General features: G+C 36.9%; 1 protein-coding gene and 1 long non-coding RNA gene across 3 annotated transcripts; both read right to left on the reverse strand.

Annotated features, from left to right (window-relative positions):
* Positions 1 to 528: 528 nt before the first annotated feature.
* LOC135084524 (uncharacterized) lies at positions 529 to 2,380 on the reverse strand. Its single transcript, XR_010259874.1, has 3 exons — positions 2,186 to 2,380; positions 2,054 to 2,083; positions 529 to 1,641 (listed from the first exon to the last, which is right to left on the reverse strand). It is a non-coding gene; the product is annotated as an uncharacterized LOC135084524 (long non-coding RNA).
* Positions 2,381 to 25,661: 23,281 nt separating this feature from the next.
* Positions 25,662 to 35,060, reverse strand: LOC135084481 (uncharacterized). Of its 2 annotated transcripts, XR_010259848.1 has the most exons (7): positions 34,802 to 35,060; positions 34,450 to 34,512; positions 34,039 to 34,161; positions 33,213 to 33,287; positions 32,885 to 33,069; positions 31,172 to 31,264; positions 25,662 to 25,791 (listed from the first exon to the last, which is right to left on the reverse strand). XR_010259848.1 is itself a non-coding variant. In XM_063979267.1 (6 exons), the coding sequence occupies exons 1-6, from the start codon at positions 34,951 to 34,953 to the stop codon at positions 25,761 to 25,763; spliced, it is 537 nt and encodes a 178-aa protein (XP_063835337.1). In that variant the 5' UTR covers positions 34,954 to 35,058; the 3' UTR covers positions 25,662 to 25,760. The 2 variants fall into 2 exon arrangements, 1 of the variants encoding a protein (XP_063835337.1); XM_063979267.1 differs by lacking the exon at positions 32,885 to 33,069 and having other exon boundaries at positions 34,802 to 35,058.
* Between the last annotated feature and the right edge of the window lie 37,029 nt (positions 35,061 to 72,089).

Here is a 72,089-nt window from a genome sequence, read left to right on the forward strand (position 1 = left end):
GATTTTACTGGTAAAGTCGGCCCAAAAGTATTATCAACACCTCAAGTCACTTTGATTTTTTTTATAAAATTAAAATAATTTCATTAGGCACTTAATCAAATTGTTTTTTTAATTTTTATTATTGCTATTGGCCTTATCTACATCACTTGATATTAAATACACTTCGGTGTGATGCATTTTTTTATCATGAGGATTTTTTAATTTGAGTCATCCAAATGAAATGCAATAAAAATTTTAAATACTATTTAAAAAAAAATAGAGATGCAATGTTATTGCCCAAAAACGACATAAAACTTGATAAAGAATCTATCTAGCTACATTGTAACGAAAAAATACTTAAAAAATATCAATATTTGCATCCACTGCATAGAAAAAACTAAGTACAGGCAGAAAAAAAAATAAAAATAAACCAAAAAAAATTTTGGAAACTTAATATTTTTCAAAAATCGATTTAAATTCGTTGTAGGTAGTCAAGAAACCCTTCATTTGGCAAGACTCTAAAAGTATTAATATGAAGTAATCGCGAAAATATAGTGTTCCTAGGTGATAAAATAAAATGTAAAAAATATTTAAAAAAAAGTTCATTGAAGGAATTCCTGAAAACAGTACGTTAAGTATACTCAACAAAAAACAATGTTCATAAAAAGAAGGCAACATTTGAACGTTAAGTATGCTTAACAAATATTACACCTCAATAAAGGAAAATAATACAAGTTATATAGAATTTATCACAATTTATTATTAAAATATGAAAAAGTTTACATCACTTAAACCCTATTATGGTGGTAATTGAAATGACAATTTCTTCCTTTGACAAAACACAGCCGGACATTACATTTCAGGCAGTAAACAGTTGTAAACCCCTTTTTGCAAAAAGCACATCGACCATATTCCTGTCCATGTTCAGGGAAATGATCTATAGAATCAAATTTTACGTCATCTATGGGCCTGGTGCGTTTAGGATTTTTAATCTTTTCTTCTTCCTTTAAGTCTGGAACACTGGATACTTCTACATTATTTCCTTTATACAGCAATGCCTTGTAAATTTCAAGTCTGAAGTGCTTTAGAGGTTTGTATTTTTTATTACCTTTTCGGCTTTGATCACGGCGGTAACACAACCAGGCATTATTTACACAGATATCGAGTAACTGGGAAAATATGGACAAGTACCAGCGCTTGCTCTTTATTTCTGTTCGGTACAGGGCAATTAGCATGTCCGCTAAATCCACGCCACAATGAAGCGACAAGTGGAGATTGCAGGGGGGAGTCTGACACATGGTCGAGTATATATGAAGTTGTTATTGAAGGTATGTTTGACATCGGTGTCAAAGGAGGGCATGAACTTATGGATGGTAGGGTGAAATCAAAGGTAGGTTCAGTATTGATGTCGTCTACATTACCATTATTAGCCAGAATTGAAGGAGACGGGGTACAGCTTCGGTGTTGATCAGCATCAGAATCAGAATTCAGAATATTAAGCCGTTCCAAGGAAGAGTCAAGTGAAGGTGGTTCGGAAGACTCTGGGTCCCCAAATTGAACATTAGCCAATTCGTCTTCATTCTCGGAGTTTGATTCCCCACTAACATCAGAAGGAGCGTTTTCTTCGGGAATCAGCGCTAAAATTCGTCTTGATCTTGAATTCTGAAAAAAATACATTACTATTCAGCCAAACATGCATAAAGGTAAAAAAATCCACACCGACATAAAATAGTAACAGCCAAATCAAAAAAAAAATCTAAATCAAAAATATTTATTCAGTTTACACCACAAGTGGCACTTATGAATGAAGGGTTAATATCAAAATGCAAATGAAGGGTTAATATCAAAATGCAAACGTGGAGTTGTTAATTAATAACTTAAAAAAGTGTCGTGCGTATCTATGTAATAAAAAAAACAGCCATGCCTATGAATTTTGCAAAAACATTTCAAAAACATATTATTTCCATAAACCCACACCATGCGAAATTGTTGCCTATGCTCAACATTAACCAACCACATTAAATTGTCAAGCATAATATTTTGTTGAGTATACTTAACGTTCATGTTTACAGACCTGTAGTGTTTATTTCCGAATTAGTCGTTGCTTGAAAATAACATAATTGTAATGTTTATAAGTCATATAAATAGGAATAAACGAAATTATTTGATAATTACATACGAAACATAGTAAAATAATAATATTTACCTGAGCAGTCCGCAGAGCAAATCTTCTAGTCGCCATTTTGGCTCACTAATGTCAAAGTTAGAGTTGCCAGCCACTAAAAATATTTTTTTCTACCATTATGGCATGTAAATAATACGTTTCAAAACCAAATTATAGGCATGACACCCATAGATAAATTATGACATTGTGTCAAAGTAAGTGTTGAGGATACTTAACTAATTTTGTGCTATTTATTACGGGAAATCCTATACATGAAACAAAAAAATCGTTGACATTGGGAACCGATGTCGTAAATATATGACATTGAGAAAATTGCCGTTTTCCAGATATTTTTTTTTATTTAATTTTTTAAGATAATTATATCAATTATTAACACCATTTGGATAGTTTTCATATTAATTCACGATAAAAAAAAATCCCGGGCCCCAGGAGGATAAACTGTATAATTTGAACACAATATTCATGGAATTTTCAGATAGTGTCGGTGAAAGAATAATCAACGCTAGCGTGATTCAATTAGGCACAGTGCCATTTTGAGAGCTTTAGATGTTACTAATTTTACAAGATGAACATGGTTAGGTACCTAACTTTCGATTGAAATGAGTGAAAGGGGTGCGCCAAAGTTCACCTAAATTTTCAACTCCGAAAATTGGAAGTCCGAAAATGTTCTTCCTAAAATTTTTCATCCTAACAATCACAATTCCTAACTACTCTGTCTCTAATGTTCATAATTCCGAATCATTCAACTTCATAATGTCATTACCAATAAACATCTATTATACTTTTATTTGTTCTCCTAGATTTTCTCAACATAACCATATTTTACACTATTATTCAAAGTCATATCTTTTTTGTTTAGATTTCTTTCTTTGACGATATATTAAAGTTCCAGAAACGAATCGGTCCTATTCATAATTATTGGTTTAGGTTAGGTTAGAACTGTGACCACAACGCACGAGCCGAGCGAGCGAAGCCAGAGTCCCGCTCCAGTCATTCAGTCAAGTTCCAGAAACGAATCGGTCCTATTCATAATTATTGGTTTAGGTTAGGTTAGAACTGAGACCACAAGTACCACAACGCACGAGCCGAGCGAGCGAAGCCAGAGTCCCGCTCCAGTCATTCAGTCAAGTTCCAGAATCGAATCGGTCCTATTCATAATTATTGGTTTAGGTTAGGTTAGAACTGTGACCACAACGCACGAGCCGAGCGAGCGAAGCCAGAGTCCCGCTCCAGTCATTCAGTCAAGTTCCAGAAACGAATCGGTCCTATTCATAATTATTGGTTTAGGTTAGGTTAGAACTGAGACCACAACGCACGAGCCGAGCGAGCGAAGCCAGAGTCCCGCTCCAGTCATTCAGTCAAGTTCCAGAATCGAATCGGTCCTATTCATAATTATTGGTTTAGGTTTGGTTAGAACTGTGACCACAACTCAAAAAAAAAAAAAAAAAAAATTCAAAATTATTTATTTATCGATAAAAGTCTTAACAATGATATTGTGAGTCTCATCCTTTTAAGTTTGTAAAACTTGTGTTAGAATGAGACTGCTCTTCTGTATGACAACTTCGGCCGGGTTACACCATCTCACCCCAAACCCTGACAGACGCCAAAAATCTCTCAAACTCCATATAAAAACACGGTCATCGCCATAGTCAAGGTCAAAGCTTGGCGGTGAAACCCAGCCTTTAGGAATAAGACTGTAGAAGTTAGAAAATAAGTGAACATTTAACAATTTTTTTTCTCTTTTAAAGTGAGAAGTAAGTAAATACGTAAAATAAGGTAGGTAGGTGTAAAATATCAAATTTGCTTTCCATTTCACATTGCCATTGTGTTGTATTACTATCGATGGGGGTGGGAACTATAAATAATTGAATGATCAAACGAACTTACCAAGTGAAGTTCGATCTAAATTATCCTGTTTTCGCCGAAGAGATTTATTTTACCATGTAGTAGTACCCCTGTACGACAAGCCAATCCGCACACAATATTCAGCGCAGTAGTAGTAAAAAACAAAAGAGCGGGCAACCCCACCCCTACCACGCTGTGGGCTCGGTGTCCGAGCGGTCTCATTATATTTAGAGAAGAGATGACATTGAAGTTTACCTCCAGGGAAGAAGATATAGAAATCTTCGGGTTGGGAGGGACCTTAAATCTCTTCGGCGAAAACAGGATAATTTAGATCGAACTTCACTTGGTAAGTTCGTTTGATCATTCAATTATCCTGCTTTCGCCTCCGAGATTTATTTTACCATGTAGATGTTTAGAGCATGGATCAATGTCCATGTTAAATGGTTAAGAGAGTAAATGTCAATGTACTAATTACATAATAAAGCAATATTTTTGTATTATAATCGTATTGCATCACTTATTCGTAACAATAACAAGTATCACGGTCTCAACAAGATTTTGTTCATTATAGAGTATTATTATATACATTTATTTGTACTTCTATTAACTGTTAAGTACGACTACTGATTGTAAAAAGTTGCCAAGACAGTTGACAGAGCATCCTGTCTATCCAGCACACTGGCTAATTGTATCAACGTTGACAGCGGCGCAAACCGCAGGCAATACTGCCGCGTGTCGCGTGCTGTGTGGGCCGAACACCCTCGTGTCGACACTCCTTTCCTATATTTATCCAGTTTCATCTCAGAACTGAGCTTGACGACGGTAGTGGTTAACACCGAATCGATCACAGTGATTGCAAGGCTAACACTCTGATTGTTGTAAAACATAAGCTCACTTGCATTTTAATTAAATAAATAAATAATGTGGTTAATTAAAACTTATTAATTTATTTGGATACAGTTTGACCAGTATTCCAAAACAGTATTAATTTGGATTCCAAGTAACACTGTTGCGAGGAAAAAGTTTGGTTTCTATTTAATAGCACCTTTTAATAGCAATCTTTTGATTCTTGAAACCTGACCTATAAATTATAATATTTATTTAAATAATTATATATTTCAATAAATTATATGATTTCACTAACGATATTGCTAAGCGGTGGTTATTTAATGTTATTATAGGATGCACCCGACTTTAGAATATGCTAAGAAAATAGAGTAAGGTAGGTACAATGATGTAATTGAGCATTGTAAAAATATTTATTTGTCAGTCATTTGGTGTAGTGGTTTCGAAACGGACTACTATGCCGAGAGGTCCCGGGTTCGATCCCCGGCCGGGCAGAAATTGAATTGATACATTTTAATTTCTGTGATGGGTCTAGGTGTTACTATGTATAATATGTACTTATGTATATAAAAACGGTATTTAAGTATGTTTATATCCGTTGTCTAGGACCCATAGCTTTGCTCAGTTTGGGACTAGGAGCGTAGTGTAAAATGTCGAAGGAAGGATATTTATGTATTATTTGCGGAGTGTATAGCGGAGTCTGGTACGTTTTGTTTGATCCGCGACTGCCAAATACAAAACTCACTGCCAAAGAAAGGTAAGCTTAAATGGGCATAAATGGGCAATATGGTACTACTGATGTACCTGTTGCCCCAGCATTCAATTTTTTTTATTTTTTTATTTTTTATTTATTTATTTTTTAGTGAAAAAACGTATTAACGTCTAAAAAAAAAAAAAAAATGGTCGCCATTCTAAGGCGAATTAATTGGAATTAATTCATGTTAATCGTGTAGAAATCTCTACGCCAGACGATAAAATATGAATGATGACTAAATATCAAACAAAGTTCAAGAAACAAAAAATAGGTTTATGTCATGTACTGAAACCAAAGCGTCTAACATTTTCTGAGACAATATTGAACCAAGCTCCTACTCCGTGTCTTTATTCAGACACCTTGATTCAGTCAGCTTCAGTATTATGACTGTGATGATTGAATTTTTATAATCATGCTAAGAAAAAATAACAAATACTAATTCTCAATTTATACTTCATAGAAAGGGAAGAAAGACTCATTCATTATTATGAGTTTGTGGCAGCGTTATCGATTCGTAAAATAATATCGCATTATTTTTTGGTATTATTAAAAAATGTCCTTAATCTAAACTAAAGGTTACAAGTAGTGGTAGTACTGGTAGGTACCTACATAATACATAGTTTATTTTATGTGGTTGATTCGTTCTTTGACTGACCAAAGTCCACTAGTCCGGTTGTTATTACAAGCGGCCCGATTTCTTTTTTGATGCGTCAATAATTTTCTATTACATTGATTACAATTACAATACCCTTTTCGCGGGTACTCCACAACCGCGCAGACGTGTTTTCAAACGCTCCGTGTAAATTAATCCAGTAATATAGGATAAAGTGAAACAATGTCAATAAAAGTTACATTAGTGTGTGCAGTACTTAAAACCAAGCCGAACTGTGAAAAACAACGACTATACGTGTGATATTGTGAACGTAATCTCTAAAAACGTTTTACAAAAACTCAAGTGAGACTTTTAACTTGTACGTTTTGTGACGGTGGAAGACAAAAACAACAAATTTACATTACTACGCGCAAGAACTAGAGCACTATTACGCAGCAACCTGACCCAATATTTCGACACACTGACTGTAAGAACTGATAGCCGAGTTGTACAAAACGCGTTCACCAAGAACGGATTCCAAGGATTGAGCGTTCGAACCTCGGCTGAGACAAAAAAAAATATTTTTGTTTTTTGTTTGAGATTCTGTTTTGGTATATATTTTCTTTGTTATTGTTTTTATTTTATTATATTGACAAAAACAAAATGACTCTGAAATGCAAAGAATGTAAAAAAGTCATTACTCACAGACGCAATTTAACTTGCTCCAACTGTAAGAACACATATCACATTAAATGTGCAAATGTTAATGAAAATGTATTCTATCTAATGTCGCCGCAAAGAAGAACAAACTGGAAATGTCAAATATGTACAGAAAAGACATCGAAAGCCATCTTGATCTCAAAGCGAAGTACTCCAAAACTGGCACAAGGACGAACACAAAAGCAAGCAGAAAAATCGACAGAAAATAAGAATGCATCACAAAACCCCAAACTTTCATACAATATCTCAACTGAAAACTCTTTTCAGTCGTTAAGCGATGAAGAAGATTTCTTTAATGAATCAACATTAAATAGCTGCAGTCATCTAAGTCGAAGTTGCCCTGATCTGGGACTAGATATAAATGACTTAGAAACACTAAAAGAAAAAAATCAAGATTTGGAAATAAAACTTCAAATAGCTGAGAATGAAATTGAGCAACTAATGTCTGAAAATGGAACATTAAAAAACCAATTAGAAGAATACAAGCTGAAAATACATACACTAACTGAAATTTGTAAAACTACGGATAAAAAACGTTCATCAAGTAAAGATCGGACAAGTATTAATCGAACTATACTAGAAAATACTGGAAGAACGCCACTAAATTCTCTCGAGCTAAAACACCCAGAACATGGATCAATTGATTATCTCGTCAACCAAAGGCCGGCAAATATTCAGCCAACCTACGCTGAAAAAGAAACACAAATACTCGATAAAAAATCTGATCAAGAAAAAAATATTTCGACTAGTCACAACAACAAAAAAGAACTCTGCAACGTCATGCCCCCAGTCAATCAGATACCTACACCTCGCAAAATACACATATTTGGTACTCAACAGTGCACTGGTCTGGCGACAAGAATGACCGATTTGAGGAAAAATGGCCCATATGAAAAATATAGTATATTTTCAACCATAAAAACATACGCACCTACTGAAGAGGTTTTGAAGGGACTTGATACATTAAACTTGAACCCAAAGGATATAGTAATCCTATGTGTTGGTGAAAACGATTGTAATCCTACTAAAATATCTATTAAGTTAACCGTTGCACTAGAAAAATATCAAAATAACACAGTTATTGTATTAAACTTACTGCATAATAAATATCTTAACACTAATTTATTGAATAGAAATATTCAGATAATATGCAGTAATTTTAAAAATTGTATTTTCTTTAATATACAAACTGTTACTGAAAACTCTTTTAACGAAACTGCTAAAAAGCTTAATTGTATTATTGACTCTCGTGACTATAATGAAAAATTCTTGACTTTTAATAAATGTAAACTGACAAATCGAATGATTGGACAACGTAACGTTAATGCATTCAGGGACAGTATCTTGGGTAGCAATAGGAAAAGAAACCCTAAAAAAATTGTACAAACGTCCTTGCTTGATTTTTTTGGGAGAGTGAGCAATAAAAGTAATAAGAATAAAATCGTGGAAGATCTAAGAACTCAGAGTTCGTTTTTTCGTTCACAGCCTGAATGACTCTCTAACTATAATTCACCAGAACATTGCGGGGGTACTCAGTAAGGTAGATATTATTCATGTAGCTTTAGAAGAACTAATGGTCAACGGACAAGAGACAGATATTATCTGTCTGAGTGAAACCTTTCTCAAATCTGACGAGGAGAGAAATCTACACATAAATGACTTCTGTTTGGCCGATTTCTACTCCAGACGCACGCAAAGACGTGGAGGTGTTTGTATACTATGCAGGTCGGATCTTAGCTATAGGAATATATCAATACCGAGGGATCTTGCTACTGATTATGCCTTTGAGTGTTGTGGTATTGAGATTCCCCAATTGAAATGTATAATCGTTTGTATTTACCGAACTCCAAAATCAGACCCATATATATTTCTAAATCGTCTTGAAACTATGTTATCGAAACTGAGATATAAAAATAATAAAAAAATTGTTATAACTGGAGATTTTAATATAAATATTTTAAAGGAAAATAGCATAAAGGATGAATATATAAAAATATGCCAAAATTACGGAATGACAATACATATTAAAGAGCCAACGCGAAAAAACGCCTGTTTAGACCAAATAATCAGCAATATTCCCACAGCTGTTGGAAAAACACATAGTTTGGGACTATCTGATCATGACACTTGTCAAACCCTAAACTTACCAAAACAAAATATACAAAGGAAATTAAAAACATGGTTCGTATTTAGGAGAGATTTTAGTCAAGACAATATGAGAAAATTCGCTGAAGCGATCTCATCTCTCTCATGGATTGACGTTTATGATGCCACTGATGTAAATAAGTCTTTTAATATATTTCATGAAACTTTGATTCTATTTTTTGAATTATGCTTTCCTAAACTAAAAATTAAGATGGACCATAAAAAAAAAGGTAATAAGTGGATAACCGTAGGTATAAAAAAGTCATGTGTCTCAAAACGTAAACTGCGCTTTAAATACTATGCAAACTCTAATACTCTTAACAAAAGAAAATATCAAAATTACTCGCGTATTCTAAAAAAATGTATAAGCAAATCACAAAGGCTGACAAATGAATTATACCTTAAAAAAAGTAAAAACATATGTAAATCGACATGGAATATAGTTAAATCATTCGAGCAGACAGACACTGATAACAATAATAAGTATATAAATAAAATAAAACATAATAACACTCTGACATTGAATCCTATTGACATCTGTAATCATTTTAATAAATTCTATATTGACATGACCAACAAATCGACAAAATCTAAATTACCATCTGCTCATACCAATATCCAACCTATAGCTGCAAGTATTTTTCTCTACCCGTCTACAAGTGATGAAATATTTAAAATAATTAATTCTCTCAAAAATACAGCTTCAGTGGGATACGATGAATTTCCTACAAAAATCTTGAAATATTGTGCTAGAATTTTATGTGATGTCCTGAGTCACCTAGTAAATCAATCAATTACAGAGGGCAGTTTTCCTGAAAAACTGAAATTGTCGGTCATATATCCCATACATAAAAAAGATGAAAGAGATAAAATGGATAACTATAGACCAATTGCTTTAATACCCGTGTTGGCTAAAGTTTTTGAAAAAGCATTGCATACAAGGATCTATAAATTTCTCGAAAAACACAACATTTTAACTAATAGACAAAATGGATTTCGTAAGGGTAAATCCACTACGCTTGCAACTTTTAACTTAATAAAAAACGTAACAGAGTGTATTGATAAAGGTATAGATGCTACAGCTATATTTTTTGACATGAGCAAGGCATTTGACTTTGTTTCTCATGAAATTCTCCTGCAAAAATGCGACAAATATGGTTTAAGAGGCACGGCACTTGATTGGCTTAAATCTTATCTTCATAATCGCCGCCAATACGTACAAGTCAAATCTTTAAACACTAGCAAAGAAGAAACAAATTCAAAATCCATAGTTTCTGTGAACAATGTTGGCGTTCCACAGGGAACTATCTTGGGGCCACTGTTGTTTATAATCTATATAAATGACTTACCTACAGTAACTGATCATCATTGTTATCTGTTCGCTGATGATATATCATTAGTAATATCAAGATGCCACTCTCAAAATTACAACAAAGACATTAACAATACTGTTACGCATATAGTTAATTGGCTTGAATGGAATAACCTACATATAAATATTAATAAAACTAAATACCTAAATTTTTACAATCGAAAGCAAAAAGATAATACACTTGACATACTAATTAATGGAGAACATATAACAGAATCGAAAACAGTTAATTTCTTGGGTTTCATTATAGACAATCAGTGTTCCTGGAAACAGCATGTAGAAAAAGTATGTAAAAAACTAAACAGATTTTCTTATGCTCTATGGCGCTTAACGAATCAAATACATCAAAAAGCTGCATTAATGGCGTATCACGGATATGTAGCATCTAATCTCAAATATGGCCTACTACTCTGGGGTAATTCTGTTGATATGCCCAGAGCTTTCATCTCACAGAAACGGTGTATTCGTGCTATATGTAGGGTTTCACCTCAAACTTCATGCAGGCAGTTATTCCCAAAACTAAATTTGCTTTCTCTTCCTTCAATGTACATACTAGACTGCTGTGTTTTCGTAAAAACATATCCACATTTATTTGTGAACAAGGATGACTATGCAGTCAAATCAATAAGGCACAGGGGAAAGCTATTGCTGCCCAAAATGCAAACCCAATTTTATAAAAGGAACTGTTACCCAACCTGCATAAAAATATATAATAAGTTGCCGTACTCACTAACTGAACTTCCTCTTAACATATTCAAAAAGAAATTAACGAATTGGCTAAAAGCTAAATGTTATTATTCTGTAAATGAGTACCTAGAATCTGAAATAGACTTGTAAAAGTTATTAATTAAAAACCAAAATGTAATTTATTAATTTTTAATGTTATAAATATAATGTTAACAATATTTGCATGCCAGCTTCTGGTGGACTGTGCGGACATCTTAATATTGTAAGAACTTGTAGACCACTTTTCACGCAAATAAACTGATTTGATTTGATTTGATTTGAATGTAATTATTATTGAATTAAATTTATAAAGGCATAGTTATTATCGCTTTAACGCATAATAAGATACTTTGCTTGTCTAAAAGATTTAGCAAGAGAAATGATTCAATGTATTTCATGATGTCGCATCTCTTCTTATGAGAATTATAACGTTATAACATAAATAATTTATACGAACCAATTGTAAAACAGTACATGGGAGTTAAAACTGACCTCTTTTTTTTTTTTTTTTTTAGTAAATAAATAATAATAATGATGATGAAGGCTTACTTCGTAAGACTATCAATAGTATTATTAGCATTAATCATACATTGATTAGTAGGTACAAACCTACATAACAATGTTTTTTCAATACAAGAAAAAAAAAATGACGTCATCTTATGTACCGATACCGATACAGTTTAAGGAAGCTCTTAGATTTTATCTATTATTTATTTATAGATACAAGCTGGTGAGACGTCATGAATAAAAAAATAAACTTTGTAAAAATATCAGGGCTAAATAAAGAAAGGCCGCAAAGAGACAAACAAAAATGTTGCCTGTTTGTTCAGATACAAAACAAACATCCGTTAAAATAAGACCATAATTCTATTTGCTTTTCAGTGGCTATCGTGTTTATGTAATAAACATAAAATATTTTATATTAATAAGTTTCTTTAAACCATAAATGAATCTTTTGTTAAAAGTTTAATTGCGGTTAAAATATCATCCCTTTTGAAGTGCTTAAACCACATAAACTTTGTTTAGCATCTTATATAAACGCTATCTAAGTCCACCATCTAGGAACATTTTTTTTTTTTTTTTAACAAGTGGGTAATCTCAGAATGTACTCGTGTCGACGGATGCGATTAAGAATATTCTTAATATCAACGTCTCTGCGCCGACGTGTATAATTATTTGTTATGTATAATTAATTATGTTTACTCGCATGGTTATGATGATTATGAAAAAAAACATCTGGGTTCGAATCGGGAATCGAATAGGTATCTCGGTACAATAAATTCTGTAACCGAATATTAGGTACATTGCATTTAAAATAACAATATTTTAAGCGGCCAGCACATACCTGTACATAGATGGCGCGTCGTCTAGGGACGCGGGTTACCTTGGTGTTCTGGTCGGTCTTTAATGGCGCTTCCCGCGGTGCTCTGGCAGCGCTGGGCATGCGGCGGCGGCGGCGCGGCGCTGCGGCGTAAATAACGGCGCCTGCGCTTGTGGAAGGCGGCGTGGTTGCGCCGCGGGCGGGTGATAGGTTTTAGCCCATCATACCATACAGCAGGGCGTAGCTTGTCGGTACGGCCTCTGTATAAAGCCTCGATTCACACAGTTATGCGAACGGCTAAAGCTTAAATTATATATTCAGTGCAGCAGCCTGGATTAGTTGTCATATCAAATAAATACCTCTTTTCCCGTTTTAGAGGATTATAATGAGTTATAGTTGTCGACCGTCGATGTAATTGGTCGACCGACCGGAAATGTAGAAAGATCTTTGTAAGTTTCCAACAAAAAAATGTGAGACTGATAAGTACTCACAATCACAATGTCAGTTAATATGAGTCGTTGCATAGAAAAAACGACATATTGTCATACTTCATATATAAAGTAGGCATTTATTTCCACTTCGACTCGGTTCGGTCAACAAACCGGCCTAAGGTTTATTTAGGATCATTTATTCTGACCTTATAATAGCAAGTAACGAATCTACATAAATGCACTTTGAATTTTGATCTGATACTTATTTCTTTCTTACTAGCCTTTGTATTTAGACCAATATCGATTGGTGTAATGTATAAAAATACGAAACAACAAAATTATTCAGTTACCCTTTGTAGCATTGAACAATGTGTATGGCCACAGGGTCATCGGTCGTTATAAAAGCAGGCGGAGGCTCGACTGGGGCGAGTGCGTCCGCGGCGCCGGGTCATCATGCTCCAAGATGGTTGATGGTTCATAAGGTGTAAGGCCAAGAAGGCAAGCTCTTAATGTGGGTAGTTTCGTACAAACGCAACATTTTTCTGTATGAGCTCATTATGTTCTGTTTTTACGGCTTTTAAAAATGGCCGAAAAGAAGATACTTAAAAACTCGTAAAAGTGAATAATATTACAATACCTGGCTATCTCGGTAGTTAATATCTCGTTTTTACTCGCTAGAGCAAAAAACGGCTACTGGTTAAAAATCACCGAACATAAAGTGGCTGCTGGTTAATATCTCGTATTAACGCTACTGGTTAAAAAATGACCCGCAAATATGACCGAATATAAAGTGGTTGCTGGTTAATATCTCGTATTAACTCGCTAGAGCAGATAATGGCTACTGGGTAACATCTCGCATTACCTCGGAGAAAAAAATGGCTACTGGGTAACATCTCGCATTACCTCGGAGCAAAAGAATGGCTACTGGGTAACATCTCGCATTACCTCGGAGCAAAAAATGGCTACTAGTTAACATCGCGCGTTAACTTGGAGCTAAAAATGGGTCAAAGTTACGCGTCGTGTCACAACGCTTATAATAAAAATGTACGAGCACTTGCACAAAATAGTTGTTACAACCAACCTTGTGTTGGGTCTAATTCTCGTCACTACAATGCACAACTTAAAATAATTACGTTTTTTGTCGGTAAAAACGTCCTTGGTGACGTCACTTAAGCATTTTTCTTATACTGCGTGCGGTCGTTGCGCGTGCGCACAAAGGAATGAGACCGCTCGGACACCGAGCCCACAGCGTGGTAGGGGTGGGGTTGCCCGCTCTTTTGTTTTTTACTACTACTGCGCTGAATATTGTGTGCGGATTGGCTTGTCGTACAGGGGTACTACTACATGGTAAAATAAATCTCGGAGGCGAAAGCAGGATAATTATGTAAGTTTGATATATTATTATATATATAATAGACTAAATGCCTGATAAGTTAATAAGGAAACAATAATATGTATAATACTAATCCAAATAGGTATAATATAATAAATAAATAAATAAATAATATATAAAGCTGAAGAGTCCGTTTAGTTTAGTTAGATACGCTAATCTCAGAAACTACAGGTCCGATCTGAAAATCTTTCCGTGTTCGACAGCCCATTTATCAACGCACGAGCCGAGCGAGCGAAGCCAGAGTCCCGCTCCAGTCATTCAGTCAAGTTCCAGAATCGAATCGGTCCTATTCATAATTATTGGTTTAGGTTAGGTTAGAACTGTGACCACAATGCACGAGCCGAGCGAGCGAAGCCAGAGTCCCGCTCCAGTCATTCAGTCAAGTTCCAGAAACGAATCGGTCCTATTCATAATTATTGGTTTATGTTAGGTTAGAACTGTGACCACAACGCACGAGTCGAGCGAGCGAAGCCAGAGTCCCGCTCCAGTCATTCAGTCAAGTTCCAGAAACGAATCGGTCCTATTCATTATTATTGGTTTAGGTTAGGTTAGAACTGTGACCACAATGCACGAGCCGAGCGAGAGAAGCCAGAGTCCCGCTCCAGTCATTCAGTCAAGTTCCAGAAACGAATCGGTCCTATTCATAATTATTGGTTTAGGTTAGGTTAGAACTGTGACCACAACGCACGAGTCGAGCGAGCGAAGCCAGAGTCCCGCTCCAGTCATTCAGTCAAGTTCCAGAAACGAATCGGTCCTATTCATTATTATTGGTTTAGGTTAGGTTAGAACTGTGGGCTTACGTTTCATTCGCGAAGAACGTACTTCTGTACGTAGTATTTATTAATATTCTATGGTATGAGTGAAAATATTATGGTAATGTTTAGGGATAAAAGTGTTATGATAAAAAACAGTAGGAGTTTAAATATATTTACAAATGATATTATTAATTAAAATTTTCGGAAACATGAGTGTTATGAACATCGCCGGTAGCACTACAAATAGTATGAATGAAAACTTTAGGATGAAAAATTTTAGGAAAAGTGATCATTCGGATTTAAAATCGTTAGGAAGAACAATTTCGGGTAAATAACTTTAGATGAGCCAATATGGACCCGAGTGAAAGGCTTTGAGGCAATGTAGAATGTAGTCTTTAATTCGTACGTTAGAGAATCCAAATAATATAATTCTTTACCAAACTATGCTTTCTTGTACTTTTTTCAATTGATGGGTGTAGTTAGTAGGTCAGACGGTGAATAGATTACCAGAGGCATGCTTTAGTAGTTGTGTTGAAATAAGTAATCCTTTTTTTCATCCAAAACTCCAAATCATACAGTCAATTAAGGCTTGGTATTTCTGCTAAAGTAGGTATTTCACGCTGTCAAAATCTGCGCGCGCAATACTTCGCCGAAGACAGCGCGCCAAAGAGCTCTCCCAGCTACACAGTATAAAAATACCAGTTGGTTAGGTTAGGTTGACTTCCTTCCGTTCAAGCGTCACACTCACAACACTTTCTAATACAAATCATATCCAAGTGATACAAATTAAAACACCTTTCAGAATTTTTGGGAATATATTTTAGAATCGAATAAATATAAAATATAACTGCCAAAGTAAACACGGTTCAAAGAGGCGTGGCATCACCCGACCTTCCGGAAGTTCAAAAGAATTTCAAGATTACGTCACTCGACCTATCGGTAGGTCATTTAATGATCAGTTCATCAGAAAAACATTTTATGATCAGTTACTTGTAGTAGCGATTATTTAGAGCTTGGATAATAAATTATAGTTGTTGCAATTCACGAAACTTTGCATGTGGTTAATTACATTAATCAGTACACGCATCAATTTTGTTCAGTCTTTTTGTTTATTAATAAATAAAAATATCATACAAAAATTGCATACATATTTGTTTGTATTGGTCTGGGTGTTTTCTTTCCATAATTTATGTACAACGTATTACGGGGCTCTGTATCGAAAATGCACATACCTGGCGCAGGCACCCGCTCTGAGCGCTCATGGGAGTTTATGCAGAGGTTGCTAGAGTTTGACTTTGAGCTTTCTTTATAGTCATTACGAAGCAGATTTTGATGGGAAACTGCACTGTCTTGAATTCGAAAGGGTAATTTGACGGTGTTAGGGGAATTCTAGGAATAAATGCAGAGCCTCCTCATTGAGATTGGACATTTCAATTTGAGATTTCACTTGACATTGATTCCAAACTGACATGGAGTTTTCAAACACTTGTAAAAATAAAAAGTAATTAAATCAAAAGCAGTAAGTATCTATAGTTCCAAAATACTGGACTGTCCTGTCGATGACATTGACAGTGGGGCGCCACCGTCAATACCGGATCGCTGGTTCAGATTTTTGCCATGTTGGAAACCATATAGTTGAACGATGGTAGCGCCCCCCTGTCATTGAGTTTGGCGGGACAGTTCAGCGTGGGTCATCTATAGTATTGATATCAACTTCGACGCAAATGACTCCCAAAATAACTTTCTACCCCTTTCACACGTTTGTCGTGAATTATAATATTAAGGAATTGTTAAGCAAAATTTCAAGTAGATTGAACCAAAGAATCACTGTCCCATACAATCTTTGCCCCCTTTTTTCACCCACTTCATTTCATGACCCCATTTCGGAAAATCGGATGCCTACGTCATACAAAGAACACACCTTCCAACTTTCAGGTCTCTACGATATCCGTCAGTCATTTAGGACAAAGCATTTTTACTAGTTGTCCAATACTCTAACGTTCCAGGTATGTCATTGACAGGAGGGCGTTACTATCTTAATGGGTTATTTATTAGTCCCAACTTTATGCCACTTGACATTTCAGAATCGTTTGACTTTAGATACCTAAGCGATTTGATATTCAGAGTCTTTTAATGAAATCAAGTTCTAAAATAACTTGAGGTGTTGTACCCGATCAAGCTTTTCATTGCAGGACAGTTAAATAGTTTTATTATTAGTTTCTTCTTTAAGTCTTGATTTGTCAGAGTAGGTAAAGGCTCCATGAGAGCAAAATTTAGCTTTATAATAGTTTTTAATTTTTTTTTCGAAATATTTGACGCCTTGTAATCTCTCGTTAATATAGGTCAACACAAATAAAGAATGTTTGACTTAGACCTTAATAATTATTATGCTCGTACATAATTATAAATAAACTAGCTTTCCGCCCGCCGCTTCGCCCGCGTAGTATTTTTCGGTTTTTATATAACCTATTACACTCAGATATAATGTGGCTTTCTATTGGTGAAAGATTTTTTAAAATCGGTTCAGCAGATCCCGAGATTACCCCTTACAATTTAACAAATATACAAACACACAAACTTTACCTCTTTATAAATTAGATAAAGATAGGTAATTTGAAACCCTATTTTGTTTTTTTATTTTAAACATTTCACAATCCAAACTAATATTTACTGTAGGTAAGTAAATGCTAAACTAAATAGTAAAATATTAGTTTAGATTGTGAAATATCCTACTTCCTACTAATATTATAAAGGTGAAAGTTTGGATGTCTGGATGTTTGTTACTCTTTCACGCAAAAACTACTGAACGGATTTTGTAGAAACTTTACAGTATTATTGTTTATAACCCAGATTAACATATAGGCTAACACTTATGACGATATGTGACAAATAAATTTCAATAAATAAATAAGACGTGTCTAAAAAGCGCCATTTACCTATAGTCATTGGTTAAAATCTACAGCGCTGGACAAACTTCTGTATGACGTTCGTAAATATTCATTTGGGGGAAGCCGTGAAACGCCATCTATCAACATGATATCTAACGGGGGTAAAACGAGGTCTACGCGAACGAAGTCGCGGGCGGCCGCTAGTTTATATAGGTAGCTTTCCCTCCGCAACCATATTGGTATTCCATGTATGTGTCTTTTAACTGATTTCTGTTACACATTTCATGTAAAATTTGTCCAGTTATAACTCCATTTACAGCTGCATCTGTAAACAAGGGTTCATGTTCTCCAGCCCAGATGCCGAGTAAACAGAATCGTCTTTCAGTGACGTGCAGCTGCCCCTATATTTGACCCACTGACCTAATTTTTTATTATTTATTTGTATCAGTGTCAGTGTCTTCTAAAGAGTGTAAAGACGATTGTATGTAGGTACTATTAAAATGTAATTTTAACTCATTGGTTTTGTCTCATATTTGAGGAATTTACTATGTATCATGAGTAGAGTCTTCGTTTAAAAGGATGCGAACGATTTAAATTTCAATAGGTAAACAAAGTTGATAATTCTTAATTATCAAAAATTTTAGCTTTCTCCAGTAGCACTGATATTATTATACTGTGACTCATCAAAGTCATCATTGTCAAAAATATTGACAAATCGCGAACTGTCACGGCCATAAAACTGACACGCGTCCGTCCTCCGTAAGCGCCACCGCGCGACTGATTGAGATTGTCCAAGCCGTCATGGGCGATTTTTTCCACATTTTTTAACATAGTAACTAAATAAGACGCAATACAAAAATTTCATCCGTTAAAAGCCCTCAAGTTATTTCTGAACTTTAGTTTAGTAAAAGATTTAGAATCTCAAATCGCTTATTTTAAAAATAAAACCATAAATAGAAAACGAATAGAGGTAACTTTGGGAATTTATCCTATCGAGTCAACTTCATCAAATCGTGTTTCCATCCGTTAATTGCCCTAGAAAATATCCTCAACTATGCCCAATAAAAATCTTAGCCTTTAATTTTACTGTTTAGTACCTCAAAAATGAAAAATGAAAACCTCATTTTCGCCATTTTCTCTGCTACCCGGCCTTAATGATTCCGCAAATAAATCGAAGTCCCATCAAAATTACTTGGAAAAATTGCAAACTAGGTTCATGACCCGCCTTAGGCAATATCTAAAGCAACTAGGTATATTGGTTTAGATAGACAAAAGTGTTCGATAGGCGGTGTTCACACTGTCGGCACAATGCGCCACTCGGCGGGCCCTATCGGCGAGAACTCGCTGCAAACGCCGGAAAAGTGGACAGATCTAAAGATCTAGAAGCGATGACGTGATATTTACTTGAAAATAAGACGGCCTCAGTTATGGAACTTAGAGAAAGTAGGTGTACGTGCTGTCTCCAATATCAATTACGACATTAGAGAGAGAGAGAGAGAGAAAAGAGAGAAGGTGGATAGAAAGGGGGGAGGGGAGAGAGAGAAGAGGCGGAAGGGGGGAGAGAGATGGGAAGAGAGAGAGAGACATAGAGAGTTAATGTAAAGCTAAACACTAGGGCTGCAGCTGTTGTTTGATATAGGTACTGTATTGCATGCATCAAACTGTATCTATAGAACCGAGATATAAGTATCTCTTCCAGCCCCAATATCTCTGTCAACTGATGTTTTAAAAATAAAATTTTCTTTGCCCCAGCGTCGGCAGACAATAGGTCGGACAAAGCGGCCACTAGAGGCCACTTGCGCTGCGGCTGCGACATTGTAGTCTTTATTCGTGGTATTAGTTTGTTACCTCCACCGAGCATACGTCTTTATGACTTAGGGAGCTTGCTGACTGAGAGCATGCATGCACGTGTAACAATGCAAGCTTGGATAAAGAAAAGAGCGAGAGGGAGAGAATGTTCTGTTGCAAAATTACACGTGAATGCTCGCGGCGAGTATGATGCACCCTTATAAATAGAAAAAATCTGCGACTTCACTTCGATAGAACTTCTGCCTGATCATTGATTTCCTTTTAGATGAAAATGTAGACCAAGAGCTTTCAATTTGTGGTTAAAACTCTTATTTTTACTCCAGACTCTTAGTTCAAAACGTAGGTTTCAATTTAATAAACATATTTTTTTTAGTCTCGTGTGTGATATTATGAAGTTTATTATACTCGTATCTCCAAATGGTATCTGCTTTTCTACCTACTTATCTTCTGATAAAAATAAAACAAAATTCATCCATAATATGAATTACTTTCATTTAAAAAACCAAACTCGTAAATAATTTAAAAATCGTTTCAAGAATTTAATTTAAATACAACAGATGGTAAACGCAAAATCATAACAGTTGGCCAATGTACGAATAATTTCGATCGCACATTAACATGAACTGTACCTTTTGCAGTTGTGATAAGTGTGGTTTTGCAACTAACACGATGTAGTTTAATGTAGTATAGACGTAATCAAAAATACTATTACAAAATAAAAGGTTTGATCGAAAAATAAGGACCAGAGTACGCTTACAAACTTTTATTCTGTTAAAAATAAACCACGTTTGTTTGTTTTTATAGCTCTTTGAGCATTAATGTACAAAACGACAAAGGTTTGTTTAAAAGGTTTCAGACAAAGTTATTTGAAACCAATAAACCAACGAGGGAAAATATTTATTTAAATAAAGCCTTCACCCACGTGATATTCAATTTTTCACAGAAATACCCCGCACAATTTAAAATTACGTAATACCTACCTATAGTAAATAAAAAAGTCTAGATATCAATCTAGGCTTAAAGCAGCGCCTGTGGGCTGAGTGTGAGTTTACATCAAACGCGCTCACACGTTTAAAAAATGTATGAAAATTTTAGTTTTTGAAAGTTTCACGCTAACGGCGCTGTACAATCCGTCATACATTTAATGTCATTTTTGGACGCGCTCACTGGTGAGCGCGTTTGAAAAAAACTCACACTTGGCCCTCTGTTTACAGACATGACGAGTGTACCAGCTGTCGCTTCACTCAACCATCTTGTAGGGATTAATACTGTTCAAACCTTATTATTTCATCGTGAAAGCCAGAGCTATAGTGGCGATTCAAAATGTGTATTCCCCTTTATATTACCGATCAACATAATGGATATTTTAATGAAAAAGCCGCTCCTGTAAAACTCGCATTTGGACAACTTCTCAACGTGATGGATCGGCTTAGCAATAACCAGGACGAGTGTGTTTAACGTAAGGGGACTCAGTAGACTCGGCATAGAGTGTAAGGATCCCTACATGAAAGAAAGAAAGAAAAACAGTTTTCTGCATCACCAGACTGCATAGCAGTAGGTCGCGGTCGCTGGTAGCTAGTGTTCATCGTTTATTAGTAAGATCAATAAAGCTGTTTGAAAAACAGCCAACCAAAATGGCAACCACTCAGTATATGTCATCCGCTAGGTCTCTTAAATCCATGCTTTAACCAAAATATATAATATTACCAAGTAGCTTTTTTTATTCGGCTTTGCTCTCGTGAATTTCAGATTTTCAGTATGTCACATCACCATGTTCTTCAAAATCGCTTCAGTGATTTGCGTGAAAAGATTAAACAGTCAGTTTTATCAAAATAGCATTACCATCGACTTATTCTTCACATAAAAGAAACATGGTCTGGTCTTATGTAGGTTCTATGATGCAATATAAATACTTACATCAAGTGGCGCGAATATTATGGTTGGTGGAGCGAGTGAATATAAGTTTGTCCCATAAACTACAAAAGTACATACATATTAATAACTAGTACCTGGAAGGTACTAGTTATTAATATTGTTTCAAACCAATTAAAAAAAAACACATTATACCTACATATTTTGTACTATGAAAATCACTGAACGAAAACGTTTTTACTTTCTTTTAGATGCTCCTGCAATAAACAAAATAATACTATTGAACTATAGTAAGCCTACTGCATCTACGCCATACGTCGATTACCAACGGGTGTTGCAGGAAATGGCAAAGATGTGTTAACGGAAAAGAAGATACATTATAATCATTTCTAGCAAAAGGGAAAATATATTTCCCTGAATATGATAAGCTACTCGTAGATTTGATAAGAGAATTACATAATTGAATTTTCGTAGCTCAAGATATTGCTCATAATTCCGAAAAAAAATGCTACTGAAAATGTATATCATCATTATCATCATCATCTCAGCCATAGGACGTCAACTGCTGAACATTGAAGATAACTATGTATTATAATTTTTAAATAACTTAAAAAAATTGGTAACAGGCAACTTTTAACACAAGTTAGAGGAAAAAAATCCGAAATAAATTTATGTACTTACTTACCTACGTCAAAGCCTAACGTCACACTTTTATGCTATTACTAACGTACCTAACGTAATATTTTTTTTTCTTTGCCTTTGTTTTAGAACTTGTTCGGAGAGTTTTTTCCAAATGGGTTGTTCCCGTGGTTGGTCTATAAATAAATGCATAACTAAAACACATAATGTAGTATGAGTTTGCTTTGCACTGGGTAGCAATTAGTTCACTAATTAATTTAGCTCTTTCTTTGTGTTTTATCAAAGTTCTAGTGGATAATTTAATTAAGAACCTTTTAAAATTGAGATAAACAAACATTTACTTGTAAAATATATTAACTCAAAGGTGACTGACTGACTGACTGATATAGTGATCTATCAACGCACAGCCCAAAACACTGGCTGAAATTTGGCATGCAGGGAGATGTTATGACGTACGACATCAAAAAAGGATTTTACGAAACTCCGCCCCTAAGAGGGTAAAACGGGATCCACGCGTACGAAGTCGCAGGCTGCCGCTAGTTTACTTATAAAATGCTTTAAAAAGACAGATTACTTTAATGCCAATGACTCTACCAAGTATGCCTGTAGGCATAATCTGGATATATTGCTTCGTCATACGTTGATCTTTGGTAAGCATAAGTTATCATTCCCCGCAAAGCCCCTGCTCCCACCATAAGATATGGCGGATTTGTCCCATTTAGTGCTCGGTTGATTAATAGTGTGCAGATTATGTGGAGTTAAATAGTGACTAGGATTTATCATAGAGAAATACAAATAGGTTCCATTCAGAGAACAAAATTTAACGTAAAAATACTTCTAAACTTAGGGTACGTCTGAATAAACTGATACCCATTATCCTGTTAGCAAAATCCTTGCTCTGTAAGTTCATATAGGATGCAGGAAGCTGCTGGATGCAGGTCGCTTTCGACGAAATAATTGTAGTTTTTTCAGTCGAGTTGATAGTGACATCCTGTGGCTGAAATCATTATTTCAGTAATGACGTTGAAGGCATGATTTTTCAACCGGCTAATATGGAAAATAATGTAGTTTTCAGTTGACAGTGACATCCTGAGGCAGAAGTCATCATTTCAGCAATGACGATGAAGGCATGATTGTAGAGACTCTTTAAAGCAACAGCAAGCTTTTAATTAGTATTTACTAATAGCATCCTCGTGGTAAGTAGAATACGCTTGTGTTAGGAGTGGGTTCACCACAAAACCTTCGGCTTGGCGGGGTTCGAACCTGCTTTTCTCGGATTCGAGCCGACAACGACATCTGATTTGGTTATTGTCACTTCATTTCATCATTTCAGCCACAGGACGTCCACTGCTGAACATAGGCCTCCCCCAATGACTTCCACATCGCATGGTTGGTAGCGGCCTGCATGCAGCGCCTTCCTGCTACCTTTATCAGGTCGTCGTCCACCTTGTGGGTGGACGTCCCACGCTGCGTTTTCCGGTACGCGGCCTCCATTCAAGAACCTTGCTGCCCCATCGGCCGTCAGTTCTGCGTACTATGTGCATTCATTCATACTGTTCATTTCATGAATTAAAACTAATAAAGGATTTTGAGTTCCTGCGTTCATCGAGCTGCAGAAAAACTGTCTCAAAAATAGTTAAAAGCGCCAAATCCTCTAACTTTCGGCACACAGACGAAAAGCGCAGGTGGTACGTAGTTGGCCCATCAGTCACACGCGTCGACAGGCTGACAATCGATTGCGTCTTCGCGAAATTGACAATCGACGATATTTTTAATGGCGCCTCAAATTGTGGGGGGAAAATTGGACGCCGGAATTTTCTGATGAGGGATTGCGTTAGTTGGAAGGATGGATTTTCTTTGGCACTAGATAAGTCGTCAATTTTAGGCCTTTAACGATGTAGACTAAAGTTTTACAAAAGGGTAGACCGATTTCGATACCAGCATTTTTTCAGGTTATCTACGGTGATGCGCGAAATTGAACAAACTTTTTTTACTTTAATATAACTCAAGATAGACTGTAGAAAGACTGTAGATTCACTTTTAGCAAATTCTTTAGCTCTAACCAGTTTGAATAACTTCATTCAACTTTAATAATTTACTCTGTCATTTCTACATTAATTCAGTTTACAGAATTAAGATTTTTCATCAGATAATATTACGATTAGTCAATCGAGAGTCTTAATAACTTTCCGAATTCGATCGAAATATCTCCACTTGCAAAAAAGTGCGTAATATTATTCATTACTTTAAAATGCTCACAAAAAATTACAGCGCCAAAAACATATTCCCATCCATTACTCCCACATCAAAATTTGAGTGGCGAAATTGAGCATAACCTCAAATAACATGCGACGGGCCAGGCAATAAAATTTCGGGCATAACTAACATTTTATGCGTATATTATAAGGGCCGGCGCAGACCTGGCTAGGAGACACCAAAAAAAAGTTAGATTACCTTATTTCAACTAAAATAAAGAAACATGGGGGCAGGCCTCTCACTAGATGGACCGACGATCTGGTGAAGGTCGCGAGAGGTGCCTGGATGCGGGCGGCGCAGGACCGGTCTTTGTGGAAATCCTTGGGGGAGACCTTTGTCCAGCAATGGACGTCATTCGGCTGAAACGAACGAAAGAAACATGGGTCTCCAACGTGTCATTTTTTATATGAGTTAGGTACATAATGTACTTACGGCTTGAAGTTACGACTTCTATGCTGCAGCCGTGGTCACAAGCAGACTAGCTAGAAGCAGGAAGACATCTTTTAAAAGTCATACGGTTTCAGCTACTGACGCCTGCTGCTGGACAAAAGCCGCATTCAGGTGCTGCCCGCGACCTTCACCAGATCATCGGTTCACCTAGTCTGACAACTGCCCACACTACGTCTTCCGACCCATTGTCGCCTCGAGATGTTTTTCTGGAACATCTCTTTCTCAAACATCTTCGCCTGAAATCAAATGTGCCTCACCGGCTTTGTACCGAAGTTCTCGAGCCGTTGAACGGAGGAGCAGCCTCTTAGGACCCTCATCAAAACCACGCTGCGAAGCGCTTGACAGAACCGCCTGAAGTTCGCCTGCGGACCCCGCTCCGCACTGGCTCTTGACGGCTCCACGCTTAAAACTTCATGAAGGAAAAACTGCGCCACGACTCGCCAAGTCTGCGCTGGCCCTAAGCCTTTACATCGTAAACTGTGGGCACGGCTGTATATCATCGGTAGCAAATGTTAGTACCTTTACGTTATGTCAACGTAATATCGGTGAGGGGATACTTTATATTATTTTTCTATACTTGACTTCGCCTGTGTCTGAGGTATGCGAGCAGCACGGGAGGGTGTTTGAATTTGATTTGAATTTTGAAAAAATAAATTTGGGATGATAACAATAAATGCACAGGGTATGTTCCAGTTGAGTATATTTATCTAAAACGGCTACATTAGGTAAACAATATACATAGTTTGTGGATGATACTGAGTCTGTCTGTTCACAAAGTTTCGCTACGATGTCGACGGTAGAGGGGACGTTGGGCTGAAATAGAAAACAATTATACAGTGTGTCCGGGCATGTAGTGATCAAACTTTAAGGGCGTAATCTATGGACAATTTTATCGATGAAAATACTTCAAATTTGGGGCTTGACCCATTTGTCGCAAAATTACAAGGATTTAAGTTTTAAATTTTAAGTTTTCACCTCTTCCTTCAAAAACATTTGATAGCGTGGGTAGCTTAAGAGCCATTTTACATTTTCGTGCGAATTTCTAAGATTTTGGAAGCATGAATTACTATCTTAAGCAACACCCAGAGATTATTTAATAACTGCGAAAGATAGGTCGATCCTTGTTGTTGACCATTAATGAAACGGATTTACTAAAACTCTTTTGCTTAATTCACAGTGCCCCATCTCCCACAACCATTTTACGAAAAAATTGCCGCAGACTCATTTTCAAAGTCCTGTATCTATTATTTATGCTCATATAATAAGCTTAAAAATATAAAGTAATCATCGGACATATATTCTTGTAGTTCATTAATGAAATAGATTCTTGAATTTCATTACCATTATTGAGTAAAATCTAAAAATAATTTGGCAAATTTGAAGATTAACGTCACATTTTGATCGTGGTTTTTGGTTTAAAAACACAGCAATAACTGCAATAAAAGTATCCCAAAATAAAGAATATTCATTGTAGAATTGATTTCTACAGTTATTGTTTAAATATTAGTAACCACTTTGTCAAAATATTGATGTGAATATCAGTATAAATTACAATGCGCAAGCCGACATCGATTAGTATGGCGCGAGCGCCCGTCAAGGCAGGACGTGTGTAATTTTTCCCGCCGTGACGTTTACGTGCGTTCGTGTCGTGAAGCGGTGATTTGTACGGCGACCAAATACATTTGATACTATGCCGAGAGGCTGTTTCGAGTCGGCCGGCCGAGCAGAAATTGAAATGATGAATTTTAATTTCTTTGACGGATCTGGGTGTAACTATGTATAATATGTAGGTACCATGTATTTAATTTAATAAATAAATTATAAAAAAGTATATCCATTATGATAGCACCCTTAACACAAGCATATTGGTTGCCTACTTTTGGACTAGATGGCGCTGTGAAATTGTCCAAAGATTTGTTTATTTATTTATCCGCTTTGAGTTTTGTTTCGTGAAGAAGAAAAAGAAGCGTTTTATTCTGTTGTTAAATCTATACTAATAAAAGAGGAAAGATTTAATTGTTTGTTTGTTTGTTTGGAGGCAATAGGCTCCGAAAAAAATTTCTTTCACGATTTAGAATCCTAATTTTTTTCTATGTTGGCTATAAAATATTTTCAAAAACTTTAGTCCAAAATCTTTGATAAAATTCGACGTTTAATAAATAAATTAGATAACATATTAATACTTTTTTTTTCAGTACGATTTTAGTACTTGTTTTTCAGAAATTCTACGATTTAACTAAACTTCTAAAGTGTTTATATTTTATGCATAATTTATTAACTTCTAAAATATACATATATCCTATTGATTGATGACGTGCTTCGTATTTTATTAAAATTATTACCTGACTAGGTTAAAAAGGTGTGGAATGTTATTTTGGAGATAACTTGGTTCCATAGAAATATAGAGAGATGCTAAGTAATGCGCTGAGTTCGAAACTCAGTGTCGTATTAGAAATTCACACACACAAAGAAATCAAATTATGTGCTCATTATCCATTGCGGTATCAGTATTCAACGTTCGAATAATCTTTAGTACTATGCAAGCAATATAAACTGTTTACATAATGACGTCGCTACTGTCATCATTGCTTTCACAAGCAATATGTTCCAATTTGTCCCTTGTCACATTTCCCTTTAGTTTCTGTGATCTGTGCTTGTTTCTAAGTTGATATCAATGAAATATTCCTTAGTACTTTTGATTTAAATTATTTTTTTTATTTTGACACGTGTTTGAAAAATCAAGGTCAGATTACAATAAAATAACAAGTGAAAACGTAACATTGCATTGCAACTCGCAATTTCGCAATATTGATGAGGAGATTCCATTGGAAAGTCTGTATTCATTCCTAGGATTCCCCTAACACCATCAAATCCAAGAGAATTCAAGAGAGTGCAGTTTCCCATCTCATGCTTAGGGACCACGGTTTAAAATAGTGTGGTTGCATAGAGCCTGCAACGGGCAACCGCGTGCGCAGCTGCTCATACTAATTTTCGATACAAAAGCAAGTGTTGGCGCCCTCACGAGTTTTAGCGGAGTTCCATATGGTAGCGGGAGTAGACTTAATGGAAATCTATGCTTCTCCGACAACCAGTTGTATGTGGAATACTCCAGAGTATGCGCACACAATAGCCTGGTGATTTTAGCACCTGAAGGAAAAACAAAAAAACATTGTTTACAAAGAAATCTGCGGCAGGTGTAGTGTTTTAATTTTGTTTTAGAAAGATCTCATAATTTTGTAAGTATTCAAATATTTAAACATAATGATGTGTAGATTTTATATCAAAAAATATAATCATTTAACAAAATTAATTTTCTTAGAATATTTTAATTCTATTAGAACCATTTTCCACTTCATCGCAGAAGAAGTCGCGGGCAAAAAGCTAGTATGAAATATGTAGTATTGCCCGCGGCTTCACCCGCTTGAAATTTAGTTTGTCACAGATCGTCATAAATTATAGCCTATACATTGTAATTCTGGTCGACGCCAGGGATGGATGAGCGTCGCTGTCGCTGGCGACAGGGTCTTCTGGTTCAGGGTTCATGGCGTAGGTCTCAGGCAAAATGAAATCCACTCGTAGAAATTAATAAACTCAGTGTATTCACGAAAATAATTACACACAGCACTAGAGTCGTATCGGAACTGAGTGAACCAAAGGTCTTGCGATAGGAACGTCCGACCCGAGTGATAGTTGAACACAGACTGCCTAGTACTGCTGTACTGTACTGTAAAGTTTCATCAAAATCTGTTCAGTAGTTTTTGCGTGAAAGTGTAACAAACATCCAGACATCCACACAAACTTTCGTATTTATAATATTAGTAAGACTAGTAAAAAGTAAGATAGTAAGATGAATTATTTTAGTTATTTGTTTACTTATAATAATATTTATTTATTTATTTCTTAGCTCTGTCTGATAATGGATCTGGAGAAGATGCAATGGCCACCTCCGTAACAAAACAATAGAACCCTATGGAGTTAAGGCTTGTGTGATTCGCCTTGACGAATATTTCGTATCCAGGGTCCGATGATGGAGCTGTAAGGGGGCAGATTTTTTTTTTCACTATGTGACTGTCTTTATTTTGTACTTAATATATTTTACATATTATACCTATTCGTGTTTCATTATTTGTATCCAGGGTCCGATGATGGAGCTGTAAGGGGGCAGATTTATTTTTCACTATGTGACTGTCTTTATTTTGTACTTAATATATATTTTACATATTATACCTATTCGTGTTTCATTATGAATCGAAATATAAAAGACTTAATAAACTCTATTAAAAATTTAAATTAATTAATCAAGTTTGAATACCTCATTCTACCTTAAAATTAATAACTTAAATCAAGTCTTAATACGGTCACGGCTCAAGATTTTTTTGTCCATTTCAGCGTTCTTTTTACTCTTTTGACGTTGCGTTGACAGCTTTTACCTAAATTCGCGCGGAATATTTTTGTGAAATGGCTCTTAACACTAATAAGCAAAAATTTTATATCATGCGAAAGCCAATAAAATTATCTATTAGCAGAAGTAGAAAACAGATACAAGTTTCATACATTTTAAAGGAGTAAGAATGGATTTAATTAGAAAAAAAACATGACTTTCTTCACTTCTTTTTCAGTTATTTTCCAACACAAGAAAAACCAGGTCGTTAAGGTATGTTTTATTTGCATTGTATTATTAGTATTTGAGCTATTCTACAAAACGAATGTAAATTTATTAGTCTACGTCTATTAGTTTCGACGTAATTGTTGAACAAAGACACCCCTTCCCAGCGGTTTCCATAGCGGACGCGACATGCGAAAATGCACTGCCTGAAAGAATCACACAACCTATTCCGATTACTATGGAAACCGCTGGGAAGGGGTATCTTTGTTCAACAATTACGTCGAAATTAATAGACGTAGAGTAATAAATTTACATTCGTTTTGTAGAATAGCTCAAATACTAATAATACAATGCAAATAAAACATACCTTAACGACCTGGTTTTTCTTGTGTTGGAAAATAACTGAAAAAGAAGTGAAAAAAGTCATGTATTTTTATAATTAAAACCATTCTTACTCCCATAAAATGTATGAAACTTGTGTCTGTTTTCTACTTCTACTAATAGATAATTTTATTGGCTATCGCATGATATAAAATATTTGCTTATTAATGTTAGGCTACCCACGCTTTCACTTGTTTTTGAAGGAAGAGGTGAAAACTAAAAATTAAAAACTTAAATCCTTGTAATTTAGCGATAAATGGGTCTAGCCCCAAATTTGATGTAATTTCATCGATAAAATTGTCCATAGATTACGTCCTTAAAGTTTGATCACTACATGCCCGGACACACTGTATATAAAGAACAAGAATTATGATTTAAAAAAGTTGCGTAACTACAAAAAAAAAATTGTAAACGTTTGTAAAGCTTAGTACCTAACCTACTCGAATTATAAGTAAAGTACTACAAGGATAAATTGGTCTTGATTCCATGTCGCTAAACTCAGTTTTGTTACCTATAACAAAACCTATCCTATCTAAAGCCTGGTCCGTGAGCACGTAGAATCCCGTCCAATGACCCCAAGCTACCCATCCTTATCGCTCGCGCGTAATTATATTGTTGTCGCGACTGTGCGACGCGCGCCCGCAGTGAGTGTGCGAGCGCGACAGCAACATAATTACGTGCGAGCGACAAGGATGGGCAGCTTGGGGCCATTGGACGGGATTCTACGTGCTCATGGACCAGGCTTTAGCGCTTAACTGAGTCAATGTCTGAGATATATGCACTGGAGTATGTTTTAGAGACGTAAAACGTCAGCGAGAATTCAGATAATGCTTCAAAGTATACTCTGTCATGTCATTTTTTCAATGTTGCCCCTCTCGAGCCACTTCAATACCTCAGACACTGACTAAGTTATACCAGAGTAAATACAAATGAGTAGGTCATCTTCATAGAAGCGCGGTTTGTATGTGAGCGCGCCATTAAGTATGCGGCGCGCACGCACACACTGACAAAATTCGGCGCAACTCCCCGCTAATCCACGCTAAATTTTATCAGTGTGTGCGTGCGCACCGCATACGTATTGGCGCGCTCACATACAAACCGCGCTCGGTGCGTTTCTATGAAGATGACCTACTCAATTGTATTTACTCTGGTATAACTTAGTACTCTGGTTATATGCTAGACCTGTGGTTATATTAGGCAACTTACTTTAAGTACGGCGTGTTGTAGGTGATCTTGTCTAACCTCCAGGCTGTGAACTTTTTCGGTCTATACAATTTCACTTTGGGCACTGGCCGTGGGCTGAAAGAAGGGTATCGCTTTAGTCACAATATCCTACATCTCTTTTTCTACGAGTATTACGTAATGTGTAGGTCTAGGTAGCAACTGAGGTCACAGTCCTTTTAGACTAGTTAGTTTAGTTAGTTAGTTTTGCAGGGCAATCGAATACCGCACTTAGCCTCCTGATTGGGCCATTGTGCGCGATTTGTGGTTTATCTTCCTACTCCAACCACCCCAGATCCCCCCAGAAGGCGAGCAGCCCGTCTAGGCTGCTGCAGGCCTCCTGTAGCGACGATAGACTAATAGACTAAAAGAAATGACAAAAAAATATGACATGGCTAACAACCTAAATAAAATAGGATGATTTAAGGAAGCAGCAGTGGGACGTCCACCCACAAGGTGGGCCGACGACCTGATAAAGGTAGCAGGAAGGCGCTGGATGCAGGCCGCTACCAACCGTGCGATGTGGAAGTCATTGGGGAGGCCTATGTTCAGCTGTGGACGTCCATGGCAGCATATTTATCAACCCGGAAAGTTATCGTGACCGTATCAACTCGAGGCGGTCAGTATTCTTTGTATGAAACTCCATACTGCAATGCACACTTATCGGCATCGTAACGTAAACTCCTCGCGATTGACAGCGGGCGAAAGGCGATGACAGCTCGCGAAAGGCGATACGGCGTTGATCCCTTTCCGAGTTGATAAGTCTGCTATGACCTTCTGTGGGTAGAACATTGTAGCACAGTCTAGAAGGTCATTTAGTCCCCACTCCAGGTGCTCGACTCTCTAAATTACCAGAGGCAAATGGATGATATACTCCTTACGCCTAATCAGATGGGCGAGGAGGCCTGATGTTCAGAACTTTACCAAATATTTCGCAACCATAATGGAATAATAATTGAGAGCATTTCCAAGAAATTTTCGTACTAGCCTGAGCAATATTGCTTCTAATAGCTTCATATTGAAATATAGTCGACTCACTATTCATCATTACACAGCTATGACGTAGGCGTATCGATTTCCCCATCCACTTAATATGCAATTGTACACAAGACAATGTCTTGGGAGCGTATGATGCATGGCATGGGATCGTTATTGGAATAATCATGAGTACGGTCAGCGTCAAATAGTTTAGACACCGTAAGTGGCCAAAAAGTTGACATCACAATTTTAGTACAATTGTAACAAAGACGTGTTGCGGACTTTTTGGCTACTTTGGGTGTCACGCTATTTGATGCTGACTGTATGTATAATCTAAATACCTAACTCAAACGTGACTGACTGACTGACTGACATAGTGATCTATCAACGCACAGCCCAAACCACTGGACGGATCGGGCTGTTTGGCATGCAGGTAGATGTTATGACGTAGGCATCCGCTAAGAAATGATTTTATGAAACTTCTGCGCGTACGAAGTCGCGGGCGGCAGCTAGTCAACACATAAGGTGAGTGACTTAGGGTAAAGTAAATTTTGAAAAAATACTGATAAATAATCACGTAGCGGCTTTCAGTCATAATAAATAAAAACTCGAAATTGTTGTTCAAAATCTTTTTGAATTATTATGCTACAGTATTAATTTATGCGACGGACATAAACTTAAAACAAGTACCAATAAAAAGAAAATTATGCTAAAACTTACCTCATGAAAATAAAAATGGCATAAACATAAAGTCTCTGCTCAAACTCCTTTTCGCCTTCCGCCGTGGCAAACGTGGCATGCGTGGCATATGCATATGCGGCAAATGTGGCATTTGCGGCATTTTTGGCATATGTGGCAATTTTGGGATGAATCGTTTGAGATCCACGTTCAGATTGACATTAAATCTTATAAATAAGAAAAAATGCGATTCAGGATCTTCGGTGAGAGATGAATTTACCAACATGTCCATGGAATTCGTCATTTTTACTCCTGTTTTGAAGCTTTTGACGTCCATGAACAATTTTGACGGAAGAATGGTAATACTCACTTTGTACTTAGATAGCCTTTGTCTACTTTTGGTGATTTAAAACTCTTTCCAGCTAGCGTTCGAAATTTTTTCTTCCTGAAGTAAGTAAACAAAACATTGGTAGTAAAACCCTCTATCAAAAAGTAATTGATAAGCTTAGCGCAGACCACCAACTTTTAGTTGGACCATAGTTGAGTCGCGCTGTTAATGGAGATGTATGAACGTGCGCACATTACGCCGATTTGGTATCAGCCGATTCTTCATTCAAATTGGAAAGGGCCCAACTATCGTCCAACTAAAAGTCGGTGGTCTGCGCCTTGGCTTACTGGTAAAAGATTCACAAAGAGTCCCACTGGATGCGTTCCGAGGCTAGAGGTTAAAATGAACGCAGCCCGTATCATATATGAATAACATTGTCGGTCAGGGCAGAGTAAATACTAATGAGTAGGTCATCTTCATAGAAACGCACCGAGCGCGGTTTGTATGTGAGCGCGCCAATACGTATGCGGCGCGCACGCACACACTGACAAAATTTAGGGTGGATTAGCGGGAGTTGCGCGTTTCTATGAAGATGACCTACTAATTTGTATTTACTCTGGTCAGGGCAATCGGTCAGCGGTCTGGGCAAGACAATCTGTCCAACCTTATATTCGACTAACTTTCCCCGAGGACAAACTTGACCTTCACTGGTTGGGTTTTCATTGGCGGTCAAGCTGTAGATCCTGGCTACATAGGAGCTGCAGCGGTGGGAACGAGAGGTGAGAATAGTCCCGTTTGATTTAACCGCAGACCTCAGAACGCATCCAATGCGGTAAATGGTATATCCTCCATGTTAAGTGCCACTTACTTCTGAGGGTAGTGTATAGTGACTCCTCTCGGAGTGACCTTCTGTTTGCAAGGGCTGTTGTTGCCGCAGGGACACCCTCGCAAGGGTTTTAGGGAGGTGTGGTACGCTGGTATAGCTGTAACCCTGAAAATTCAAACTTTTAAAAGTCCTGCTTCTCTTTGGAGGCAAGATAGCCAGTTCCTCTGTGGTTGAAGATTCACGGTGAAGCTCGCTTTCACCTTCGGCCTGATCATCTCTTTCCATCAGGTGAGATGCAGGCCACGAGCGTTGTAAATTAAAAAAAAGTGTCGGTAAAAAGATCGTTTTCAATCGATATGACTTCTTGATTGATACAACTAAATTGTTTTATTTTGTAGTGGTTATCTTTAAGCTCTATGAATTAATAATTCAAGTAGTGTAAACTGAACTTACTCTCTCTTTTTGAACACTTTCCATTTTGGTTTTTCAGTGATTACGTATCGCAGGTTAGATAGACTGAAAAATAACACAAACTTAATGTTAAATAACAGATTATTTGTCGATTATAGCATTTAATAGTTACTAGAAGGCGAATAAGATGTTCTAATTGACCCAGTAGTGTAGGTAATCATAAACTTCTATACACTTCTTGCGGGTAGTGCAGGACCGGTAGTTATGGAAATCCTTTACATCCTCCTCACAAAAGCATCCCTCGCTTTTGTTGAACAGTGGAAGTCATTTGACTGAAAGCCTGAAGCAGCCGACAAACAACCATGATCAGTTTTTGGTTAAAATTTACTCAAACCTGGTATTACTAGTGGCTTCATTGATCTTCTTCTTCAAATCCTTGCTATTTATAATACCCATTGATATTCTATTCCACTTCCTGCTGCAGTATGAATTGAGAAAACAAATAATGTTTTCTTTTTTAATTTTCGGAGCCCAGTGACCGCTCATTTATGTATTTTTCCGTCTAAATCTTTAACATTTTAATTGTCAATTATAAAAATAAATGGTTCTTCCTGTAGTTGTTCGATTACATCGTATTAAAAATTAGTTTTTGTTGATTAATTTGTTTTTACTGCATTTTCTGTATTGTAGGGTCCATGATAGTGGAAATGTCAAAGAAGACTTTGACGGGTTATTCTTTTTTACGCCAAACCGTACTTGTCAGAGTTTGACAAAGTTTTTACTCGACTTTGCATTTTTATTAAAGAAAAGAGAGACACCTATCCCTTAGGCCACACACGTCCTTTGCGATTTGTATAGCCAAGTATTCACGTATACTTGGGTGCTTTCTTGCAAAGCAAGACTTCACTCTGCTGTCGCCCGAATGTTATGACGATATGTGTGGCCCAGTACTGCAGTGGTATGAGTGGTATGAGCTACATTTTTTCATAATTAGTTATTTATTCAATACTTTTAATATGACTCCTGATTTCAAATTCTCGTGTAGGTATGAGAACAATATTTAATTTTGATCCCAATGGGATGGAAAACCTTGGGGGAGGCCTTTGTCCAGCAGTGGACGTCATTTGGCTGAAAACGAACGGGATTCAAACTCCTACTGACACTTGCATTGAAGCTGTTAATCCACCAGGCCAGGTTTCCTGAATATTTGTCGAAAGTCACATTTTTCCTTAACCCTTGTAGGTATCCTCTTAACAATTTTGTTCCTACAGGAAAATGAGGCAATTTAGAAGGCAATCCTGTCCTGTATTATTTTTTGCAGACTTTGCGTATTACCGTGTGTTAATTTATATTTCCACGGAGGCCATTATTTATAATACAATCCCACACAAGACCTTCCACGTGTCAATCGGAATTTCCTGTAGCATAAAATCTTTTATCTTGGGAGCATTGAGGGTAAACTTCTACTCCCAGAGGCCGCCTATTAACATTATAAGAGAAACGTATAAAAAGGGGAAACTTAGAGTATTTGTGATGCAGTAGGGTGACTCGATTCATTTGTGGAAATCACGTCACTTAGGTACTTACCCAAACAACAACTAAATTAAGAAAAAGTTTTTGTTTATATTTTCTTTACAAATCAATAAATTGTAAGTCGGGAGATTTTTTTTACCTTACACCCATGTGACGATAGCGAAACGGCCATGGCCGTTATGTATGTGGCATGCCACATATTTTGACTAAGAGATAGAGTTAGTGAAGTTAGTGCAAGTAGAGTTAGAAGCCTGGCTCTACATGAAATCTGTCAATTTTGTCACGGTGCGAACCATAGTATTATGGTCTCGCCTTGGAAACATTTAACAGGAAAATTCTTTTGGTGGGAAATAGTTTCCCAGAGCGAGCGTAAATAATATGGGCCTGTGATTCCAAAAGGACGGTAAGCAGTCAATATTAAACAGTCAATAATTTTAGATAGAAACTTAACGATATTTAAGACAATGACAGTTACCCAGGGCCTATGTGTAAACAAATAATATGGGCCTGTAATTCCAAAAAGACGGTAAGCATTCAATACTTTTAGGTAGAAACGTAACGATGTTTATACAATGATATGTATGGAACTTCTGTCCACATATATCATCTATAACGAACCTGTATCATTGGCCCCTATGTTTATCATTTGCCCCCATCTGGTGGGACTCGCGGGAAAGTAAAGAGGCCTAAACAAGCAGTCTAAGTTCGAACAACTTTTGGCACAGCTGTGATGTCTAATGTGTTGATTAAGTACTTTATGACAAACAAAAACATGAAAAATAAAAATTAATCGCAAAATGTGTTGGCAAGCGCATAAAAACAACGTCTGGACCAATTTTACCAATTCTTTTTTTCGAATGTTCGTTGAAGTCCAAAGATGGTTTTTACGGCGAGATTTGCAAAATTCAACTCCTAAAGGTGTAAAACGGGGTCCACGTGTACAAAGTCGAGGGCGGCCGCTAGTATTAGAATAGATAAGGATTATTTAGGTATGTACATTCAAACTGTTTACTTACTTTGTTTTATCCAAACACTTTCCTCGTTATTATATCCACTTAAAAGGCAGTCAGCCTACTAATTTACGATAGATCTAAATTATTCAACCTTGGCTTAGATCCGCCTACTGACCTGCAAAGTTTCCCTTTATTTTTATTATCTCAACGACGCTAATAAACTCTCCAATAGAGAATACATTAAAAATTCTCCTTTGAAACCGTAACCCTTCTTTCCTTCTTCAAATTAAATAAAAAAACTTCGACAAAGAGGTCTTCGAAGTAGATCGGCAATGGATTCAGGATACAGTAGGTTCAGACCACATCTTTTCAGCAAAACAATCGTGGATCATTCTCAAATTCAAATGTAGATCTATCTAAATATATATAACTCAAAGGTGACTGACTGACATAGTGATCTATCAACGCACAGCCCAAACCACTGGACGGAACGAGCTGAAATTTTGCATGCAGGTAGATGTTATGACGTAGGCATCCGCTAAGAAAGGATTTTACGAAACTCCACCACTAAGGCCTCAGCCTCGAGTTTAGCGGGCAGCGGGGCGGGAGCGGCGGCGGCGCGGGAGCAGGGCGGGCAACGCAGACCCGTTCTCGAAACAAGCGGGCAGCTCTCGCGGCGCTTTAGCGGCGAAGTGTTGTGTTCGGGGTTGTGTTGTCGAGATTTTTTTTTTTTATTCGCAAACGAAATGTCTGCACAACGGCGACAATTTTATTTCGATTCAAATTTATTCCTAACGCTCGATTTATTGTGGGCAAAAGAAGGAGTGCGCTGCCCGCTCGTTGCCCGCTCCCGCGCCGCTGTTTTCGAGAACCGGTCTATTTGATTTTACGCATAAGATCCTGCCGCTCCCGCGCCGCCGCCTCTCCCGCCCCGCTGCCCGCTAAACTCGAGGCTGAGGCCTAATGGGGTAAAACGGGATCCACGCGTACGAAGTCACGGGCGGCCGCTAGTCTATCTATATCAGCGTTTAGGAAGGTTCGCCTTCGAACATAGGCCTCCTCTTTAACCCTCCACCGACTTCTGTCCCTGGCCACTTGCATAAGGTATAGTCTAGCCCCAATCAAATGTGGATCATTTATATAAAAACTTGTAAAATGCGATTATTGTGGACCCACATTCAATTTGTATAATTCATAGTAGATCCCTGAAAAGACACTGCCATACTCGGAATAATTTCTTCCTCCTTCTTTAAAGCCTAGCATCTAGCCAGCTTCATCCGACATTATCTGCCTAATGCTAAAGAAATTCAGCCAGCACTATAAATAGTTGCTGGGCATTAACTAACTGCGGCATATCTACTAAGTGCTAACAAAACGTATGATCGAAGAAGCCTTGACCTTAAGCGAACTGGTGACTCTCACACTACTTGTTGATCTATAAATAGCAATGAGACTACTGCATCCCATTTATACTGTGGCAGATTACCGGGATTTCTTTTTCAACTTGTCATTTTACTAATTACTCCCTATAATGGGTCGTGTTTCAATATCCCTGGTGCAAGATGTTTGGGAAACTTGAGGAAATGTTGAGGAAGTTGGAAACAGGGGTGAGGATTTTGAGAAATTAAAAGGGGTGAAAAGTCAGCACCAAGTTAGGTACCAATTATTCGTAGAAATAACTATAGTCACGCCTTCGTGAGTTGCAAGAACTATAGTTTGAGTGAGCTTTACTTTTGTGGGTACGTGTACGTACAAACGTACACGGCCACGTACACACAAAAGTAAAGCTCACTCAAGTTGTACTTGTGTACATAACGATAGTGTAAGTCAACTTTTGGAAGACATACAGTAGTGAGCCACCACACAAATGTAAACTCTCTCGCCTTCATAAATTGCAACAACTATATTTATAAATCTTATTGTTGCCGCTTTTACAACAAATACTAAAAACAGAATAAAATTAATGTTTAAAAGAATAAACACACGTATCAGCCCGGAAACGGATCGTAACCGTATCAACTCGAGGAAAATGAATGAAACTGTGTGCTGCAAAGCACACTTATCGCTGCATCACCGCACTGCCTTCCTTTTCCGGGTTGATAAGTGTGCTATGACCTTTAGTGGAGCTCTCATACAACAAACGCGTTTGTGTCGTCCTTTGCTCGAAGACCTTATTTTTAGGATCAAACTATTTACATACCTACATACAAGTTAAACGTATTATGAGATACAGTATGGTGACAAACCTAGACAGGCGGACAGTGGAATTTTAATAATAGGGTCCCGTTTTTACCCTTTTGGCACGGAACCCTAAAATCCTCTGGGGATATTCGATCTAATTTGTTTTGAAATAAAAACTCCTCTTATTTTGTATGTTTTTTAACCGTAAATATTTAACTGTACCCATCAAATATTCGTCCAAGCGAATTATTTAACCTGGCGGTCAGAATTGCTTATAATTAAGGCGCAAAATTGAATAAATTAATTTGGACGAAACAAACGAACGCAAAATCAACTCATAAATATTTTATCAATTCATATCTGACCTTTTTCGTAAATAAGCAATGTATTATACAATGTTTTGGGAATAAGTGCCCGGAAAATTTCGACGGAGTTTAACATGAGCGGTGTTTTTAAGGAGGAAAATCGTGTGAGCTTTTTCCATTGTGAGTACAGTGGACAGCACGTTTATATTCCAAAATCGTACTTATTACACTGTATAAGAGACGTCAATATCTAGTTAGGTATGCGGTTGTCTGTATTTGGTTGAAATAAGAGAATGTTTTCTGGAAAATAATTTCTAATTTTTTCTATCATACTTCTTTTCTTTAAGGTGTCGGTAAAAGTTAAGATGAATACCAAGTTAGGAATATTTAAAGGTTAATTTACGTCATACATTGCTTGTAATATCACCACCATCGGCATCTCAGCTACAAGACGTCCACTGCTGAACATGGCCTCTCCCAATGATTTCCAAAGGGCCAGCTAGAAGTTGACTGACAAAAAAGCTGCTGGGAAAAAATCTTTCGTGATCTCACGTTTACTTGAAATACCTTCGAGTTTATCTACCAGTAAGTATTCTAATAGGTATCCTTCCGTTTGGCCAAATTACTTTTCGCCAAATTTCACTTCGCAAACAACTTATCGCCAAAGTTTTATTTCCCAAATGAACTTTTAGCAACTGTACTTTTCGCAACTAATTCATTTGGTCAAATTATCATTTGGCAAAAATTTACTTGGCAAATGTTTATATAGCAAATGTTTTATTTTGGCAAATATTATATCCCAAATAATTTGTTTGGTCAAATTGACACTTCACATACTTACCCACCGTTACCCACAAATCAAAGCATAAGGCAGATGATCATGGTTTTCACAAGAATTTTATGTAAAACAAAGAGATTGCAGAAAATAGTATGGTTGCAGAAAGTAGGTATCGCAGAAAATAGTAGGTTAGGTTAGGTTAGAACATTGACCCTTAACGCGCGAAGGCGAGCGAAGCGTGCCGCGGCAGCGGCCGCCGAGCGCTAGAATCACCTCTATTGTTTAATGAATCATTTGGAAATTTCGATAAAAAGAAGGAAATATGAAAATTAATTTAAAACAAATTTTATATTATCTACCCACTAAACAAAATAATAACCACAAGCTAATTTGTAGTCCATTCTATGCGACAATCAAATTATTTTGTAAATAGTTTATCGTGAAATATTTTTCCAAACAATAATTTGCTAAACAATAATATGCCAAAAACGACATTTGCGAATTAAAAGTTTGCAATAAGTTGTTTTGCCAAATGAGAATTTGCCAAGTGAAAATTTGCGAAACGTTGTTTGCGATGTAATAATTTGGGAAACGTTTTTTGGCCAAACATTAGTAATCCATTCTAATATTAAAGAAAAGAAAGAAAAAGTATTTATTTAATGCTATATCCTTAAAAATAAAAAAGACAACTTACAATTAAACAAGAGGGTAAAAGCTGAAGAGTTTATTGGATTTAACATATTATCTCCGGAACTACTGATTCGCTTTTTGTGCTGGTAGTCCAAAAAAAAAGAAGGCTAATAGGCTATAAAACATTACTCTATGACCAATAGAATCGGAGCATCAATGAAAATTGTTGCAAAAACGGGAAAATAAACCATTTTCACTCGTTCGAAGTCGCGGGCACAGCTAGTATATTTTATAAGCTTTTATAAGTTAATTTGGTATCTCGTTTTCAGCAGTTCTCTATACACAGTAAATTGTCGAGTTATTGTAAAAGCGCTTATTATCTAATGATTCCAAGAATTCCAATTTACACGTGGAATGTATGACGTAGGTATATTGCTTCTAGTTAAGAATTCGTATCATTTCGAATAAATTATCTCTACCATATGGGATTTCTTTTTTCAGGAACAGATAATTGTAATTGAATAAATTCCAAAATACTGCTGAAGAAATTAGCTTCCCCATGTTTATTATTGTTCTCTATTTTATTTTTAATGATTCTGAGATCCAGACGCAATTCACGAAGGCGAGTGAGCTTTACATGTGTGGTGGCTCACTACTGTTCGTTTTTCAAAAGTTTTGATAGACATTACCACGGTAATAGTATCATACAGTATTGTAACTTCATATAAACGGACGAAACGAGAGCTTTCCTTCGAAATTCAAATCTCGGTATGCGCTCGACATGCAAAAGTCGGGGGTGTCGCGAATGTGCCACGGTAATAAACGGACGATGTGTTGTTTTTGAAACAGTAAGCGCTCTTTTTTTATAAAAATAATTACAACTACCTATTTGTACAGGGTGTTAGGTAAATAGGTTTATAAGCTGACACTAGCCCATGTTAACATATTATGCATATAAATGGTATGGTGAAGTCAGTGATATCATTTTATTTTTTTTAATTTTCATACAAAATAAAATTTATAAAATCAGATTTGTATGAAAATTAAAATTATTAAAATGATGATATCAATTTTCTGACTTCACTAAGTATCGGCTAGTGTCGGCTTATAAACCCATTTACCTAACACCCTGTATAATAATCAAGAATTTTGTACGCCTTAGTCGAGGCGCATACATTTTACGGACGCGAATTTATAAGATTTATTACTAAATTTTAAAACAAATATATTTTTTAATTAAATCTACTAATCACAAAACAACATGCATTTTATCCTATTTCATTCAGTAAGTTATTTTGTTTGTCAAAATAAAATAAAAAATTACAATCACAAAATACATTCACAAAACTAGATAAAAATTATAAGTAGACAGATGTAATTAGAATGGGTACTGTAGGTAGGCAGCCCTATCGCATGTTGTCATACGGTGACGTACCGCGCTGCTGTTGTCATTTATTTCAAAAATATGGCCGAGTTGGAATACTGTAACTATCGTTATGTGCATGTACACGTACACATACAAGTAAAACTCACACGCCTTTGTGAGTTACAAGAACTTATAATGTAGTTTAGGAGTTAAAACTTCACAGGCAACCAAAACGTTAGATTCGCATTTACTTCAGTATGTTTAATTTATACAACCGAATTTAAGATCTCTAACAAAAATGGTTGAAATAAATAATGTAGTCAAAAACATTATCCAGTTTAATCACAAGTAATGTTTAATAGAAAAGTCTTCCCACTAGCAGCTTCCGGCATAGGTAAATTTTTGTCAAAAACCCGTTCGGCAAAAAAGTACCTAAAAGTACCTTAATGAAAAAGGGCTACTATAAAGTCGATGATTATTTAAAAGATAAAAATGTTTGGGATGGTTAACTGCCTAGCACCCATAAATATTTAAAACTGTGTATATTTTAAAGTCTGTAAATCCTTGAAAAAGAGGCTGACAATAGTCACTGAGTTTCTTGCGCTGCTTCTTCTCAGCACTGGCCCAATTATTGTCCTGAAGCAGTGGTAGGATTAATACTGGGACGTGTAAAAGTGCTTTTTAAAAGCCTAGTTGCATAAATACATAAATGAGTTTTAAGATATTTAAAAAAAAAGTCATATTGCTGATAAAGTGGGATACTGTGGTGTGAACACACAAGTCCAGTTTTTCAGGATCTGAACTGAACTGGCGTGGAAAAGGGTCCTAAGTCGCCTTCTGCCATTTTCAACCCAACTATTTATTTCAAACAGCGACAGAATCCCAGAAACATCGTCCGGGCCAATTTGCCCTCATAATCTCCGACAAAAAGATAAAACCGGGCAATATGTCCGCGTTCACAGATTGTGACAAGGGTCCATCCGATGGAGAATCTAATAGAAAATGATTTATTTGCAACCCTGTAGCTTCAGCGTTATCTATCATGTTTTTTGGAAAACCATTAGATGGGTGGGGTATAAGGTTTGCAATGAAATTCAATAACGCATATGCCCAGTGCTGAAAGCGTGGGATTCTTGCACATGAAGCGGTTATTTTCCTAGTTTTCTGAAAGAGCTTCAAATTCAAAGTGGTAGGTTTTTTTTATAATTTACTTACATTAATATCTCCTCTGACCCAAAACGTTGAAAAATTCATCATCATCATCATCATTTCAGCCATAGGACGTCCACTGCTGAACATAGGCCTCCCCCATTTCCATAGTGACCAATGGTAGCGGTCTGCATACAGCGCCTTCCTGCTACATAAATACAAGCTCATACCTACATTGATTTAAATACCAAAGTTAAAGCCCGACGATTATTTTTATGGCGGTAAACAGTAGGCACATTATCATCATCAGGTCATTATTAGTCTTCATTGTAAACAGCTCATTATCATCATCATCATAATTTCAGCCACAGGACGTCCACTGCTGAACTTAGACCTCCCCCTATGATATCCACATCACCCGGTTGGTAGCGGCATACAATATCCAGAGTCTTCCTACTACCTTTATGAGCTTTTGCCCGCGGCTTCGCCCGCGTAGAATTTTGTCTTTCACAGAAAAACTTTATGATATCTAAACTATCTGATATCTTTTGCCAAAAAGGCACTTCCTAACTTTATCTACCTTATCACCTTGAATCCACCTTTTTTCGCCAGGTCAATTACCCAGAGGTTCTAAAATCAATCCTTAATCAATGAACGCTCATCCGAGAGTTTGTAACTAATTAAAAGTTACTTATTAGGGCACAGGAATGCTTGTTATTAGTGACTACCCTCAGAAGCCCAGAACTTAGATTGCTTTGATAATGTTTCCGCAACTGTTGTAAGACCCTTCACCTTTTTGTGATTAAGCAAAAAACATTAATTTTGATTCTCTTGAAAGTAGGGCAGATAGTTGTTTTTAATCACTTGGTAGTTCAGTATTTGATTCACTTTTATGGTTAAAAAATATTCTCATAAAGATAATAATAATAGTCAGTCTTACATGAGAACATTTTTATTGGGAAATGTTTACAAAAACGAGTTCAATGCTTACAGAAATGATGCATAAAAAGATTTTGTTGCGGTGCTTCTTATGTATTTTTCAAATGTTGGAGTCCCTGTCATCCGCTTTGCAATGGAGGGAAGTCGAACCTTAATTTCGAACTCCTCCTATGTTCTTCTGATTAATTTCGTTGCGGGTCCAATGACAGTTTAACTTTCCCCCGGGACAAACTTGACCTTCATTGGTTGGGTTTTTGTGGCGGTCAAGCTGTAGATCCTGGCTACACAGGAGTTGCAGTGGTGGGAACGAGAGGTGGGAATAGTCCCGTTTGTTGGAGTCCCAGCGCTGTGATAGAGCAATAAGATCATGGGATATTATGTAACTTAAAAGTTTCATAGAGTAAACGCTTATATTTTTTTTACGTAAGTGCTAATACTCGTATTCACAAACGATACTTGCTTAAGTGAAGCGTTGAATAGAGCTCTGTGATTGGTTCGTGTGTGACTCTGTACGTCCACGCGCACCGTGAGACCTCATAGTAATGTTTGTGAATATGGGCGTAAGTTCTATTGTGATTTGTAAGTACTTATTGTCATAGGTATAAATAAATATGTTTTAATATTATGATTATGAAAATAACAGTTCATTGTGAAATAATAAAAGCCCCTCCTCACAACAGCTAGGTAGGAGTGGGTGTGACGTGTGTGGGTTATATCGTATTAATATTATTTTCACAATGTTATAATGTAATTTGAATCACAGAATAAAAACATTTATTTTCTTTTCTATCAAGTAATCCCTCCATATTTTTAGACAAACATCTGTGATAGAAAAACAATCGCGCACATCCCTGTTTCAGAAACCGTGATAAAAACTATCCTATTTGAAAGTTATTTATAACTTGAAAAAATCGAACTGCCTAACTGTCGTGGGTTCAAATCCCGCCTTAGGCAGTTAGATTTTTCAAGTTATAATCTATACTAATATGCGAAAGTAACTCTGTCTGTCTCTCTTTCATGCATAAACCACATAGGATAGTTTTTATCCCGGTTTTTGTTAAAGTTTTTCTGTGACAGACAAAATTCCACGCGGGCGGAAAGCTAGTTTTCATATAAGTTTGAGATGCTACCTGTATCCTTTCCTGAGATTCAAAATATTACTGAACAGATTTCGATGAAATATGCTAAAGAGTTACCATATTTCATCAAAAACTGTTCAGTATTTTAGACATGAAAGCGTAAGATTTGCCTACATTCGCTTTTAATAGTTATTAGTAGAGATGGAGAAAGAAGCGTATTCCATCAAAAACAATACTTGTCAAAAAAACCAAGTCTCGCAACTCAGTTGTTCTACGGTAAAAAGTTGTGAGATCTTTTTGTATTTTGTAGACAGCAGTTATGTATCTAGAAAACTGGACCGAAATTGAAAAATTTTACTCGACTTGGCGGTTGCACTACCGTGCCCCCAAATATCATTTCTTTTTGTATTTTGTAGACAGCAGTTATGTATCAAGAAAACTGGACCGAAATTGAAAAATTTTACTCGACTTGGCGGTTGCACTACCGTGCCCCCAAATATTTTAGTTTTTCCTTGATTCATACACCAAACACTACTTATATTCCAAATTTGAAGCTTCTAGGTCTGCTAGAAGTGCCTTAGAGTTTTGATGATCGGTGAGTCAGTGAGTCAGTCAGTGAGTCAGTCAGTGAGTGACAAAATTAAGTAACTTTGACCCGTTATAATTCTTAAACTACTGGTTCAAATTGAATGAAATTTTAAATATACCGTGTCTTTACAATGCCTGCATAGCTAATGAAAATTCAGCCTTCTAGTTTTATCCACAACGAAGTTACAGGCGGTCGAAAATGGCCTGAATTGCTTCGAGAAAAGGATGGTACGGCCGTGCCGCTTTTTTGCTCGACTTGGTGGGGGCACTGCCGTGCCCCCAGATAGTTCGAAGGGCATCTAAATTATTAAACTACAATTTTGCCCTCGGTCCAATTTGAAAATATCCTAGTTCTCAGCCAGAACGGATTCCAAAAAGCTTATCAAACGCGGGTTAGACAGGGACCCAATTTGGGGCCAGTAACAACTTACACCAACAAAATTCCCAGCTCAGTGCAAAATAAAGAGGGTACCAATCCAATCTAGGAGGCATCGGGGAAGTCCCAAGGACATTATCAAAATACAAATCGTGTATCTGAGTGTAAAGTGACGTAACTCAAAATTTTTGAAATATGATTTGATGTGAATGATAGTTGAATTTACAAAGGAATAAAAGTAGGTAAATATTAAAACATAAGGCAATAAAAGCTCGTAAAATATTATTCTAATGTATTTAGATAATGTTGATGAACAAAGCAAGTATTTTTAAAATAGTAAACAAAAGTGTTCTTATTAGCTTGTAAAAGTAATAAGCAAAAGTAGCTTGTAAATGCATTATTTACTAAAAATAAGTTGAAAAATCAAAACAAACTGCGTTGGCATGTTTTACAAAATTCTAAGTAATACCGTCAGAATGAATGTAATTTACATAGTATTTTTTTACTATTATAATTTTCCTGCCTTTATGAGAGTATAATACTCTCAGTCTACAAAGCTAGCCCTCATCGACTCCAAACGTAACATATTCCAAGATAAGTCACTTTTCCTCGGATGAGCGAAATATTTGGAATATCTTCAGTATGGGCTCCGAGAACAATGATAATATTGAAAGCACTCGAGAGGTTTAGCTCAAGGTATTCCCTTTGCTGTTGCTGTATTCGATACTTGGTTTTACGTGTCGTTAGGTAGCTGTGGGCCTAGTGTGGGTCTTACATCAAATGCGCTCACTAGTGAGCGCGTAAAAAAATGACATTAAATGTATGACTGATTGTACAGCGCCCCTAGCGGAAACGTTAAAGAACTGAAATTTTCATACGTTTTTTTAACGCGCTCACTAGTGAGGACGTTTGATGTAAACACACACTCAGCCCACTAGTGTCTCTTGTTTTTTGTCTATTTTTTATTGGTGGTACTTCGAAACAAAAAGATCCCATTACTAGTTTCGGTTTGAAAAATTGAATAATAATGACAGTAGGTATATTCACATTTATTAAATAATGATTCTATTACTAGTTTCGGAGAAATTCTTGGGTAAAATATACTCTTTTTTTTTCTATTAGTTTTAAAGCCCCACTACGTTAACTTAAGTGAATATTTCACTGCTCCAATAATATAGAATACCTAAATAAGTGTTCAATGCCTTTTTAGTCAAAGCGAAATAATGGAGACAAAGTTACTTGTCACATAAATAATTAAATAAATCTTTGGACAATTTCACACAGCGATAGCGAGCCCCAAAGTAAACAACATAACATAATATTTATAAGAAAATTATTTTATATTACCTATTGCTTCTAATTCCTGGAATTTAGCACAAAGAAAGCTCAATGAACTGTATTACCTTCCTGGAATCCCTGAACCAACTGAAATGGAACTAGTTCCCCGATTATTAGTACCCAATGACGCGTCCTCAACTCGAATGCCTCTACAAAAGGCCACGCTCCCTAACTTATTGACATGTGACGACAAACGTATTGGCATTTGTCAGCGTCGGCTCCCCTGCTTCTATCGCGAAACAATAATGCATATATTTCCAGAGTAAATCAACTTATGTGTGATTTTGTGTGTTCTGAAGTCTGGAGTTCTTTCAGTTTTGTGACTTATACAGCTTAGCTAGGTTCGATGCATTTGCATTTAGTTCTTGCAACTCACGAACGCGAGTGAGCTTTACTTGTGTGTGCACGTGTACATGCACATAACGATAGTGTAATGTCTATCAAAACTTTTGAAAAACGAACAGTAGAGAGTCACCCCACATGTATAGCTCACCCGCCTTCAAGAACTGCAACAAATATACTTTGTTTGTTACATACATTTCGATAGAATGACATCTCGTGGCTTAGGGCTTGTTTCTACGGATGCATCCTGTTTTTTGCAGGATCCCGTTTAGTAGTATACGCGTTTTAATATGTGTGTTCGTACTACAGTCTAGTTTTGAAACTGGATTGCCGTGGGATCAAGCCCTTACATTTATAAAAAGAAATGTATAAGAAAGATAATTCTTTCTTATATATTTTGGATTTGATTTCTAATCTGTTATAATAAAAGTGTATTTTTTCTTATTATATTAACTAAGCTCAAGTGCTGCCACTGTGCCATAAACAAAAATTAAATTATGATTTCATGGGAGAATTATAAATATCACTTCTATTTTCTACATTAATATAATAAGAAAATACTGCAGTAAAAACATTAGTATAATATAAAACCAGTTTGGTAGAACAAAACCCGTCTTCCAGCCGGTTTTGGCTCTTTGCCACGCAAAATTAACTTTCTCACAATTAAGGTTTATTTTATCTTATTTTAACTGCTTTTTAAGTTGGCACCTTCTACCATGTTATGTCTTATTTTAATATAGAAGTGAAATATCCAAGTTAAAACTAAGCGTTGGTGGGCAATAAGTTTTAAAATAATACTCGTATTATAAATGCGTCAGTTACGTAATATAAATTATAACTCAAAGGTGACTTACTAACTGACATAGTAATCTATCAACGCACAGCCCAAACCACTGGACGGATCGGGCTGAAATTTGCCATGCAGGTTGTAAGGTAAGACATAAGACATAAGACATAACCATAAGATGTATGTCGTAGGCATCCGCTAAGAAAGGATTTTACGAAACTCCACCCCTAAGGGGGTAAAACGGGGTACACGCATACGAAGTCGCGGGCGGCCGCTAGTTCTGGGTATAAATATTTTATATGCCCTGAATTAACATGGATGTAGCTTAGACAAAAATGGGTTCTTTAAACCAACATAACCACCATAAAAATATTATTTCAATGGTGAATAAGAAAGTCGCATCAAAATCCGTTGAAATTTTTGAAGAAGTAAATCTTCAACAAATTAATGACAGGACCAGTGATAGGTCGCGCGACCTGTCGCCTATGATCGCGGCGGCGATGGCGATCTGCACGCGTTGGTTTGGCTGAAACTTTAGCGGAAAACACAGAAACACAAATATATTCTGTAAAAACCAATATCTAGTAACTTTATACTCTAAAGAAAAGTAACATTGATGTAACTGTAACTTTGAACTGGCGAGAAAATCCAGTGCAAAAAGCCATTGATTAAGTACATCTAGATGAGTGAACTCAGTTTCATTAGCACTTCTTGAGATTATTAAACATCTCAAGCTCAATCCCAAGTTATTTGCTAGCAAAAAGGCGAAGAGTTCGAGTTTGTTCGGAATATAGGGGAGAGTTCGGTATATTGTACCGCCGGGTAAATTGTACCACCCTCATATTTCGTAAAGTATTTATTGAATGTCTGTAATTGCAACACTCAGCGATACACAACTAAATTCAATTAATATCGGCCATGTGGTTTTTGCCGTGACAATGAACACGTGTGTTTTATTTTGAAAAGTATTTTTTCATTGTTTTCAAGTAACTTTTGACAATGCATGTTTAGTTTGTAATTTTGTTAAATTTAATCACAGGGTGTTTCTAATATATTATTTAGAAGCGTAAATTAGTGTGGATTACAATTATTTGAAACATTTTTCGGTATTTATAAGCTATATTTTTTACCGATTTTTTAAAAGTACTAACACCTAGTCGGCTAAATTGTACCACATCAAGTTGTATGGAACTTTACCAAAGGATTTTGAATTTTTTTTAGTAAATCATATTTTAAAGTTATAATAGCGTAGTTATGTTTGACTAACAATAAATGAAAGCAAAAGACTGGCAAAGTAGATTAGAAGTTTTTTACCCTGCCCAGTATATATAGACAAACCAAGATTGCGTGAATTAGATGCACTAACACCATAGCTTCCTTATGGTGGTTGAGCGTCATGTTTCACAACTTCAGCTTTATAATATTAGTATAGAAGTATAGAAGTATAGATATAGATTTAGTAACCCTGTGGTACAAATTATCGAACCGGTTGGCTAAATTGGACCGAAGCTCTGAACTCGTATTTTGTTGATTTGTGCTAAATATACAACAATTGTGTTGATTTAATACCTACGAAATAGTAAGTTGAATAATTTCTCTTTAATTATATACCATGAACATTAGCAAAAACAAAAGAAAACTATGTGTAAAATGGGATTGAAAAAAACTGGTCCAAATTAGCGGACTCTCCCTTATTAAGGTCATAGCACACTTATCAACCCGGGAAGGGATGAACACCGCGGCGAGGCGTTTACATTACGGTGCAGATAAGTGTGCGTTGCAGTACGGAGATTTATACAAAGAATGCTGACCGCCTCGAGTTGATACTGTTACAATCCGTTTCCGGGTTGATTGGTGTGGTTTGTCCTTTAAGATCTCAAGCTCAGTGCCAAGTTATTTGCTAGCAAAAAGCCGAAGAGTTCGAGTTTGTTCGGAATATTAAATTCATTTATTGGAGCAACTAATAGGAGTGCAAATGGAGGAGATCTGATCAACTTAACTCATACATCTCGCTTCGGATGGATTGAGTTTGAAGTAAAACGGAATATTTTTGTCGTTGCCGTGTGAATCCTATCCTACTAATATTATAAATGCGAATGTTGATGAAGATGATTGGATGTCTGGATGTTTGGATGTTTGTTACTCTTTCACGCCAAAACTACTGAACGGATTTTGATGAAAATTTACAATATTATTGCTTATAACCTATAATAACATATAGGCTAAAATTTATGACGAACTAAAAATTTACGCGGGTGAAGCCGTGGGCAAAAGCTAGTGATAGTAATAAAACACGTATGCAAATGGTATCCTGCAAAAAATTGTACCTCCAAAAAACGGGATGTCACTGTGGGACAGAGCCCTAAAGATGAAGGTCCTTTAACCATGATGAGTACTTTAAAATGTTTGGATTTACTGAGTCTGATGACCAGGCCAATAATATACCTTAGAGTAGGCGCACACCGTTGATTTTTAGTTGGCCGATAGTTGTGCCCGATTTTAATTTGTATGAAGAATCGGCCAAATCGAATCGGCGTAGTGTGCGCACTCCCATACATGCCCATACTGATCAACTGCCCGATAAACTATCGGCCGACGAAAAATCAACGGTGTGCGCCTACTCTTAGACCCGGTTTCCATAAAGGCGATTTTCATTCAATCTGAATGAAATCTGATTGGTTATTCAAAACATTTTTCCGCGTCTGCCGTTTGGTGTTAGTAGTTCAGAATGGAACACTATGCCGAGAGGTCCCGGGTTCGATTCACGGCCGGGCAGAAATTGAAATGATCAATTTTAATTTCTGTGACGGGTCTGGGTGTTTTCTATGTATAATATTATGTATTTATTTACAAAAAAAAAGTATTTAAGTATGTTTATATCCGTTGTCTAGTACCCATAGAACAAGCTTTGCTTAGTTTGGGACTAGCGGCGCAGTGTTAAATGTCCAAGGATATTGATATTATTTTACGGTGGTCAAAACCGGGCCTAAGTCAACCTTTGCCTGTGTCTTTGCTGAAGTCGCAAAAACCAAAACCACTGTTTTGTAACCTAACAAAAACGGGCACATCGTAAAAGTTCTCCCACAGACTTCCCATTAAAAACTCACGGATTACCCCGATAAGACGAGCGCAGAACTCGAGCGTTTTTGTGGGTATATAACACCCACTAATGCTATAGCTAATACCCTCAAATCACCGGCGCGGGGGCTATAGACTATCGACTACCCGCGATTGATTCCGTAGAACTTTCCGGATTAACTTCGCAGTTTGATTCATTAACTTTCTTTTACTCAGTAATTAGCGAATGAACGGTCTGTTAGCAGTGGGAAGTTTGAATTATTTGTAGAAGTAGATATTGCAGTTATAAGTAAGTAAATAGTTACTTTGAGTCAGCTGTAGGGTGGAACAAATACAAATACAAATACAAATCTATTTATTCAAAAGTAAGTACATGCATATAAAAACAAACAACAAATTTTTAAGTACAGACATTAATGTATCTTACAAAATATTATAATTCTAAAAACATTGAGCTTTGCTTCCTAAGTTAGGGCAGAGCCCTGTATTTTAGGATAAGCAATTATAAAAGAAAAACGATAATAGTGATCTCACTCGATTATTTCTACCATCCAAGACATCGAAAAATTGAATTTCCAGATAGATCCAGTTTATTCTGTACCGTTTGAAATAGCTCGTGAAGCATTTCAGGATCAGTAACCAGTTTTTCGATATTTTGTATAGTTTAAAAATTATCGAGTGAGATCTTATCGTCTCCAACCTGTATAGGAGTTGAGATAATATCTGCATGGTATATTGTGGATGCTATCATGCTTGTTCTAAATCCGCTTTTTACCTGTTAACCTAAGTTTTTTTTTTTTTTTTTTTTTTTTATGCATAACAAGGCAGGTATTTGACCACAATCGCACCTGATGTTAAGTGGGATGCAGTCTAGGATGGTATCATGGTATGATGGTAGTTTATCGCCAGATTAGGCAGATTTTTCTGTGGTTGAGAATGGCTCGCTAACCTTTGATTTATTCATCATTTTCCATCATCTGAGATCGAATCAGAAATGAGGAGATCCGTAAACGAACTAAAGTCGCTGACATAGCCCGACGGATTAGCAAGCTGAAGAGTGGCAGTGGGCAGGGCACATAGTACGCAGAACTGACGGCCGATGTGGCAGCAAGGTTCTGGAATGGAGGCCGCGTACCGGAAAACGCAGCGTGGGACGTCCACCCACAAGGTGGACCGACGACCTGATAAAGGTAGCAGGAAGGCGCTGGATGCAGGCCGCTACCAACCGTGCGATGTGGAAGTCATTGGGGGAGGCCTATGTTCAGCAGTGGACGTCCTATGGCTGAAATGATGATGATGATGATCATCTGAAGTGCAAACTTTGCAAAGCCATGTATTTTTTACATACAGAGATAGAAGAAGCGCGTTTCGCACATGGCGCGTATTCCTACTTAAACACCCACAAAAACGATTCTTAACGCGGCACAAATGCGCTAATCTGCCTTTACAACCGAATAAGTACCGACCAACGCTGAAGAAAAATTCAAAAAGCGAATTGTAATCCCGAACTTACACAAGTGACAAAACCTTTTGTGCCCGTACACTCGCTGTAAAATCATAAAACGTTACAGAACCAGCAAATCCTGTTATAAGGGAGCAAATCCCCACTCCTGTAGGGGAGACCGGAATGAGTTGTAACAGAGGAGTTTTTTTTTATGGGCCAGGAGGCAAATGAGACGGATCACCTGATGGTAAATGATTACCGTCGCCCATAGACACCCGCAGGCCCAAGGACATTACAGGTGCGTTGCCGGTCTTGGGTTGTAAATACGCTCTCTTCTTGAAAGGTTGTAGGTCGTATCGATCCGGAAATACCGCAGATGACAGTCCATTCGACGGTTTGGTTGTGGACAAGAAGTTTCGTTACAGTTGTGAAAGCCAAACATCTAAGGCGTACCAGAAAACGCAACGTGGGACCGACGACATCATAAAGGTAGCAGGAAGGCGCTGGACGCAGGCCGCTACCAACCGGGTAATATGGAAAGCATTGGGGGAGGCCTATGTTCACCAGTGGACGTCCTATGGCTGAGATGATGATGATGATGATCTTAGTGATGGGGATGGAAGTACTGAGTTGTGACATTGTCGTTTTTTTTTAACTTATAGTAAACTTAGCGAGCTCGTAACATTGCGCGGTTTTTAGTTTAAGTCTCGAGCTAACAAATACCTACGCATTGTTGCGAGTTCAAGCCCGACGGATTAGCCAGCTGAAGTGGCAATGGACAGGGCACATAGTACGACAAACTAACGGCCGATGGGGCAGCAAGGTTCTCGAGTGGAGGCCGCTTACCGGAAAACGCAGCGTGGGATGTCCACACACAAGGTGGACCGACGACATCATAAAGGAAGGCGCTGAACGCAGGCAGCTAAAACTCGGCCAACATGAAAATCATTGGGGGAGGCCATGTTCAGCAGTAGACGTCTTATGGCTGAAATGATGATGTAGATGTTGCGAGCTCCCTAGTAGTTAATAAGTTCCAAAAAATCGAAAATGTCACAACTTTCCTCTGTTACAAATCACCTCGGGCTCCCCTAAGCCCAGTCCGTTGAAGGCGACACTTGTCATTTTGTCTTTGTGGGAAACTGGTAAAATCCATCCGCTCCGCTGTTTGACAAGTCTTTGAAGAAATGGTGGGATTAGGCCATCGATTTGTGTGCAGATTTTCCGTCTTAAAGTGCGTTTAAAGTTTAATCCGGGCGTTAATTTTTAAAGCTAGGATCGACAAAGTGATAAATGATTACAGATTTGGCGTTTCTTGGTTTTATACATGTTATACTACGCTCACGTCTTTAGTTACAATTTACGCTTTGAAAATTATTTCACTTTCTATCTTTGACTCGGTGTAACTTTCCACTAGTAACTGCTCAAAAAATCAAGTCTTAAAATACAGAGTCGTCCTTGCTTAAGCTTATTTTAAATGTAAATAATAAATCTTTGTGATTTTTCCAAGAACTTAATGAAGGCACATAAAGACTCGAATTTATAGAAGCATCAATGTTTTATTAAAAGGAAAAATGTTAGGACAGTCAGCGTCAAATTATTCGTGACACCCAAAGTAGCCATTTAGGCCGAGTTGCACCACCTAACTTTGACCGTAACTATTACAATAACCGGTGTTTTTTGTATGGAGTTTGACAGATTTTTGACGTTTGTCAAAGTTAAAGTAAGATGGTGCAACCCAGCCCTAGTAGTCTTTGTTACAATTAGAATAAGATTGTGCTATCAACTTTTTGCCCACTTTGGGTGTCTCAAACTTTTGCTAACGCTGACTGTAGAAATAATGTTCAATGAGGGCTATCGTTTTAGCGCTCACCAGTTAGCACCACTGTAGAGTAAAGTCCTGTCACTTGCTAGTAGCGAAGACAGTGGCACCAACTGGTGAGCGCTAAAGTGGTAGGAGGACTATCGCATTTGCACTCATCAAGATGGCGCCACTGTAGAGTAAGGTCTTGTCAATCGCCAGGGGTGCCAACTGTTAAGTATAAAAACGATAGCCCTCATTAAGAAAATTACTCATTCACTTAGTCGTTAAATACCATACAGTTTCTTTGAATAACTTGCCCCTATCTCATTTCATTGCCCCGTCTATCCCCATCCATGAGCCTTTCTGAAAGTTGGGGCTAACTATTGACTCCTATTAGTAAGATGTCAAGAACTTGGGGCAAGTAAACTTGATATTGATGGGTTGACGTTTTTCTTGGCTTAAAAGGGTAAAAGTTTGGGGGCAATATTTTATTTATAAACTAGCTTGCCTTGGGTATTAGTGAGTGACATTTTTGTACGCTTTGGTATGTGCAAAAACCTATATCATATTAGAAACCTACTAATCGAATTTTAATGGTTAAAGCTCTCTAACATACAGAAAATGTGTTGAAAAAAGTACTCAGAATTTTAAGATACCTACTTGAAAAAATCGAACTGCCTAATTTAATTTGAGGTGCGAGTCTGCTACTCTTAACGCTGGGTAATAAAAGTACTAGGCCACAACGTTTAAAAATCTCACCTTTTCTCTTAATACTTATCTAGGTAACCTACCTACCCTTTACGCGTATTTGCTGAGTCAAAAATAAAAGAAAATAATGTGTTTATACTTTTTAAACCGTTTTTAGGGTTCCGTATCCAAAGGGTAACAACGGCACCCTATTACTAAGACTTCATTGTCTGTCTGTCAGCAGGCTGTATCTCATGAACCGTGATAGCTAGACAGTTGAAATTTTCACAGATTATGAATAATAAAATAAAAAATAAACACTCAATAATAAAATTAAGCCCCCATACAACAACAAAAGCGCCGTACGGAACCCTTCGTGCGCGATTCCGACTCACACTTGACCTGTTTTCATTGTTCCAGCATCCCAAAGTTTAACCAAAGCACATTTCTAAGCCGAACCAATTTATTTATGACGACCCCATGAATGGCCGCTTAATTTATTGCTGAAAGGAAAAAGGTGAAAAACACCTACCTGCGTAAATAATCTCCGGTGTGATGGAAATACGAAAACAATAAGGCTTTGCACCACCTTATTTTAACCGTGACCATAACCATAACCGGTGTTTTTTGTATGGAGTTTGTCAGATTTTTGACGTTTGTCAAAATTAAAGTGAGATGCAACCCGGCCTAAGGTTTTGTTCAGCTGTGTGGTTCCACCATAGTAGAATGGGACCACTCCCACTCTTTCCGCCGAAGTCGTAAAAGGCCACTAAGAGACTAATTCCCAACACCATCAATCCATAATTTTTAAGTGACCCCCTAGTCAGTTAGTTTTGCAAGGCAATCGAATACCGCACTTAGCCTCATGATTGGGTCATTGTGAGCGATTTGTGGTACAACCACCCCAGATCCCCCCAGAAGGCAAGCAGCCCGTCTAGGCTGCGACAGGCCTCCTGCAGCGACGATGGTGATCGGAGAAATTAAATAAGTGACCCCTATGGTAACACAACAGGATACTCAATACTCAATATTTTATTGCATCCATTATGTAATTAACATCTTTGTTTACATAGGGGTAACTTAAAAATTAGGGGTTGATGGTGAAAACGGGCATATTATGCGTACATCAGGCCTCCCTAACCCGTTTGGCCGGCGTGGGGAGTGTAGGCCAAATCCTGTAAATTAGAGGATCATTCTCACTAAATGACCAGATAATAGTTCGATCGTTCGTTTCAGCCAAATAACGTCCACTGCTGGACAAAGGCCTCCCCCAAGTATTTCCATAATGACCGGTCGTGCGCTGCCCGCATCCAGGTTCTTCCAGCGACCTTCACGAGATCGTCGGTCCACATAGTGACCTGATGATGATCTTAAATAAGTATAAACTGTATCTAAATAGGTCTTAGCTTTAGAGTCAGTAAATAAACCCTAGAAACGTCTAATCAATCTTGAAACTGACACGAACACCAAATTTTTTACCCATAAAACGAACCCAAACCAAACTAAGTAACTGTAAAGAAAAGTTTCTCAATCTCAACCCCATTAAATTAATTTTGGCGAGATTGCTTTGGGAATCCATTATAAATTGTTTGTCTGTTTGAGTTGACTCAAAATGTCAACGATGTGACGGATAAGCTTGGTTTAGGGAAAAATTAAAGTTAATTTAATCTGTGGCGTTGACGTTTGTTGTCGGAGGGGCAAGATGGGAATAGGTTAAACAAGAACAAGTTAAATTAGAATAATCTGTGATAGATTATCCATTAGTACTAGTTTTAATAATGTACACGTCATCGTCATTTCTGCCACACGGCGTCCACTGAACATAAGAATCTCCAATGATTTTCATACTGATCGGTTGATAGCGGCCTGCATCCAGCACCTTCCTGCTGATCTACCTTTATGACGATCTATGAGGAATGTACATGTACCTACTGTTAGAGGCCGGTAGATCTCTTCTCGTAAATAAAATACTAGATACTTAACTATCACATTAAATTGCCTCATTTTTAAATACAATTCATCGTCATCACTTAGCACAAAAGGCGCATCCTTATATTCTGACGTTTCTAGTGTGACATTGACATTACGTCAATGTCACTAAGACTGGCTCATTCATCATTGGCTATAACGATGCCGTTATTTTATCGTTAGATTTTTCAAAATTAACACTACCTATTGAAATATTTATCCTACAACACCTCTCGTACCCAACCCAAACGCCTCATCCCGAAAAATATTAATAAACTCCGAAACATCCCGCGCGGCCGGTAACTTGTCGCGACAAGTTATAATTTGATTACGCCACAATAAACAAGTCGGGATAAAATTATACATACAATAAATCGATACTAAAAGCAAAGTTGGACGAGTCAACGCTGAAAACTTTCGAAGTGCTCACTTAGGTGGTACAAGGTAAAAACTTACGCCCGTATATACAAACGAAGCAGCAAATCGAACGCACAGCGTTGAATAGAGCTCTGTGATTGGTTCGTGTGTCACCCTGTGCGTCCATGCGCACTGTGAGATCTCATAGTAATGTTGGTGAATACGTGCGTTAACACGTTCTCCGTCTACGTAGAAAAATAACAATTCCATTTGACTACCATAGATAATAACGATTAGAAATAGAGTAGAGTGCTAGGCGATGTAGGTAGGACGTTAAAGTGTTCATCATTAATTCATCATTTCAGCCACAAGACGTCCACTGCTGAACATAGGCCTCCCCCAATGACTTCCACATCGCACAGTTGGTAGCGGCCTGCATCCAGCGCCTTCCTGCTACCTTTAAAATCAGGTCGTCGGTCCACCTTGTGAGTGGACGTCCCACGCTGCGTTTTCCGGTACGCGGCCTCCATTTCAGAACCTTTCTGCCCCATCGGCCGTCAGTTCTGCGTACTATGTGCCAATATGATGAAAATATCGCCAGGTTGTTGTCATTGTTTGCATCATATAATAAAACACAAAAATTACAATGATAGATGCGAAAAACGGCTGAACTAAAAGTAAACCATTCATCTATCCATCAGAAATGTATCATGCATTATGGAATTATGTTTGCCTCTTACATTTTACTGACATTTAAATAAATAAAAAAGCGAACTAATAAATAAAATATATTTCTTCGAATTACTCTTATTTGATTATCTTTTTAGAAATCCCCTACTCGAGTACAGATCTAATGAGTTCGATGAAGTACTACAATAGTGGCTTACAATCGTCAAGATACGTCTCATTTCTAAGAAAAGTCTTACAAAAAATATTCTTCTTTTTGTCGAGGCTCGCCCCGTAAGAGTAGGCGCACACCGTTGATTTTTAGTTGGCCGATAGTTGTGCCCGATTTTAAATTGTATGAAGAATCGGCCAAATCTAATCGGCGTAGTGTGCGCACTCCCATACATGCCCATACTGATCAACTGCCCGACTAAACTATCGGCCGACGAAAAATCAACGGTGTGCACCTACTCTAAAGGCACTTAACTAGTTAATAGGAACGCGTAGGTAGCTGTTTGATAGATTTAAAAAGTAGTTTTTAAATATTTTTAGTAATCCCATGTTCTTCTGATTAATTTTGTTGCGGGTCCAATGACAGTTCAACTTTCCCCCGGGACAAACTTCGCCTTCACTGGTTGGGTTATTGGCGGTTGTTCGCGCCTTGCAGACGCGATGGAATTTTATAAATAAAACTCGGAAACTGCTTATTTCGTTGTATTCTTGAGACGTTACAATTTTGATGTTGTTCGATCGGAATCCAAAAGAGAAGTGATTTTATACAATGGTTCTCAATATAAAGTATTGACTGACAAAAGTTATGTGACATTTACATTAGAAGTAGATTTTGCTATTAGAATATGACGAGGCGCGAGTAGGGCCGCAACAGCGGTCAAGCTGTAGATCCTGGCTACACAGGAGTTGCATCGGTGGGGATTAGAGGTGAGAACCTACAACCCGATCGAGTTGGGTGCGCACCTGGTGACCGTGACGTCACATCGATGCTCTGGTACGGACGAGGCGATCGCAGGTGTGCGGATAAGTGGGAGGGAGAGTCACATTCCAACGAGGTGCGCAGTTTGCTCGATCGGGTTTGTGAGTATTAATATTTTACTATGTTTAAAAAAAAGCCGTAAGGTCACTGACTGACTCACTCATCACGTAATCTCAGAAACTGCAAGTGCTAGGAGTCTCAAATTTTGCATGGGGGTTCCTTTTAGAACGTAGGTGCTCACTAAGACGGTATTTTGCATTCAACTCCTAAAAGGGTAAAACGGGTTCCACGCGTACGAAGTCGCGGGCGGCCGCTAGTTATTTACAAACCAATCGCAGAATTCTTCTGACTTAAAACCTAACTTACATCTGGGTCAAGTTTCTTCAAAAGGCTTAAAGCGTAGATTTAGCTTTCGCAAAGTCTGGGAATGGATGCCGAGTGGTAAATACATTTCAGGTTTTAGTGCTGCCGTTATAAGGTTCGGTATCGCGTGGCTTTCGATCATGGTTTAGTAAAAATGTTCCGAGGTTCATGGGAAACTGGATTTTTGAATCTGAAACTTTTTAAGTAATGTAGACTTTTAGAAGTGTAGTTTTTCGAAGTTCATTTTTAAGTCTTTAAGAAATTGTTTTTTATTAATCTATATTCATATTAAAAGCTGAAGAGTTTGCTTGAACGCGCTAATCTCAGAAACTACTAAAAACTCAGACACTACTAAAAAATTTTGCAAGTAGGCTTTTAAAAAGTACTTTTTTTACACGTCCCAGTATTAACCCTACCACTGCTTCAGGACAATAAATGAGCCAGTGCAGCGCAAGAAACTCAGTCACTATTGTCAGACTGTTTGGATTTCAAACAATATGTTTGTGTTGGATAGCCCATTTATCGAGGAAGGCTTTGAGCTAAATAACATCACCCTATAGCCAATGGGGACGGAGCAGTAAAGAAAAGTATTGCAAAAACGGAACATATTTTTCAAACTATTTTCACGCGTACAAAGTCACGGGCACAGTTAGTCATCTATAAATATGGGATTTAAGTTATAATCGCGTTGTATTAAACTTATAGTTAACTACAAAAGAAACAAAAAAGAAAAAAAAAACACACAAACAAAACCTCCTTTATCATCGTAATTAGATTTGGAAAATTACTCAAAGAACCGAAAAATATCGCGAAAAAGAGCCAAATAGGTAATAAATTTACCCATTGAAACTTTTTAAATAAGATACAAAGAAAATTAGATTTCTTCAGAGTTGCCCTAAGATTTCTTAACTCACTTCTGAATACAGAAACGACGATTGTTTTGTGTGTCTGTCGCTAAAATAAAATTTGTTAAAACTGCTTGAACAGTCGGGTAAAAATACGTATTAGACTTCTTTACTTCTAAGCAAACAATGTTTTATGGAGTCTAGTTATATTTTCTGTCAAGATTAGATATGAAAACCCATTATTGTAAAGCACTTCAATATTAAAAATACTTATTTGGCGAGTTCCCCCACTGAAGAGAAGAATGTGAGACAGATATTAAAATGTCCAAGTTAGGTGGTTAGGGCTTGATCCCACAGAGACATCCTGTTTTATGCAGGATCCCGCTTAGATACGTTCACTCTATCATCCCGTTTGCCGTGTCCCGCAAAAAACCCAAACCGTTCGAATTTGAATTCGAATTTCAAACTCACTCATTTTTCACACGTCAGTCCAGTTTTGCTCCTGCAAAATTGGATTGCCGTAGAAACAGGCCCTTAAAATACAAAACGATCCTTTTTTCAAGTCCAAGCAAACCCGCGCGTCTCCCAAACACCCTAGCGAAGGGCAAAACAGGAATACATTTTCATTTGAAAAGATAAAAGGCCCAACTTTTCGAGTAACCAAAAGTTACTTAACTGGGTAATCTTAACAGAAACAAATGCTTTTCTTAGCGAATAACCGGCTGGTTATTTTGATGAGAATTGTTCTAGACAAAAGACAAACGGTTTTGGAATTGTATAGGCGGGTGTCATTTGTTTTTTGATTTGAAAAGCGAATGAGAGCTATCGTTTTTATACTTAACAGTTGGCACCCCTGGCGATTGACAGGACCTTACTCTACAGTGGCGCCATCTTGATGAGTGCAAATGCGATAGTCCTCCTACCACTTTAGCGCTCACCAGTCGGCGCCACTGTCTTCGCTACTAGCAAGTGACAGGACCTTACTCTACAGTGGCGCCAACTGGTGAGCGCTAAAACGATAGCCCTCATTGTTTGGGCTAGTTTCATTTGTTTTATTTAAAAAAATATTTCATAAGATGTGATAGTGGTCGTAAGTAAAGCTTCAACCACGCCAACGCGTGCAGATCGCCATCGCCGGCGCGATCAAAGGCCACTGACAGGTCGCACGACCCATGACAGTTCACGCGACCTGTCATTGGCCTATGATGGCGCCGTGATCGCGCCGGCGATGGCGATCTGCACGCGTTGGTGTGGTTGAAGCTTAAGAGACAAAAGATTATATCGTTAGCTTTAAAAATAATTTCGGACTAGTTTTCTAAACAATAAATTATGTTTATGTATTGAAAAATACATAATTTGTTACTTAATATTAAATACACTTTTTATTATTAACTGAAATCCCAAATCTCTACAAAAATGTTCTAAAGATAAACCGTACTACATAAAACTAAGGCTTCTTATGTACTTATAAATATATGAAATAATGCAACAAAAATATAAGTAGGCCTACAGATTGATGCTCTGTCCACTGTCCTTAACGTTGGTTAGGTATAAGAAATCATTAAACTGGTTCTAAACAATTCTAAAATTATAAACAAAATTCTATAATAACACCATCAATTATCACTTTCAATTTAAAACATTAACAGATTAATTAATGAGATTGTGTCAATTTACTGCTCGCTCGTTTACATTCGAATAAAGAAATACGCTTTCATAAATCGATGGCACCCAATCGATTACATTTATCTATACTAAGTAATTTGATATTAATCAGATGTATGTAGATAAACATTATGGATTGTTGATGTAAGTATGTAATAAATTAACACCTTTTGAGGTGGTCTTTTTTACTGTTTTGGGGGTCGGAGAATTAAATTCATCATAATAAGAGGTCAGTGACTTCATTACAATTTAGAATTTACTTTGTTTTCGTCAGTGTTTTAGTCACACTAGCTCATAATAAATATACTGTGCTTTTGTATTGATTATAAAAATACACGGGTCAAAATTTTCCATTCAAAAAAGTAGGTAATTAATCCACCCTTAAATGCGCAAAATCACAGTTGGTTATTATTTGAATCCACTTTGAAGGTGTTTCAAATAATTGAAAAGTATGTAACTCCAGTCGTTAAAGATTTTTTAAACAGTTTTAGTAAAATTATCTTTAAAGCCGAGGGAAAAAACTAACTGACTAAAAAATTGGGGTTTAAATACTTCAAGAAAAACACTTTTTTCCATTTATTAATTGTGTCAACATTGTGTATAGCATAGCCAACAGTATATTAATCATACTTGACTTGCTGATTTATAATCTAGTCTCTAACTCGATAACTTATCACACCCACTGCCTCTCTTAAAACAATATCACAACACTATTTTAAGCCTAAACTAATTTTAAACCTAAAATCAAAACTATACCTAACACGTTCAATTCGTTCAACTTACTTAATAAAGGTACTTATGATTTCAACGAATAGTTCCCAGCGACACCAAATCCCTTCCATCCTGCTCGACCTTTTTTATCTCACTTATCTTACTTAATTAGCTGTCACTTAACAGATTCAAGATAAGTGTTCTTTATTACAAAGTGTGATTCAATTGAAAAACATTTAAATCGTGTTTCGGATCGTGTTCGATACGTTATCTGGATATGTTTTCTTAATGGATTCAAATTACTAAGTTTTATACTACTGTTTGGAATTAAAAAGATTTGGTATTTTTTTTGAATAAAAAAAATAGTGCTAGTTTACTAAGTATTACACAATGTACAGGTTTATATTTATGTTCTATGAATGTTGCTGTTTATTTTGTTATTATAAATAAAACAGCTTGTTCTGAAGAAAGTAATATTGTTGATGTGTTTTTGAATACACCAATATTTTAGTAGATCTATTATAGACATTTACCAAAAACTCATTAGTTGATTGCTATCACGGATTTTATTCACAACTAGCGGCCGCCCGCGACTTCGTACGAGTGGATCCCATTTTACCCTCTTAGGGATAGAGTTTCGTAAAATCCTTTCTTATCGGATGCATACGTCTACCTGCATGCCAAATTCAGCCCGATCCGTCCAGTGGTTTGGGCTGTGCGTTGATAGATTACTATGTCAGCCAGTCAATCAGTCAGTCAGTCAGTCAGTCACCTTTGAGTTATATACTTATTTAGATTTAGATAGATAGATTTCGATAAAAAGAGACCCAAGCTACACCTCTTGTAATAATAATTCCATCTATATTTACCAGCAAAAGCCCTATCAAAATCGATATAAGGTGGGTGGACCATGGAAGGCCACGCTCCTTTGAAGGCCAACTATCAAAAAGTCGTACTTATTGACATGAAAACACATATTCCTTCGGCTATACACTAAGATCCATCAAACTTAAGGCCACAGATATTGTGGCAGTGCGGTCTCACGATTCGTGGACTTCGGTCATCGACGTTACAATTGTTATTCGCGCGCACAGCAAAACGTACGTTTTTAGTTAGATAACCTATTATTATTTCATATTTTTTTACTGTGAACTGTCGTATAAGGATATGTTTATGGTACTAAAGAAAAAAATAATAGTTTTGCCTCGATTTAAGTTAAAATATTGGTAGTGTTCCCAGCAAAGCCAATGGTTCCTTACAAGGCCCATCAAAAATTTGACAGTTGGCCTTGCTAGGGTACATGGGCCTTACAAAGAACATGTACAAACCATGAACATATGAACAGTTACTTTTTAGTTATAAATACGTACCGTTACAGTTAAAACAATGTTTTATATTTATAATATTTTTATTTACAAGGGTTATTAAACTTTTTAACTCATTTTGGCCTTACAAAGAACGGACCCATAAGAAGGCCATTTGAGGTAAAAAAAAAAGTTTTTAATTTCATTATAATACGCGTTGGCAAGTTATTTGATGTCAATATAATACTCATTACTACTGTTTTTAAATAATTTCCAATAATATATTCTTAGTTATACGATGGTGTTCAAGTAATGTTCTTTGAGTTTTTTATAAATGATAAAAATATATTGAGCATATTTTAATGTTTTGTTTAAATGAAAGAGCTTATTATGTAGTTTTAGTAAAAGCGAACATATTAATTGCTACAACTCTATTTTTAAGTTGAACGACTGATGTATAATATTGGCCTTGTTTGGAGCCGTGTTGCTTGCAAGGCCATTTGGAAGAGCTTAACAAAACTTAAGTTTAATGAATACTGATTAAAGCTAGGTTAAAAAAAAAGTGATTTAGATGGTACACAATAAAACAAACTATTATTTGATAATTTGTTTTTTTCATTTATCCAGTTATTAAAGGAATAAAAAGCGTTTACTCGTTAGAGTGGCCTTCCATGGTCCACCCACCTTAGTTTTTTAAAGTTGTTGTTTAAAAAACTGTAAGTAGTCAAAAAGTTATTATTTTGACATTTCATTTTTTTAATCAATAAGTTTAAATTCTGATTGCTCTTTAAACTTCTGATTGACATTTAAATAAATTTAAGTCTTAATTAAGTTATAATACAACTTTTTATGCGACTTAGAACTCTAATGTACGTATCTCTTTGCATTTATGTACTAATTAAACTGTACACTCGGCCATAAACAATCTGTGGAATTTAACCCGTGCGCGAACTTAATTAGCATTCTTTTGCGGCGCCGAGCTTACACGGGTTAATAAATTTGCAATACCTACGTAGTTAATGCAGTATAAAATGTACATGTTTGAACATATTATGTATAATGAGCTTTATGTACTAAATATGGACTACTAATTGCGTTTTGGCCCGATCAAATAAAAAAAATCACAGTGAAAAACAAAGATTTCTTTTAACCCTTTCAGATAAGTTTAAACACTGAGTTAAGGGTTGACTGGAAGATAATGCTTTATAGCTTTAAGTTCGCCCCTTGTAGGTACTATAGAAATGTGCAAATTAAACTTTAAATATGGAGGGCAGCGTTCACATGAACCAATCACAGAGCTTTATTCAAAGCTGTGCGTTCGATTTGCTGTTTTACTTAAGCAAGCATCGTTTGTGAATACGGTCTTATTCCGTTATCGTTCGATTTTCACTTCACTCGATAGCATTCCATTCGGTCCACTCGATAAATTGCGAGCGTTTGTTTACTGAAATCGCCCGGAAAATCTACCGGCGATAAAATTGAGTGCGGTCAGCCTTGGTCCTCTGGACAACTTGGAGGTAGAGGTGGGAGTTAGAGTTGCGAAACTATCGATAGTTGACGTCGACAAACCGTCACAATATCGATAGGACTATCTTAATAAAACGTTTATTCTGTTTGTACTGAGAACAATAGTGTCTGAACAAACCTTAAGAGGATTTAAGACACTATTTAATCAAAGATGTAACGGTTATTGTGAAATAATTAAATAAAATAAATAAATCGATAATAATAAATAAAACAAGCTATTAATGGCTGAAAATGATAATGATGATGATGATGAAGAAAACAAAAACAAATAGCCAGTTCCGAGAATAATTAAGGCGAAAATCTATATCTATAAAAGCGAAAGGCTGACTCACTCACTCACCACGGAATCTCAGAAACTACAAGTGTTAGGAGTCTCAAATTGTTCATGGCGATGCCTTTTAGTTAGAACGTAGTCAGGTGCTCATTAAGACGGGATTTTTCAAAATTCAACCCCTATGGGGTAAAACGGGATCCACGCTTACGAAGTCGCGGGCGGCCGCTAGTAATACATAATTATAAACATTTTACTGCTTTAAACTAGACAATTTGGAATAACAAATAAAGAAGTGATACGGATAAAGCAATTAAAAGTGGCTATAAGCTCGTGCTAACAAGGACTACATAATATCTTATACAGCGTAGCTTTTCAGCCACTCATAGGTCACGTTAGTATCGTATACTATCGATATGTTATACTAATGCTTCCAAACAACACTAATACAAACTTGGTAATGGTATGCCATTGGTGCGTTTTGTTTGCGGTCTAGAGACAAAGGTGTTTTCTGGTTCACTTGGTGACTTCTGGTGAACAATTTAACTTGATCATTAAATGAATACTGAAAAGCCCACGCTTTTTGCTTCTATATTTATGAAGTCAACTCATCTCTGTGGGGTCTCAGAGCCAAAGCACACGATGCGTTGCGGCGCTGCATCGTAAAGATTTCGCCGTATCGCGTGACGCGCCACACCGCTTGCGTGCCCGCCTCTTATTCTATGTAAGACGACGCAGTGACACCGCTCCGGCGTCACACTCTTAAATTCTTGTAAAGTTCAATTTTGATAGATTATAAATTACTGATGTGCTCTAATAGACAGGAAGCATGAATGTATAATTTGTTTTGTTGCTGTCAGTTTTTTATACATAGAACTAAGATAAAATCTAGAGAGATGTGACAGTCTTAATAGGTAATGTTTTTAACTGTGAAATTACTCTTTGGGTCTTCAACTTCTTCTTTTTCTATAAAGACACCTCGTATTTTAGTGAAATGCAAAACAAATCCACGAGTCTAAAACTTCTTTGTTTGCTTTTCAGCCTGTATTTTTGTGAGACGCAAAACAATATCTATACGAATAAGCGAGACGAAAAGATTTCCCGGGATAACTCCCCGTTTGAGGATTGTTCAAATCATAACACGAGATACGTAGACAGTGACAAACGGGGTATCTCTGGAGAAGGAAGTAGGGTGTAAGGCATAAGCGATAAGGAATACATAAAAAAGTGGTTATTGGAATGGAAAAAAACTTTACTGTGGCTGAAATGATGATGATTCTTTCACTAACTACACCCATTACGCAACCTTTGTTTGTCACTTGTCATCCGCTTTGCAACGGAGGGAAGTCGAACCTTAACTTCGAACTCCTCCTATGTTCTTCTCATTAATTTCGTTGCGGGTCCAATGACAGTTTAACTTTTCCCCGGGACAAACTTGACCTTCACTGGTTGGGTTTTTATTGGCGGTCAAGCTGTAGATTCTGGCTATACAGGAATTGCAGTGGTGGGAAAGAGAGGCGAGAATAGACCCGTAGACATCATCTTTAGATCTCGTCAGTATGTTATAAGGGCTATTGTACTAGTTCACTAGTTGGTGTTACTAGTTAGTGACAGAACGATGATAGTTCTACTATTACAACAACGCTCAGTCTTAGTATTACCTAACTAGTAAGTGACTGAACCTTACGCTAAAGTGGTGCCAAAAGGTGAACGTAAATACGGTAGCCCTCATTACACAAACGATGCTGTGATTGGTTCGTGTGTCACCTTGTGCGTCCACGCGCACTGTGAGATCTCATAGTAATGATTATGAATACGAGCGTCAATTTAGGCCATGATTTTTTATTTTAAAACTTAAACTTTTCGTAAATAATTTCATTATTTACACATAAAAAAGTGAATCAAATCGCTTCTGCTTATGAAATGATAACACATGCAACAATATCCACAAGAAAACGCCTTATATATGTTTCAAAGAAAACTAGTAAATGTAACATAATTTTGTAAAGAAACCACATTCAAGACGAAACATTTTGTTTTGTCTGGCTTGTTACAAAATGGTTGTTTCAAGGCGAAAATGTTAAAATTTGTATAAAAAAGGCTCCTTACTGAGCATCGTCAGACTTTTGATTACTAAAGTAATTGTTAGACAAGGTCGTGTTTACATGAAGATATGACTTCTTTTTCTGTCGGTCACCATGGTTAATAAGACTTTAGGCATCCATAAGCATCTGTCAGACCCGGTGTTGACCAAAGCGGAGCAGAGCGGAGGAGAGCGGAGAAGTGTAGGGCCGTCAACATTTATACATATAGAACTTATATTAGACAGCTAGTAGACGGCGGTGGCGCGGCGCGGAGCGGAGACGAGAAGTGGAAATAATGGAACTTGATTAGTTATGGAGCGGAGCGGATAACCAGGTAGCGGATAACCAAATAATCAGGTATTGATTATCCGCTCTGCTCCGCCTTGGTGGAATGCTAATCGCAATACTGGCAGTCTGGCATACCTTAATCGCGCTATGATTTATCATGTTGTATGAGAGGTGTGGGTGAGAAATAGGTAGGGATAAGAATATGAATGATGATGATGATGATGACGATAATGATGAACAAATATAAATAAAAGATTTACTTTTATTTGTATCTCAAAATGTACAATTTACTCTATCAAAAAATCGTGATTATATTTTTCTCAAGTGATTCAAACATATAGATACCAAAGTGTTATTCATCATCTATACTTTTGATTTATGGTTTGTGATTTGGACTCAAATAAAATAAACTACAAATTTGCGATCGCACTAATGATGTCTCAATCAATCAGCAACTCATTATTTCCATCAATTTCCACTTCAATGCTCTCAAACGTAGCTTGGATGTTTGACCCCAGTTATACGTTGGGGTCAAAATAATTTTATTATCATTCTACACTCGACTTGCCTTGGTTGTCTGAAAACTAATACAGATAGAGGGTACAGTCCCTTGGGTACTTTGTGCTAGGGTTGCCTTTACGCGTTTTGTTGTAACGTATGGTGATTTGCAATTTTTCGCGATATAGTTACACCATATTATACGAATAGTACCTACTTCGCATTGCGTCAACAATCTGTAATGATATTATTATACTAATATTATAAATGCGAAAGTTTGGATGTCTGGATGTTTGTTACTCTTTCACGCAAAAACTACTGAACGGATTTTGATGAAACTTGTTTATAACCCAGATTAACATATTATAGGCTATAATTTATGACGATCTGTGACAAGCTAAATTTCACGCGGGTGAAGCCGCGGGCAATAAATGCCAAATCTGTACCTTTTCACGTTTAAGTTACTGAACCGATTATGATGATATTCAATATAAAGAATTTAAGACCTAGGGAAAAACAGTAGATATAGGTTTTTGAAACGGGAACAACAAGTAAAAATTCACGCGGGTGGATCGGCGGGAAAAAGCCAGTTTACGATAATGAACTCGAATCACTAGATATCCACGAAAAAATTGTTTTCAGTTTTATCAATAGACTCATAAGAGACCTAGCATAAGTACTTGATATTGATTCATCTCTGCATTACCATAAGGTTGACCGGTAGTTTTTTTTATCCACAACTAGGAAGCTTTTGGCCTGTATCTCACCTGATGGTAAGTGACGATCGGGCTGAAGGTGGAAGCGAGCTTCACCCGGAATCCTCAACCACGGACTAACTAGAATGTAGAATTTAAGTTCGTTAACATTTTTTTTGCAAAACAGTCTATATGAATAAAAAAATAACATTGTAGGCTCGTAAGCAAGTGGCAACCATAGGTCTCTAATAGGTATAAAATTTTGTGGTGCCAACCCTGCATCGTCTGACAAGTGGGGTGGGCCCTAGGGCCCTACCCTATATGTTTCAAGGCACTATCCGGAGGGACAAACGAACTTTTAGTACGATATAGTTCGGAATTTGTTGGTTAAGCTGTTATATTAGAAGAATTGTGCTCAATGTCTGATGTTGAAGATTTTCTTGGTAATATTTGTAATTTGTATTACTTAAGTATCCATATTTATTCTATGAGTCATTTAACCAACATTGGTTCAAACCATAAAATTAATATTCCTTCGGAATAGAGCAACAACCACGAGCTGTCAAACGAAACGGATTTCAGATGACACTGGATATAATTTGTGTGTCAATGTCAGGATTATTTCACTGTTTTGTACAATATCAATCACTGAACCGTCACCACGTTTCTGAAGAACTATTTCTCATCAACATCCAGGATTTCACTCAGGTAAAATCTAAAAATTATTTCAGAGTTAAAAATTTTAGCGTGCCACTAAGTGCCTCTGAACTGTCAAATAGTTGCAAAAACAGTTCTGTTTGACGTGACGGCGACGGCATCACGCATCTCTTTTTATCACACAGTATTGCTGCTAGTGACATCTCAATCGCTCAATTCTTCGTTGCTTTATTCCGCTAGGTACATAAATGGTTGAAAACTCAACATTGGTTCTTCGTCATCATAATAGTAGTAGCATCCTCCAAGATGCACTAATAGCAAGCGTTTCCCATTAATAATTTTTAGTTTATCAATTACTTTCTCTCTCTCAATGGGAATGTACAGCAACAGCATAATAAAAACATAATCAGACTAGTACATTTTGTATCAAAATTGCGTTTGTTAAAAGTACACAAGGCACCAAAATACATATTTACCAGCAGTTTTTCCGTCGTCCGTGCGCTACAAAAACTAAAAAAGAATTTATGCAAAAACTTTCCACTTTCACTTTTTAGATCCCACTATAAAAGACATGCCAATTTATAAAAATCCCTTTGCAAAAGGCTGGATTAAATTAAATCCACTCAATGCATCGCAAGAGCTGATGAAAGAAAATATTTTCGGTCATAACACTTTTTTGCATCCCCACGGATAAAATCCACGGATTATTTGCTCGATACTAACGGCATTAGTTTGTTTTGGGGTTCCGTAAAAGCTTTCGAGTATTGAACCATTAAAATTATCTCGACATGACATCTAAAACCCCTTTGCTAGCATTTGTAACTGTCTTGTTGGTTGTCTTATACTTAAATTAAAGAAGAAAAGTTTGTTTGGTAATATTATGAAAATAATATGGTCCAATTTGAATAATTATTTTTGTTGTGGATAGTTCATTTATTGAGGAAGGCTTCACGCTACGACTATTCAATGAAAAGCATCAATGAAAACTGTTACGTTAACGGGAAAAATTACTCAAACCATATGCGAGCGTAAGAGGCGACTTTGGGACTACACATCAAACAGAGAAAAGGCAGCAGCGCTCTCTGAAAAACATCAATCTTTTAAACTGCCATCTCCAACCCGCCTGCCATGCGTGGGGATTGTGGCAAAACCCTCCACTATAGTGGAGGAGGATCATAGTCCAGCAGTGGACTGTAAAGGGCTGTTGATGATGATGATGATGTTATGCGAGCGAAGCCCGTGGGCCTGACTAGTAGCACAGAATACATCTAGTAGTCTGTATTTTATAGCAACTTTTATTATACGGAACCCCCTGTACAAGAACAGCTTGTTCTTGCTTGCTTGCTTGCTTGGAATCTACGTGCTGAGAAGATACAATTTTAATGGTGTTCTTTTCAACTAAGTTTTAAAGTGCGACATTTAGATAACCATTTTTGTA

This window comes from Ostrinia nubilalis, chromosome 26 (assembly GCF_963855985.1).
Source record: "Ostrinia nubilalis chromosome 26, ilOstNubi1.1, whole genome shotgun sequence".
Taxonomy (NCBI): Eukaryota; Metazoa; Arthropoda; class Insecta; order Lepidoptera; family Crambidae; genus Ostrinia; species Ostrinia nubilalis.

Coding starts and splice junctions, on each gene's coding strand:
- LOC135084481 (XM_063979267.1), bottom strand. CDS start 34,953: ATGAGCGGTCACTGGGCTCCGAAAATTAAAAAAGAAAACATTATTTGT. Junction 34,513..34,801: donor GAAGCCACTAGTAATACCAG/GTTTGAGTAAAT, acceptor GTTATTTTTCAG/TCTATCTAACCTGCGATACG. Junction 25,792..31,171: donor TACAACACGCCGTACTTAAA/GTAAGTTGCCTA, acceptor TTTCTATTTCAG/CCCAACGTCCCCTCTACCGT.